This window comes from Lynx canadensis, chromosome A2 (assembly GCF_007474595.2).
Source record: "Lynx canadensis isolate LIC74 chromosome A2, mLynCan4.pri.v2, whole genome shotgun sequence".
Classification (NCBI taxonomy): domain Eukaryota; kingdom Metazoa; phylum Chordata; class Mammalia; order Carnivora; family Felidae; genus Lynx; species Lynx canadensis.
Genome location: NC_044304.2, coordinates 38,829,791 through 38,901,879, shown reverse-complemented (window position 1 = coordinate 38,901,879; position 72,089 = coordinate 38,829,791). Strand labels below are relative to the sequence as shown.

Below are 72,089 nucleotides of genomic sequence, written 5' to 3'. Positions count from 1 at the left end.
TTACCCTTTTCCAAGGTAGGAAAGTTAATTTGCTATTTATAGGTACCAATGTTTATGGTCAAAACACTTCCAATTTTGTGAGCAATTGATTTAATTGTAATAACTTCTATAACCCAGCGGTCTGGACCTAGGCCAGCCACCAACATTCCCTGACAATGTGCTTACGCTCTGGGAGGCTGAGACCCAGCCCTGTGAGGCTGGAGTAGAAGAGAAGGCAATCTCTGTGCTTCTAGGTCAGAATGTCTGCAGAACAGGAACAAAAGCACATATGTCAGAGTCACAGAAAAGCTAACAGAGCGGCTGCCCTTGGAATAACTTGGGGCTGATCTTGCCCTCCTCCATGAAGCAGTGGGGGAGGGGTGCTGCATTTGGGGTGTTTGTCTGGGCCCTCCGTCCCACCAATCCATATAACAGGGCATGGTACAGAGGAGCCTGTGATACAGCAATAGAAACACTGTGATCCCTTCTCAGCCTCCAAAGTTGTGCAAGGGAGCACTGCTGAGTTCTTTGGGGTAGTCTTTGTTTTCTTTTCCACCAAGGGAAGAGGCAGACAAAAGGAATCTTACCTCCCCCAGGAGAACCAGCCACAGAAACTGTGGTATGGCATGGCCACATCAGGCAGGTGAGTTCACAACAGAACAGCATAGTTTGGCTCTTAGGTTGACCATTGAAAGTAGTGCAGAAGGAGGGACCTTGTGTTCTTTGGCTACATGACCTGATGCCTACCTTCAGAAAATGAGCAAACAAAGATAAGAACACACTGCAGAGAGCTTGAAATTGAGGGAAACAGGGGCTGTTGATGCCAAATACACTTCATGGAATCCAGTTTCCCCACAGAATCAGTTTCCCCACGGTAGAGTGTGATTAAGACACCTGGCCTGATCCTCCATCGAAACTAAGAACCCAAGAACCCAAACTTCCTGTGTCTGGCTTGGTTCATCACTAAGTTAACAGAACGAAGGAAACAGTGGACCTTGATTTGTAATCTACCTGGGCATTTTCCTTCTGCTTCAGTTGTGTTTCACATACATCTGTATTGGTCTGTATTATCCCTGAGTTACACCTACACATCTGGGAGAACACATAGGTACTTCCTGGGGCACAGGAGACAGGGTGACCCTCTTAAAATGTAAATATCATCAGGTCACCTTCGGTTCAACATTCTGTTGTGACATCTCATCTCATTCAGAGCAAAACCCAAAGTCTCTACCATAGCCCTTGGGCTCTGTGCAATATAGACACCTTCCACCAACCACCGTGCACCTCGAACCTCACCTCCTACCCTCGGCTCAGTCACTCAGGCTAGCTGTGGCTCTCAGCACAACAGGCACATGCCAACCTGGAATGTTCTTCCCCTGATACCTGGATGGCTTGCTTCCCCATTTTCTTCAAGTCTTTAATTGCCTGTCACTTTCTCTTCCCTGGCCGTTCTCTATAAAATTGCAACCCTCAGCTCCAGTCCCCACTCTACACAGACATATCTCTTTACCTACTTCATTTTCTCCAAGTGTGCACCACCATCTGACATTCTGCATGCTGTAGTCCTTTGTTTAATATCTGTCTCTCTTCCCCCCCCCCACCCTCCTAGAGTGTTCATTTCATAAGTGCAGGGACTTGTGCCTGTCTTGATCATTGCCATATTCTCAGAGAGAAGACCGTGGCACATAGAAAGTGCTCAAATATTTATTGAATCCATGAAGTACCTGAAAGAAAGATGTTCATTGAACCCAGAAGATGGAGCAAAATACAATTTTATCCATTAAATCACGTTCTAATAGACACCTGTCACCCACCTGTGTTTCTCTCCCAGGGTTCCTGCCCATCTTGGATGAACAAGATGAGGTCTTTCATTCCCTACCTAATTCTTGAGAGAAAAGCCTTCTCAGAGCAAATACACTTTTCTTGCCAACGTTGACTGCCTCTTGAGGTTTAACATCAATGTGTAGTTATGCTATTAACTTCTTGGCTTTTCTGTCTGTCTAATTAAAGACCATGTTCTTAGAAGAGAGGATGGGGAAAAGAGAAGAAGGGGGAAGAGAGTCCCATCAGGTCACATCTTTGTATCTCACAGACGCAACTACAAGAAACAGCAAATACCAGTCACTGTCCATGAATCTCATGACCAAGTATCACCAGAATAGGGACTTTCAAATGTCTTTGATAGCTAAACATTTAATATTGAGATCCAGGACACATGCACACAGGCACATTTATATTTCTGAAACAAAATATTTATGAAACAGTATCATTATTTGGAGTGTGGCACTCTTGACATTTTGCATTCTATTCTATTTCATTTTTTAAAATGCCAATCTTGATCTTTGACTTCGTTTCATAACCCAGTGGATCACAGACCATAGTTTAAAGACCTCTGGTCTCAACTCTGAGCCCTTGAACTAGAATGTCACATGCATCTCTGCAGTCTCTCGGATAAATGTGGAACATACAGTCATTGCACGTCACCATTTTCCTGCTTCATGCACAAGTGTGATGTAAGTAAAAAATATGATATAAACGTGGATGTATTTTTTAAGACCTTTTATGTCCAAGAGAGAGATGTTGTAGTATACATTATGAGATATTTTAGTAGAATAATTAAAAATAACTATAGTACCAGGTAAAATGTTAAATGTATAGAATATTCCTTCACCATGAGCAGTTTCCAAAGCCTGCACTCTTGTGATTATTACCAGATGACTGTCACTTCATACTAAACGAATTTACTGAGTGCTCTCCCTCCTTTTCTTCCTCTCTCTCTCTCTCTCTCTCTTTTTCTCTCCCTCCCCGCCCTGTCTCCTTCACACACACACACACACACACACACACGCACACACTTTATTCTAGCTCTCAGAACTCCGGCACTACCTTGGAGTAGCACTTGCTATGGAACTTTGTAAACTAAACACCAATCACTGAAAGGGTGAATTGTCTTTTGAAGAAGCAGTTATGCCTACTGGAAAAAAATGTTCAAGAAGGGGGGAGCATATGACAAGTGTACAAATTTTATATTAGATCGTGCAAACAGACAAAAGCAGGTGGCTTTGACAGGCTGCAGCTTGGATCAAGTGGGATTTTTTTTTTTTTTTTTTTTTTATCAAGGGCCCTCCTGATTCTAGGACCACCACATCATTTTTACATGCTGACTCAGACCGTCCTTACATAGTGTGTAAAGGAAGTAGGCAGCTGTTGTGATTCTCATTATGTGTTTGTGCAAACTGGGCCTCCAAGGAGTTAGTCACACTGGGGAAAAAGCCTCTCATTCCCAGTTCCAGTTGCAGGAAGGAACCCAGCCTCCGTGCTGTATGTGCAGTGACGTTGATTGCTTTATGGTTAGTAGTGCCAAAGAACTGGAAACAGGGTGGAGTTGGTCTGGAGGGAGATGGCTGGCCAAATAGTAATATCTATACTACAAAATGTTATGCAGCTGTTTTAGATCTGAGCAATAGCTTAAGTCTGAGTTTACTCAGAAAAGCAAGCTAGAGAAAAAGAAAAATACATATAGCATAATCCCATTTTTTTTTTTTTATTTAGAAAGAAAGGAACATGCTATACAGAATTTGGGTAGAATTACCTATAAGTGTTCATAGAAGGTTGTTGAAAAATAAAGACAGATATATACTAAATGATCACTCTTAGTTACTTAGGGAGAGCTGGCGTATGGGCCTGCACAAAGGGGATGACAGGGTGTATAGGTGGCTTTTTTGTTGTGTAATTACATTTCTTTCAAAAAGTAATATTTGAGAATTTAAAGATTCTGACAGAGGATATTTAAAACAATCAAAGAAAAGTACCTTTCTTCTACATCTGTTGTAAGTAAAGTGACCTTCTCAAGGTCTCCTATGTTGAAAGGGACAGCATCAGGACCGTCATCCATGTTTTTGACCCCAAGGCCGCACCCTTTCCTCAAAGCTACAAGCTGCCTCTCGTGTATCAAGTGCATGTAAAACTGTGTACACCTAAAAGTGGTATTGGGCTGAACACACATAGTGAAGAAGAGAATAATGCCACGTAAGAAAATGGCCCGAATGATTGTTGTTACCGCACAGTGTTTAATGCAAATTTAAGCATGCGAGTCAGGTACCACACTAGCTGTTGAAGAAATGTAATGCTGACAGTATTTGGCAATAAAATAATAATCACTGTGTGTATCTCTGATGAAATGAGATTTAATCCATTTGAGCTCCTAATTGTCTGCCACACTACATTAAAGATGGATACCAGTATTGTCTCCACTGCTCAGAAATATGAAATTCAAAGCAATATGCACAATGTCTTGAAATAAGCTAGCTTAATGAACCAGCAAATTAGACCTTTCTATCTCTTTATTTAACATCCAGTTCCATGAATTTATCAGAGTTCATTACAAAGGTGCAATATTTAAAGAAATGCTGCTAAATTCATTTATGATTAGAACTAATGACTTTGAAAAAGACTTCTCATATTTTTAGAGAGAGCCATTATTTATTATTGAATTTATATGGCTTTGGGTAATAAATGTTAAATCTTTTCTCCCTTCCTTCTGTTATTTATAGTTTGAATTCTGTAATACAGCCTCAAAAAAAAAATCTCATGGAAAGAAGTAAACTTTTACCTGCAAACACAGCAATGGCGTTCAGGAAAACAATGGCAAAGCTTTCTTCTTGACCTGTGACAGGTTTTCAGTGGGTGGGTGAAAGGGAACTTGGCCCCTAGGATACATTTGGCAATGTCTGGAGACATTTTTGGTTGTCACACCTGAGGGGGGTGTTACTTGCAGCTCTTGGATGGAGAGCACAGACGCTGATGAACACCCTACAGTGCACAGGACAGCTCCTTCATTGGTTAATTATCCCGCCCTAAATATCAGTCCCAAGACAAAGAAACCCTGACCTAGGTAAATGGGTCCCATTCAAAGAATGCTCCATTTTATTCGGTATTTTCTCAAATGAGATCACTTTTCATCTTGTCACATAGATTTAGAGGAAGACCAACTAAAAGTGTGGATCTGGATCACATGATTTTTCCCCCTAATAGTTAAAGTAGTAATGACTTTAGCATCTGCAATAAAGACAATAGCGTTGAAGGCTAAAATAGAACCCTAGAAATATAGATTAGAGAAATGACTTTAACTTGTCCAAACTTTTGATATATTTTCAAGGGGATAGCTTGGCCATTTTCAACTAAAAGCATCTGGCTATCTAATGGGTTTCAAGATGTTAGCATTTTAGTCCAAAAATGCTTAAAAGAAACCTGCTTGGGATTCTCATTTAGATGAGAAGGGTCTATCTCCAGCGTCAAGAATGATGGCAAATAATGGGAAGATCACAAGGTCTGATTCATTGTAACTTGCATTTACCCAGAACATTATTTATGGTCAGTTCAATGTAGCACTTCCACACTTTCGACAGATTTGATTTCAGTATTGCTGAATTTCTCTTTTAATGTTCTAGTCTCAGCTCTAACTTGAATCTGTCTCTCTGCATGCATATGGAATCCAGTTAATTTGATAAAATTTAACTCGGTATGTTTAGTATGCCTGTGATAACAATGATCAATGTTTCTTTAAGCCTTATGTATTTAAAGGCAAATAGAACCATTATGAAGTGGCCCAATGAAGAAGGATGAAGAAATGGAAATTCTCCTCATCCAAAAGAAAATAACAATCAAGAATCAGAAAATAAAAAGATTAGAATCCCAATTAGCTACGCTTCTTGAGAACTAGGGTGTTTTGAAGGAAACTTGGTTTGATATCTAACATATGTTGGTAAATTCTTCGATCTCATTAAGTAGAATGAATATAATTGAAGCAGTCATAATTTAAGGGTCGTGTAACATGGCCTTTGTTTTTTTGTTTTTTTTTTTTTTTTTTTTGCGGCATTTCTTCTAGTGAGGGAAATGGTTTACTGGTTATGTGCCTGTCATGTATTTTCGGAAAAATAAATGTTACTAGCACGTCAAGTCCATGATTTTACTATAACTGCTCTCCAAAATAACGAAGTAGGTCTTGATGTTAGATCCCAGTCTATTTAGAGACAAATATCAAGTAAAGTACACAGGTAGGGCAAAAATTATGACTGGTACACAAATGAATGAAATCCTAGGGCAGTGGTTCAGAGTCATCATTCCACATAGGGTCCCCCTACAGCCCTGCCATCTTAACTCCTCCACCTCCACCTCAAAGTCATCATTCTGAACATTTTCATTATATAGCATTTTGGATGAACAAAGTAATAGGGATAGAGGTGTAATGGCCTCGGCATGTCATTACACTGGTTTTTACAACCAGTAACTCTTATTGTTCACTGGGCCCTTGTGATGATGATCAGTAACGTTTATATAGTGTGGACTACATGCCAGGATGTTGTAAGGATGTTACTTACTTGGTTTTGGGTTTTGTTTTGTTTCTTAACTCATGTAATCTACAAAATAACCCCATCTAATCAGATGCAGTTAGTCCTTGGTGAAGCTGGGATTTGAAACCAAGGATCTGCCTCTGGAGTCTGTACTCTTGACAACTATGCAAAACTGGGTCTCTTGTGAGAAAAGCAAGTGCCACACACCGTGTCAAAGGCTTTCACATATTATTTAACCCTCAAGGTACTCTTCTGCTGGCCCTCATTATCTCATTGACTACATGCAGTCAATGGGGTGAATCAATTCGTTTCTCACTAAGTTGTTTAGAGGGATAAACTTCCAATTACTCAAGACTTCAAGTCAGTGAAAATGAAAATGAGGAAGACACAAGAAGAGCCGTAATGATGTGAAAAGTAGAATTTTGATGAACGTTTATTCCCCATCTCATCATTTTTAAAGCTCATTCTTTCTGTATGGCTATAATGTATTTATACATCCAGGCAGTATCATGTGATATAACTTATAAATTATATTATGTTATATTATTATATTATATTATATTATATTATATTATATTATATTTATAGGGGATGTTTGAGCAAAAATTTTATACTGATGGATCAATATTTTATAGTTACTCCAGATATTCTCCCTGTCTGGGCCATTCCCTTGGCATACACAAGTCAACTTGGAAACTTACATTGTCTTCTTATAGCCTGTATATATGGACGACTTCATTTGCTGTGTACATTTAAATCCACTTTCACAGCCCATTGTCACTAATTGCTGGGAGTGTCTTAGACATAAAAAAGAATATGTCATTTTGAAGTTTCATCCACAAGATGAAATCAAAAACAGAACAGCTAGTCAATTTACAGAAAAGATCACATTGCTTAAAGGAATCCAAGAGGTTAGCTAAGTGAGCCATTTGGATATTCAAAGTATCCACTTCACAAATATTCATATAGCCTTATGCCAGCCACAGCAGAGACAGACCCCATGTGTCTGTCCTCAGGTTGCTAACAGTCTAGCCCAGTGGTTAAAAGCACAAAAGCCTGGCTGCATGACCTTGGGCAAGTTATTTAGCCTCTCTGTGCTCAAGTTTTCTCATCTGTACAATGGAAAACAGTACCTACCTCAAAGGGTTATGGTGAAGGAGTAGATAAATTAATAAATATGAAGTGCTTAGCACAGTGGCACCCACAAAGTACTATTTTCTCATTACTGTGTGTCATGATTAATTTTATGTGTCAACTCGGCTAGGCCGCAATGCCCAGCTATTTGGTTTGAGAAGGTATTTTTTAGATGAGATTAACACTAAAATAGGTAGACCTTGAGTAAAGCACATTATCAAAAATGTGGATACGTCTTATCCAAACACTTGAAAGGCTTGACAGAAAAATACTGACCTTCATATATACATATGGAATCTTATGACTATAAATATATATAAATATAAAGATGGATGGATGGGTGGAATCTTATGACTATAAATACATATAAATATAAAGATGGATGCATGGATAGATGGATGGATAGATAGATAGATAGATAGATATAGATATACATTCTATTGGCTCTCTTTCTCTGGGGACCCTAACTAATATACTACAGGATAATGTAACTAGTATTTCCAAGCCCTTCATACATATTATTTATCACTTTGAATATCATCTCACTTATTCTTCATAAAAGCCGTATTACCCGCATTTACAAAGAAGCAAACTGGCCTAAGAATGGCAAGTGACTTGCCCAAGGTCCATCCAGCTGGTACCTGACAGAGACAGGTGTCTCCCTCATATCCCCCTTCCTCAAGTAAATGCTGCCATTGTTTAATTTAGGGTTAAAAAGTTAGGGTTTCCAGTTCTGGGTGGAGTGATTTGTCTTCAGCTTACCCACAAGGCTGGGTGACACAGAAATATTGATGCAGCTGTTTTAAAACACTTTTCAAGCTATTGAGAGATACTAAATGGCAAATAATAAATTCCTGAAATGCATTTTGCCCGCCTTTGATTGTAATTCTTGCCAGAGTTGAACTGCAGAACTATGTTAGTGAAACTATTCACAATATTGCAGACAGAAGCCAACTAGACAGGAAAGAGTGTGGAACCCACAGAGTCCCCTTATTACAAGAGCTGTCTGGCAGAGGGGAGCAAGTGTAACATCTTAAGTGAAATTAGTCAAGGTTTCAAGAAGACCAACTGTGCTTTCGAGGGGAACAAACGTCTTTTGAGATAGATGGGAGGTTCAACTGTTTGAGAACGGACTTTCATATCCTGTCGTCTTATCAAGGGAGCATATTAGGGAATTGGCAAATCCAGTCAAGCGTCTTCCAGTAAATAATTCTGATCCTTGAATGAAGCTTATCTGAGGGCTCACCAAAGGCATCTAAATGAGTCCTAGAACCATCAGGCAAAACCAAATTAGCTAGCGTTCAGAAACAATTTCCTTTTATGTGCAAAGCTTGTTCTAAAAAAAAAAAAAAAAAAAAAAAAAAAAAAAAAAAAAAAAAAAACCTACACAGTTCAGAAGAGCTGTAAGGAAATATTTTTACAATCTGTTCCACTGGTTAACAGATTGAGTTTAGCCTCAGCTGGTGATTTTTGTCTCCTTAATTATGGGCAATAACAACACTTTAAATTGATATGGCGCTTTTAACTTTGCAAAAGATGGTCAAGTTCATTTATCAACTGATCTACTTTGTTGTACTGTGCTATAATTTTCAACTGATGGTCCAAGACAGCAGGCTAGCACATTATACAGAAAGACATGCTAAGAAGGATTGTCAATGCATCTTTTTTTTTTTTTCTAAACAATTTGGGGCGCCTGGGTGGCACAGTTGGTTAAGCGTCCGACTTCAGCCAGGTCACGATCTCGCGGTCCGTGAGTTCGAGCCCCGCGTCGGGCTCTGGGCTGATGGCTCGGAGCCTGGAGCCTGTTTCAGATTCTGTGTCTTCCTCTCTCTCTGACCCTCCCCCGTTCATGCTCTGTCTCTCTCTGTCCCAAAAATAAATAAAACGTTGAAAAAAAATTAAAAAAAAATAAACAATTTAAGTGATGATGACATGATCTAAAGAAATGTATCTGGTACAATTTATTTAGTCCCCAAAGAGAAAATATCTACATAAAGGCAAATGAATAAAGAACACTAGATAATATAAAAAAAATTGGTGGGCATCTGGGTGGCTCAGTTGGTTGAGCGTTCGACTCTTGATCACGTCATGATCTCACGATTATGGGATCAAGCTGCAACACTGGGCTCCACACTGAGCATGGAGACTGCATAAGAATCTCTCTCTCCCTCTCTCTCTGTCCTTCCCCCACTCATGCACTCGCTCGTGCACTCTCTCTCAAATAAATAATAATTTAAAAAATTAAAAAAAATTTTTTAATTTCACATGCATGTTCTAAGTATCAAAATGCAAACCCAAACCAACTAAGAATGATTGGGGAATGAATTTTGCTGTGCATTTCTCTCTGTGAGTCTAGGTATTGAGAGTTTACTGTGTTTTAATGATTCCAAAAAATACTGGAATAGGATTAAAAGCAAGGGGCTTAGAACTGACTTTTGAAAGATACATGCTGTGCTTGGCTATAGAAGCATCTTTATTTGGTTTATTAAAGAAATTCATATACTCACTATAATAAGGAATTGATAGTTAGGTTGGCAAACCCTTCAACTGTAAAAATTGCTAAATGGTGTTTAAACCAGCAGGAGAGGCTTTGTCTATACATTTTGTATTCCTGTTTTGAATTGTACGAGATAAGATTATGTGCCATATTTTTAAATTATGTGACAAAGAAAGGCAAAAGTCTTAAAATATATGAGGCTCTGAACTTATATTTAGATGTTTCACTTTTTAAAGAGACAGGTTTGTAAAATCAAATTGATAGAGACATGCTTACACGGTTTTGGAAGGTAAATCAAAGAGCTAAAGCTATAGAATGTGGAATTTCTATCCGGAAATAAGATATGAAGATAAATTAGTCAATGAGAGGTATGTGTATACATAAAATATGTACTGGATTATATTCTTTTGTGTTTGAAAAGAGAAAAGGCATTATCAAATAACTATATGTTATTTGCAATATGTATATATATGTATGTTGCCATGTTAGAATTAACTGTTATAGCAAGGATTTTTACACCAAAAGTGCAAAAATTCTGTGATTAGTCACAGTTTACACTTCATTTGGTCTCCATCCATTGTATCCCATCATGCTAACCAATCCCATTACAAATTTGGTCCTGCACTGACTTATCCAAGCACCAAACTGGAAGTTTGTTCTCTTTCAATATGCTCAGCAAAATTACTGTGGTCATTGCCTATTACCCTGAGAATGAGGTCTCTGTGTCTTTCTCTCTGCAAGTTCCATGAGTTCTCTGTAATGGCAAAAGGAAAAAAGAAACCCAGGGCTACCGTATTGTACAACTTCAGGGGCAACATTCACATTTTAGTCTAAGTGAATCCCTAGCACTGTTTATATAGACTACCATGTGAGTGGTGCATTTGGAATGGTGCAAATGCCCTCAAGTTAGGTTAAGCCCTAGAAATTAACAAAAGTGGGTGAGGTTATATCAACATAGAGCATTTCCTGCTGTCTGATATTTTTCTCTCCACCTTTACAAGGGCCAAAGACTTCCATCTCATCTTCCTGGCTTTGCTTGGCACTGCAGTTTAGGCATATAATAGGACAGACCAGATTGGAAAATCCAGATGACCTAACATGGGCCAGGCATCCACACCCTGGCCCAAACAGCTGCATCCACAGAAGTGGTTTCATGTGGTTCAAATTTGCAAAAGACAGAATCTCTGAGAAAAGTGTATGGATCGGGCAAGCAAATTGGTCACTCAGCTTTCTGTGGTTACATAGATGATGCTGGATTTTGTCAGGAGAGTCTATACTCTGTAAGAATATTCCTGTTATGCAGAAGTCATTCACCCTAAGATAATTACCCTTCCATGACAGTAAACATGCCTTTATGAGTAGACTTTATTATTTATTTTAAAATATTTGTCTCCTCTGAGTGGGAGTGGATTATAGTTTCCTGTCCCACTAAAGTCAGGCTTGGCCATATGACTTGCCTTAGCCAGTAAAATGCTAGTGAAAATGATGACTGTCAAGTTTTGAACAGAAGCTGTAAGAACCATCATGTGCTTCCCCCACTGCTCCTTTCCTTTTACTATGATAGAAGCAACATGTTAGAAAGTCTTTCCTGTAGTTTAGGTAGAGTGAGGAGCTAGAAGCAGATGTGATACTATCTGCCTTTTGATGGAAGTGTTTATCCATTAATATTTAATGCAATTATCCATATGATTTTGTTTAGATATTCTGGGTTTTTTTCTGTTTTCCCTCTGCCTTTTGTTCCTCTTTTCCCCCTTTCCTGCCTTTTTTCTGGTTATATTGTGGAAACTCTTGCTTCTATTATATTCCTAGAAAGAGTGTTGATGATTTTGTTTTAGCAGGCGATTAACTTGGAAAGAGTCAAACAGTGAACTCTGTTGCCTGTGGAGGATCGCAGCTCACATCTCAATGTGCTCCTCTTAGCCTTCCCGCCCACCCACCCCCCCTCCATAAGCTGCTTTAGGTCTGCCTCACACATTGTTCAGGGGTCAGAGACTTGGACAAAGTTTATGCACAGAAGTGGTGGCCCTTTTGCTCTGCCTCTTTTCTGGGATTCCCTCATTACTTTCCAGCAGCAATGACCAGCTCAGAGCCTGTGATTCCTCAAGCCAGAAAGAACAGCAGGTTTTCTATTCGAATTTGAACCCACCCATGCTACTACTTAAGCTTAATCTAACACCACTGAAAGGGGAAATTCCTGTTATCATCAGCTCTGATGATGACTCTTACAAGTTTTGACTCCCTAAATCTGTCTGCTTTTGCTCACTCTCCAGAACCTTCAGTAGTTTTATTGTTGTTGTTATTTTGTTTTGTTTTGTTTTTAATGTATTTTGTTCAGAGTTCACAGTCATTATTTGCAAGAAGAGCAGATAATGGAACCTACTCTACCATAGTGGAAGCAGAACTCTCGAAAGCCAATTCTGAGATAGGTGTATAAGGAGAATCAGAAATAAGATGTTATGATTGAAAGCCATTGAGATTTGAAGGTATATATGTTCCTCCAGCCTAATTTACCCTAAACTGACTAATTAGCCAGCTAGGGCAATCTGGGATATTACTCTGACTGTTTCACCCCTGGACTTATGAAATTCATTCAAAGACCAATGAATTTCCCCAAAGCACACTGGTTTTATGAGTTTTGCTCTTCTCCTTACACTGGTAACATTCTTTAAGTGGTACTCTTTCCTTCTTAACACAAAGATAGTTACTTTGCAGTTTAGAATCTAATTGCTAGTAACACTTCTTCATAAAAGTCTATAGGAGAGGAGAGCCTGGGTGGCTCAGTCGGTTGGGCGAGCTCAGGTCATGATCTCGCAGTTGTCGAGTTCGAGCCCCGCGTTGGGCTATATGTTGACAGCTCAGAGCCTGGAGCCTGCTTAGGGTTCTGTGTCTCCCTCTTTCTCTGCCCTTCCCCCCCTCATGCTCTGTCTCTCTCTGTCTCAAAAATAAATAAACATTAAAAAAATTAAAATAAATAAAAGTCTATAGGAGAGTTGTAGATTAGAAGTCTTCTGGAAGTACATCACAGTCTTTGAGTATTGTTGATGTCCACTTACATTATGAGTAAAGTCTGGGAGGCCAACCCCAGGAGATGTCTTACAGGCATCCTCACAACTTGCTTTTCCTGATTTTAATGCGCATCTATAATTCCTCATAAAGAATCTGAACATTATGTCCATATAATTAAACTCATTGTGTTTATTTTTTTCCTTTACCTATTTTCATCAGATTCAGCCAATCCTTTATTCAACAAATATTTATTAAATGGCTACTTTGTGCCACGCACTGGGGATGCAGGAGTGAACAAGACAAAATTTCAGACTTCATGGTGCTTCCATTCTAGAGGACAAGACAACAAGTAAGCACATAAGTAATACTGCTTCGCATTGTGAAAGGTGCTGTGAAGAAACAGAATAGAGTATGGAGCTAAAATCCACTGGAACTCTCTTTTGCCCTGCAATCTCTTGACCTTTGCATCATCACTAATCACAGTGACTATTCTGAATTGTAAGTAAGCTCTGCACGAGAGATCAATATTTTCTCCCCATTTTGCTTCTACATACCCCAAATCCAACCCACTCCATTGGCCCTGCTCTCAACAAGGATACCAATCACCTGCTCATTTCTAAATCCATTGAACACTTCTCACTCTTTTTCTGACTTGACTCCTCTGCAGTAGCTGACATTGTTCCCCATGTCCTTGGAGAGCTTTCCTGCCCCAGCGACATCTCTGGTCATTCTTGGCTTCCTTTGGAGTCTCCTCTTGGTTTTGCTGCCCAGTCATTATACAGTAGCATTGTGGAGCCTAAGAAAGCTGGGCCCTCGAACCTCTTTTCTTCTTCTCTGACATGTTCTCCTTGACACATCTCATGCACCCCCGCACCTGCTTCATTACCCACCTCCACTGATCAAAAATCTGTGTCTCCTGCTGAGCTATTGCTCCCAAACACCAGACTTGTGTCACCGACAGCCTTAAAACACATCTACTTGGATGTGTCTCAAATTGCTCAACTTCAATATGTTCAAAACTGAATTCACCATCTTTATTTCCTCCCTACCCTGCCCCACCTCCAGCCTGTTCCTTTCTATCCATTCCCCATCTCGGGAAATGGCACCACACTCTAATCCTTAGCTGCCCAAGCCAAACAGCTGGGTGCCACCTCTCTCCCTCACCCTCCATATCCACTTAGTTACAGAGTACAGTCAACTTGACTGCTTTGGTTTTGGACAAGTCCATCCACCTTAGACCAGACTCTAGTGTGGTCTGCATATTCTTGGATCTGCCCTTTCAAATCCCCCCTTCACACTACAGCCTGGATGAGCTTTCTAAGCTCTAACCTGATTGTGGCTTCCTTAGGCTTGAAGCCCTTCAGAGCTTCTTTCAGGGGAAAGACTGTGTTGCACACAAACCTCCCCACCTTCGTAGATTCTTTTACCTTCTTCCTTTATGAAGGAGCTCAGCTCTGCTGTCTGGGGTCCAAGTTGAAGTGGTGGGCCTGCATGGCCTTCCAGTGTCACACACCAACCTCCACTTCCAAAATCGCATGAAATGCCACACAACGGAGCATGACGTCTGACTTCTTGGGCTGTGCCAGGTGACATAACCAGAAAGATGGAGAAGTTAACTTCGAATAGATATTCCTTAAACAAAGGAAAGTAGGATATGGAAGGGAGCTGGGCAGAGAACTTTCCCCTTCTTGCTACTTTTGTGGACTACAAGGAGAGGTTTCTTCTTATAATCTTTCAAGCAAAGTCCCTTGTCCCATGCAGATTCACCTGCTGAGTTAGTTACTTGCTGTACCTCCTTTTGGCTCATTGTAACATGGTGGCCACCAAGGCCATGTGTTATAGTTCCCTCATGTTGCTTTGCTTCTGCATTTGCCTTCCTTCCCTTTATAACTTTCCTCACTGCCCTGGCCTTGCATCCCCCACATTAATTCCATTGCTTTCATTTCTGCCTTGTAGTCCACTTTCTAGAGGACCTGGGTTAGACAAAGACCAAACTTCCTGGCCACTGCTTATCTCCCTGACTCTCGAGTCTTCTTTCCCCTCTCTCTTGCCCAGTCCCTACTTGCCCAGACCCCACACAGAATCCCCACACTCAGCAGCATGATGAATATGCCATATTCTCTTTCCCCCTGCAGGCCTCTGTACAGACGCTCTCCTGCCTCCCGTAGAGAAGTCTTCTGTCTCACGTGGAAAGCATTCCTTGACACTACTGTTGCACCAGCTGGTTAAGGTACCATGTTTTGATGTTCCCGTGGTGTAGACATTATCCCCCCCACCCCGCCCCGTGGACGTGCTCCTCACCCAGCATGGTGATTGCCATTTGCTGGTCTTTCCCGCTAGACAGGAAGTTATTCACTTTTGTACCTGTAGCACCTGGCACAAAGGCTGACACATAAGAACCCAATAAATATTTAATGAATGACTGAATGGATGAATATGTGTTTTCAAAAAGGGATACATTTTATGGACAAAAAAGATACACCAGCAAAAAAATTGAGCTAGTGTTCAATTATTTCCTGAGAAAGGCTTAGTATACTTTTTTTTTTTAAGCGAAGCACACTCCATTCTTATTTTTGTTGTGGTGGTGGTGTATATGTGTGTCACTGTGAACCTTCATCACATTAAACACTGTATAGTTCACTGGTTAGGTGTAGGACTAGGTATAAGTTTGGCTCTAGAGCCAGATTGCCAGTGTTTAAACTCCACCTCCCTCACTAACCTGGTGTGTGTGTGTGTGTGTGTGTGTGTGTGTGCATGTGTGTGTGTGCGTGTGTGCGTGTGTGTGTCTTTGACATACAGCTGGACAAAGATTTCCTTATCTGAAAATGAGCTTAATAACAATCTCTACCCCATAATGATTGTTTGGAAGCATAAATAAGTAAAATAGCCAAAGAGTTTGGCACAGCGTTTGACACAGTGATGAGTAACCATTGGCGATCATTACTATTATTATTTGAAGAAGGCATTTTTAGTATCACCTCCTAAATAATTTTGCAATCCGTTAGGTAGAATGCTTCTTGTTGCAAGGTGCTGAAAAGCCCATCCTAAATGACAAACAAGACATACCTGGAAAGAGTGGAACCATCAAAGATACTATCAATTGCCTTGCCCTCTCCATCTCTCTATTCCATTTTCTCATGATGAGTGAAACGTAATTCTGGAGCTCCAGGTGATTGTGACACGTCAGTGGCAGTTAGATCCACATGCTTCTTTGTTCTCAGTTGACCACCTGATGGGAGAGGGAAAAACCACACTCCGAGTGTGAAATGGAAATATTTCCCTCATTCTTATTGGACTGGCATTAATTATGTGACCAATCAGAATCACAGAAGTGGGGCAAGGGGGAAAGGATGCCATGTGATTGGCTCAGACTGCTTAACATCCACTCTAGAGCTTAGTCTTGGATTACATTCTCCTGAGTCATGAGACATGTGGAATGTTGAATACTTGCTCAGGAGCTAGGTTCTGTTAAGAAGAAAGAAAGGGGTGAATGGAGGCTGATTGGGCAATCAGCAGTGTTTACTACATGTACTATTGCTGTCAGGAAGTAGGGAGATACCTCTGTTAATGAAAAGAATGAACTAGAGAACATTGCATTAAGCCTAGAAGCTATGTGACCAGGTATAAAAAATAAAGTATATATTTATATGTCTATTTTACACGTGGATAGCTAATATTTATTGAGAGACTGCTTTGTGCCAGACACTATGTAAAGTCCTTCGTACTAACTGATTTCCTTCAATCTTCACAAACACATCATTCGTTAATAAGGCAATACTTAATGAGTACATCCCATATTTCAGGCACTGTCTAGTCACTAGGAATATAGTAACAGTCACAAAAGACCAAGACCTCATTCTCTCATGTCCCCTGCATTCTGTACTTAGGAAACTGCAGCCCAGGGAGAGAGAATGAGGTGCACCATATCACAGAGCTTGAATGTGACAGAGTTGGGATTTGAATTCAGGGAATCTAACTCCAACACCAAGAGTAAGTTGGGACAGGAAAATGTTTGGCTCTAAGTGAAGTACTGTAAATGTGAAGTAAGATGTTAACTGAAATTCGGTCACAGTACTCAGCCAATCCCAGACTCCCTTCTTTCAAACCTCTGTTTTCCCAGAGAGGGTTCTGCGTGTCTTGAAAAAGGCCTTGCTCAGGGGGTCAGACACCATGACCTGCAGTGGACTCACCGCGAGAGAGCACCCAGGACCATGAAGGGCAGTCAGCAGGCTAGAAAGAGTGCAGCAAACAGAAACTGTGAGGGCTGAGGCCGCAGGAGAGCTCTGCACAGATTTAAACTCCCCTTAGGAATTCATCCTTCTTCCCAGACCTCCACTCATTGGAGCAACTTTATTTAATGTTACCTGTAGCTTTGCTTCTGGGCTGCCATTGTAGCCAGCCTGCTTACCAAAAAGAGGGTTTTGTGACATCTAGTAGGGTGAGACTACTGGGCTTCTTGGTGGGAACCTAAAGCTAATTAAAGAATGAGGCACATTAAAGGGGCACCTGGGTGGCTCAGTCGGTTGAACCTCCAACTTTGGCTCAGGTCATAATCTCACAGTTCGTGAGTTTGAGCCCCACGTTGGGCTCTGTGCTGACGTCTCAGAGCCTGGAGGCTGCTTCAGATTCTGTGTCTCCCTCTCTGTCTGCCCTTCCCCGCTCATGCTCTGTCTCTCCTTCAAAAAGAAATAAACATTAAAAAAAATGAGACACATTAAAAAGAAAAAAAATGTTAATAGGCTTTACATCCAGTGCAGAACCCAACACAGGGCTTGAACTCACAACCCTGAGATCATGACCTGAGCTGAGATCAAAAGTTGGACACTTAACTGACTGAGCTACCCAGGTGCCCTGAGACACATTTTAAAATCTTAGTCCTGCTCATATTATATTGATCCATCACCTCAAATTTTAATGAAAATTTAATATCCAACTTTGACTAGGTTACCTTGAATTTGAGTTCCACTAAACTGAATCAAACTTATATAGAGAATTAGTAACTGTTACTGAATCATATGAACTTGACTGAATTCGAATGTTTCTTTTCACTAGAATTGGTTATTTGGTCAAGTTTAACGTTGTTTTGTTTGCTTTTTAAAGCAGTCTTGCCGAGGCTCTCAAGCACTCACTATGTGTCAGGCTCTGTGCTAGGCACTGGTGAATCAAAGCAACATGATTTGTCCCCCAGAAGCAGACTAAAGATTCTTGTGAAAATGATTTCTTAATGCAGTGTTCCCGGGAGACCCTCGTAAAGCAGAGGGTGGGGTTGGGGGGGGCAGGAGGATAGAACTAGTAAAGAAGAAGGCAAGCCAGGTGGTGCTCTCAGGCAAAACTCCAGTCTCCGGCAGTTCCTGCAGGGAGCTCTGGAGGGTAACTACACCTCCAAGTTGTGTCCTACTCAAGACGAGGGAGTAGGCTTTCCTAGTCCTGTGTTAGCACTCACTGGCTACAGGCCACCACCCACCCCACACCGCGTCTCCCCACCACCCCCGCTCAGCCCCCAGGATGGAAACACTCAGGCTTTTCTGTCTCCCTGCACAGAGGAAAGCCTTGACTAATCCTGACCCAGGCTCTACTGTTAGCAGCAAAGGTTTAAGGCAGCTAAGGGAGGGGAGCACAGAACCAGAAGAAGGATGGGTGGGCAGCTGGGCAGAGCATGGACCAGGCTACCACCTACTCCTTACAGAGTTTGTCATCTACTGGGTTGGCCCAAGGGAGCCACGACAAGAAAACAGGTAACTATGTCATTATCGTATGTGATGAGTGCACATGGGCAATGAACAGAGTGTGATTTTTAGAGACTAACCGGTGAGTATCTAGTTGGAATGGTCACCAGAGGTGGACATTGTCAACCCGCAGGCATCCTTTACCCTTTGCTCTTCTCTCCTCTCCCCCATGGCTTTCAATGGAACTGCCATCTGACCACCCTGAGGGGATATGTATGAGGACCAAAGTTCTAAGAATGGCTGGGTAGAAGGGTAGAACCATCCCTTGTCTCTGGTGGCATCATGGAGCCAGTGTACCATCCTGGATAGTCACCTTCAGACTTCTTTTTTGTGCGGAAAACAAAATTCCTGTTTGTTGAAGCCAGAGGAAATCGGATTTTTCTGTTACGTGCAGCCGAATTTATTCATACACACACACACACACATACGTGTGTGTGTGTGTGTATATATATTCTTTTTGGGTTGTTTTTGTTGTTGAGAGAGAGAGAGAGAGCACGTGTGCATTTGCTCTAGTAGGGGAAGGGGGAGGGGGAAAAGGGAGAGAGAAAATCGTAAGTAGGCTGCACCCCCAACCCAGGGAAGAGCTGACTTGGGGCTCTCTCATGACTGTGAGATCACAACCTGAGTGGAAATCAAGAGTCTGATACTTAACCGACTGAGCCACCCATGCACCCCACAGCCAGATTTATTCTTAAGCAGCTCCCAAGCCTTGGAGGAGGGGTTGACCTTCTAGAGAAGATCAGTTTCGCAGAGGGAAGAAGCAGAGGTAAATACAGAAATAGGTTGGAAGGCTTCTGACACTAACTTCTCTACAGCTGGATATAGCATTATTATGACACTTTAATATAGCAGTTATCAGCAGAGTAAGTACAATAAGGTGATATGTTATCTTTGTGGGAATCTTCACCTGCAGTAATGGGTTCATTGAACCGGGGCTTTCCCAGCATCAGCACAATTAACGTTTGGGGCCAGATCATTCCTTTTTGTAGGAAAGGAATCCTTATAGGATGTTTACCAGCGTGCCTGGCTTCTACCCTCTGGTGGTTGGTAGCACCCCCTCACCCTAGTTTTTGACAAACAAAAAAGTCTCCAGGCATTACAGAATGTCCTCTGCGGGGGGGGGGGGGGGGGGGGGGGGGGGGGGGGGGAAGAGGGAGAGGCAAAGTCACACCCAGTTGAAAGCTTTTTTCTTTCAAATAGCTATTTAGTTTCAATAGCTACGTAGTTTTATCTACAAACTTTACAATTAATGATAAATTATATTTAAACTACAGGAAAGCAATCTTGCTTTGTGAAGAAAGCAATCTTTTGTTCCTTTAGGCCTACCTTCTTTTAAGTAAACATTGAAAACAGAATCTGCATTTAGAAAAAAAAAAAAAAAAGAATAGTAATACAAATCACAGAAGAAACTCACTTTAAGCATGCCTTCCGGTAAGTCATTTTTCACCATTTACCTCAGTTTCCAAATCTCTAAATGGAAGAACTTATGTAAGACAACTCACAAGTATTTTTTCCCTTTAAAATTAAGATTATTCCATGATTCACTGAAAATATTTCTGGGGTTACCCTGGACCTTAAATGATGATTCGGTTTACAAAAATGTGATTGATATGCCAATTTGGGGAAAATAGGTCTATAGAATGAGACATACTGTTTTTCCTTCTGAAAGTCTTGTTGAGGGCTATCATTATTTTAAGGAAGAAAAACAGTCATTGATATATATGACTATTTTTCTTTTTAATTCGACAAAGCAATTGTGCTCTCATTGATTCAAGGTCAGGTTTTCACACTGTTATCTTGTGATAGCATTCATTATCAGGTTCTTCACTGCTTTTTACAACTGACATGGCCACAGTCAAAAACAGAATACGCCAAGGAAAAAGGTCAGAACATGCTGAGGTGAATCAATTTGCATAGGGGAGGAAAAGAGAGGGCTGTTTCCATGGCTTCTAACAGAAGTAGGGAGAGAAATGTGAAAAATGAAAACTAGTTTTCAGTGGCAAACAAAATGAACTGGTCTATAAATATTTCATAATTTTAGCCCCATAAAGTCTCATTGTTTGGTGGTAATCTTTATTATGAGTAATCATGGGTTGCTTTTTTGTTTGTTGCTGGCTTTTTCTGCTGATCTCTGTGCCATACATCTCTGAAATAACACCCACTAATTTCTTTTTCATTTACCTCACTCTGGTAGAGAGAGAATATGTAGTCATCAGTAGGAAGTTAGAGACATAACTATCTGATTTAAACAAATAAAGTACATTTTTAGAGTCAAAGAGTATTGTATATAAAAATGAAAACCCAAAGATAAAGTCCTCAGTAATGTTTTCCTTTTGGAATAGAGTAATTTTTAAAATATCCTAAGAGGTTAAGGAGGTCAACCATACACAGGAGCAGTTAGGTTGTTTCTTGTGTCTTGGGAGGGGGTATCTGGAGCATCAGCAACTGAGGTGTGTCAGAGTTACCCTCTTTGCTTAGAAGTGGGGCACACATGTCTTGCCTTTACCTATCCATGTCCACCATCTTTTTTTTTTCAAGTTTACTTATTTACTTTGAGAGAGAAAGAGAGAGAGAGTGCAAGCAGGGGAGAGAGAGGGAGAGAGAGAGAATCCCAAGCAGGCTCCCCACTGTCAGCACAGAGCCCGATTCAGGGCTCAATCTCATGAACTGTGAGATCGTACCCAAACCGAAATCAAGAGTCAGTCCCTTAACCATCTGGGTCACCAGGTACCCCAACCCTCTCTTGTTTGTGAACAGTACCTCATTTTCCTTAGGAAAACCATCCTCTCTCACCTTAAATAGAAGAGGTCTTGTGGGGCTACCCTCATATGTGTATCAGCATCATACCCCCAAGTCACAATCATGTCCAACAGCACATTCCATCCCTGTGGCTGTAGTGATTGGCTCAGAGATGAGTGCCTAACCCAGAATGGTCCTCTGAAACTCAGTCCTGAGATTCCTGCTAGGATGCCTGGTGCAGGAGGCAGGTAGAGAGCCCCATTTTTGCCAAATGGGAAACAGTGAGCATGTCATCTGGGATCTGCTGGGGTAGATCATTCAAGAGAGCCTGGCAGAGGAGACCAACCCAACCCAAAACACGATTGAAAACCAGCCTGAACTCATGACCGGTCCTCTTTCTAGAGTGCGTAAATTCTTTCTTTGCCTAAGCCAGTTTGCCCTGGATTTTATTACTTGCAAATGAAAGATTCCTGAGGAATTCAGAAAATCAAGTTCTGCAGAACCTGGAGAAGACTAAGAGCTCAGAGATGCATGTGGAACGGAGTTCAAAGAAGAATCCACGTTTATTTAGGGAGCTGTATGTAGTCAGCAGAACTACAAAGCACAAACTTAGGAAATTTAGCAAATGAAAAATCAGGATACGTATTTAGGGAAGCACTCCAAGGACTTCAGGAGCACTGGCAGTGTTCAGACGTTGAAGCTGGCTGTTGGCCACACAGGCACTTAATTTGTTATTATTTTTTAATTATTATTATTTGTTAATTATTTTTAATTTTAAAAAATTACTATTTTTATTTTTAAATTATTTTTTATTATTATTTTATATACTTCTATGTACACATTATGTATTTCTATTTTTCTGAGGTTAGGAAACTTGCACAAAATCGCAGGACTTATAAATGGGGTAATATTAGTACTTTATCTCACAGGGTTGTGAGGATTAAATGAGGCAAAGCATGTAAGGCTTTAACATCATGCCTCACACACGGCATGTGCTCAGTAGATGTTAGATGCTGTTCTAATAATAACTGTTTGGGGATGTTGGGAGGATTATAGAAGATAATGCATATTAAACACTTAGCACTACTTCCTACATCTAGTAAGAGATTACTTTAATGTTTGCTATTATCATTTTTATCATAACGGGTTAATATGTTTCTCTGACCAACACATCTTCCATAGAAGCAGATCACCCATGGTATTTGTGGGCTATTTTTCTCCTACCATTCAGGTTATACAAGACGTTTTGTACAAAAACAATACGAGTAGAGATACGGGGACATCTTTAGTGTTTCTTCCCAGCCTTACATTTGACGAATCTTTGCAGCAGCGTAGAAGAATTTTGATTTGTACCTGTACTGTACCATAGAGTAGTCACTAGCTACCTGTGGCTATTGCAATTTAAATTTCATTGAAAAATGTATTCCTCAGTTGGACGAGCCTCATTTCAAGTGCTCTACAGGTGTATGAGGCTCGTTGTACTGTTGTGGACTGGGCAGATATGGAATATATCCATCATTGTGGAAAGTTCTGTAGGACTGCAATGTGCTGTTCGGGGAGTGACTGAAACCAGAACTGGAAAAGCATAAAATCCTCCATTTTTGTTGCTTGGAAACATTGTACTTTTGGGGGGAAGGTTTTCTGGCTGTGTCACAAAAGGAGTCACAGGTGACCTCTCACCTTGACCCAGTGACAATAGTCCAGTGTCTCCCTGACCTCTCTGCCCCTCCAGAGAAGGAGCAGGGCACTTAGGATAACCAGGCCTCCTCAGTTTGGGTCGTGAAATCAGAATGCCAATCTCTTGTTTTAGAATGAAAACCTTCATTGCCCAAGGACTGGCACTCAGGCCCTCTGGTTCCCAGAGCCTCTCCCAGCTGTGGTGAGAAGCAGAGAGAAGCAGAGAGCTGGAGTGCTCCAGAGTCAGAGCAAGGGCATTGGTTTGTGTGGTCTGAGTGTGCTTTTCCCCAAGTTCAAGGGAGACCTGCCTGCCACTGGAGCTGGACAGGTACCTTCTCAGGCCAGAAGACTTTGGGCCTGGTAATGGTCAGCTTTGCTGACTTTGTATTAAGAGACTCCCCATTTTTCTTTGTCTTCTTCCTTCCTTCCTTCCTTCCTTCCTTCCTTCCTTCCTTCCTTCCTTCCTCCCTCCCTCCCTCCCTCCCTCCTTCCCTCTCTCCCTCCCTTCTTCCCTTCCATCTCTCCTTCTTCTCTCCTTCCTTCCTTCCTTCCTTCCTTCCTTCCTTTTTTTCTTTTCTTTTCTCCTCTTTTCCCTTTCTCTCTCTTTTTCTTTCTTTCTTTCTTTCTTTCTTTCTTTCTTTCTTTCTTTCTTTGTTTCTTTCTTCCTTTCTTCCTTTTTTAAACTATTTTGAACTAATCTTATACTCACAAGAGATATCAAAAATGATTTAGAGAGTTCCTGAGTACCCTCCACCCAGCTGCCCCCAACATAGCATCGTACATGACCAGAACACATTGTGAGGACCAGGACACTGACATTGGCACAGTACCCTTTTCCTTTGATAATAGCAGATGTTTCATTGGGTCCTTTCATTATATCAGGTACATTGTCTTTTAATTCTCCTAACAACCCTGTACTGCAGGTATTACTATTTTTAGTTCCATGTTATTGAGAAAAGAACTGACACTCTAAGAGCTTAAGTGTCTCCCCCAAGGCTGGTCAGGCTGTCAATGGCAGCACTGGGACTGGACCCCCTCAGATCTAACCTCAGAGCAGCACTCTCCAAGTACAATTGGGGTAAAAAGATTAACAAGCAGGCCTCAAGACCAGACATGCCACAGTAGAAGGAAGGGAAAGTAGTTGTGACCACAGGTCCCAAATTCTGCCAACATGTGGTCAAACCCCAAGTTTGCTCAAACTTCAGTAAATTTATTGTGATGTTTAGGAAAGGTAATTAATAGCATTCGAAATATATACTGCAGATGATTTGTACTTTCATACTCTTTGCTTCAAGAGCTCCTCATTTGATATCATGGCTCATAATTGGGGCAAACATTCGGTAATCAAAAAATACCCCCCAGAGGCCTAATATTGGGGGAAACAAAAAATATATATAAATAGACTTACTTTGAAGGAATATAATGCTATAAAAATATACAGTGATAATAGCTACCATTTTTCCAACGCTTATATGTCAGGCACTGTGGTAAGTAAGCCCTTTAGAATATGTTAACTTCCTTTATTTCTTACTCCAGATTTCCGTGAACTGGAAAATGTGTTTATAATGGGGTTGGAGATGGGTACCCATACCTGAAAGAGGTGCACGTATAGTCAAAAAAACACGATCTCATCATCATCGCCATCATATACGAGGTACCAAAGTATGCCATATAGTCTGCTAGACGCTGTCCATGATCTCATTTAAAACTTCCAGTCCTTTTGTTTTTGCCCACCTGTCATTTCCTACCTATCACGTAGGTATGAGGATATTGATAGTTTACATATATTGAGCTCTTATGATGATGCAGTTGATGGATCATATTTATTCATTATTTCATTTGGTTCCCATAACAGCCCTTTGAGGCTGGAGCCATCATTATCTCCATTTTACAGGATGAGCCCCTAAGCCCTGACCCAGATCCAGATTTGTCTGTAAGTAATTGGGGGTCACTCCAAATGCTCTCAGATTTTTTGGAATGTATTTATTTAAGTAAAAGTTAGTGAATATATAGTATTGGTTTCAGGAGTAGAACCCAATGATTCATCACTTACATATAACACCCAGCGCTCATCCAACAAGTGTCCTCCTAAATGCCCATCACTCCTCTAGCCCATTTCCCCACCCACCTCCCCTCCAGCAACTCTCCGTTCGTTCTTGGTATTTAAGGCACTCTTATGGTTTCCCTCCCTCTCTGGTTTTATCTTATTTTTCCTTCCCTCCCCCGGGTTCATCTGTTGTGTTTGTTAAATTCTACATATGAGTGAAATCATATATCTGTCTTTCCCTGACTGACTTATGTCACTTAGCAAAATACACTCCAGTTCCATCCACATTGTTACAAATGGCAAGATTTCATTCTTTTTGATCACCAAGGAGTATTCCATTGTATAGATATACTACATATTTTTATTTTTAATGTTTATTTTTGAGAGAGCGTGAGCAGAGGAGGGGCAGAGAGAGAGAGAGAGAGAGGGAGACACAGAATCCGAAGCAGGCTCCAGGCTCTGAGCTGTCAGCACAGAGCCCAACACAGGGCCTGAACTCACAAACTGTGAGATCATGACCTGAGCCGAAGTCGGACACTTAACCGACTGAGCCACCCAGGCGCCCCAATTATACCGGAATTTAAAATAAAAGGAAAAAAAAAGAAAGGAAAATCACTTTAGGACTTTGAACATGGTCGTGGTGAGACTTTTAGCCTGGAAAGAACTGTCTGGTACCAGCGTGTGGTGTAGAGTGGTTCTCATGGGACTTTTCTCAACAGTGCCTACAGACCCAGTTTGTCTCTAGTTGATAAAATCGCCTGTGCTCTCTCTTCATAGCTACCCCTGCCCCATCTGCATATGAAAACACCAGAAATGACAGGCAGTCAGGAAGAATTTTATCTGACAGTGTGCTTACCAAAACTTGGATGTTCTGCTGAAGGGGGAAAAAGTTTGAAATCTACTATTTTACACAAACTGAATGTCTAAGAGATCAATTTACAAATCAGACTAGCAATTAATTAATTTAAATATTACTGAATAATTGGAAGCAGCTTGTGCTGGGAAAAGATTTGTGGTTTTTCATCAGCTTTAAGGAAGACAATGAGCACCTCTGTCAAGGTGGGGTTCTGGGACCCCACCGGCTCTACAAGGAAAACACTTTGAAGCACCCCAGTAAACCCATCTCCTGACCTCACTCACTCTCCTCCACCTCCAGCTATTATGATGGGGGTCTATTAAACAGACAAACACAGGAGGAAGTGGAGGGGAGAATGTGTAATAAGATCATAAAAGCACAATTACTATGGATCATTGGCTAGGGCTTGGAAATACTTTCATTATGGTGAATTGCATCTATCAGCTCACAGACATTTTAGAAGTAAACAAATGAGTTAGCAGTTTACTGCTTAGGATTCTCCAAGTGAGGGTTTATCCCACCAAAGGTAATTTCCCAACAATATTGGGGGAAACAAAAATACACCTTGGAGGCTCTACCTCCAAGCCTATGCTACCCTGTTTGCTAATTCATGGACCAAATGTTGATAATATGTAACATATACATTTAACAAACCCAAACTGCCCAATCATGTGAAGGACAGATGACACCAGTGGATAGATACGCAGGATGCTTTAACATCGAATGCACAATTTGATGGTCATCTCTCACTCTAGGGACGGTGGAACAAGTGACTGTAAGGACTCAATATATAGGGCAAGAATCTCCACAAAGTAGTCTCCTTTTTTTGGAAGATGTGTTTATAACTGTTTTCTGGATGGGTCCCCATACCTCAAAGAGGTGCATGTATAGTTGGAAAATTTTTGAGTGAGGAAGCAAGAGAACTCTTTCTCCTGCTTCCTATAAGATGAAATCTTTTCGATTCTCAGTTTCCTCAGCTGAAAAGCAAGCTAGATGGATCTGAGTGTCTCAGTATTCCTTGTATTTGATTGATGAGTTCGCCTAAGACTCATTCCATCTTCAAGGCCCTTATTCTAAATTTAGTGGGGTTTTTGTTACGGCTCGTATGTGGTCATGATGGGAGATTTAGACTTGTCTAAAATTTTATCCCTGATACATGCAAGATGTGCTCTATTACCAAATGTTTTGGAAATGCTGGGTTACACCAAGTTGGACTGGTTTCTTTTTTGAAGGACTTCTCAGGGCCTATGATGTATTGATAGAAATGATGACTTCTCTTCCTGCCTAAAAAAAGCAAGCAGGATGCTTTTGACAGGGTCCTTACCTTATGAGCAGAGGCACCAATCTGGTCTTAGAACTCTGACAAACGAACCTGCAGAGCAGAAATGTTGATCGCCTGTTTCCTTGACAAAAAGAAAAAAGAAAAAAAGACGTCTTCTGACCCTTCCCTGTTGTTTAGGGAATCCCTCTGGAAAAAAGTCTCAAACAAAAAATCTAGACTTGCACCGGATCTGACATTTTGTTCTTGAGTTTGATCTCTTGAGTTGAAAGAGAGAGACAAAAAAAGGAAGGCTTTGAGATAAGTTTGAGGAAAATTCACACCATAGTGGTAATTTCTTGCTTCTGGTTATTGGCTACCTAAATTTTGTATGGCACTGTTTACGTAAACCATATAAATAGGAGGCAAAGCTATAATATTGAAGTATTTGGCATTGGACTGACTGGGTTGAGCCCCCCCCCTACTACTTAGAAATGGTTGTGATTCTGTGCAATATTGTCCATCTCTGTGCATCACACTTTTCTCGTCTGTAAAATGGGAATTGTGATAGTAGCTACCCCAGAGAATAACTGGAGGTCTTATAGAAAATGTATTGAAATTTATTAGCACTACCATGTGTAAAGCATAGAAATAGCCATCCTTTACATTTGGAAATGGAGGCTCTGTTAACTGGTTTGTGCCTTAAATTCCTATGCCCAGATGCCTTATTATTCCAAGGCCTTTCCCTTAGTAGAAAAATAAATCTCCAAATATGGGGGAGAAGAACAAATTGCTAAGTGAAATTTACTTGCATGGATAGCTAATAAATGTTGATAGAGGTAATTAACTAGCCCAAGTTTTTATCTTAAAACTCTTTACTATATGTGCTTTCTTTTTTTCTCTGTGGAAAGTTACTGAATATACTACAGATTTGCATAACAATCTCTTCTTTTTAATGAAGTACATGATATATAAACCTTAGCCTTCAGGCCCATGTTCAGTGCTAGCAATGAATATTAAATACATTCAGCATTTTAATGAACAAAACCTAAATCTTTTAGAAACATCTATTCATCCTGACCCCTCATATTATTTCAAATGAATTTTATACTAATTGTTTTAAGAAAACTCTTTCTCCTCGATTATACTTCAACTATTTAAAAATAGGTAAACTTTATTGTACATTATCACTTGAATAGACTAAATAATTTTAGTGCCTCCACAGACAATTGGCTTTCAAATTGAAGCAGGGTGATTTATTTTTAAAAATAAAGAGAAATCATCAGCATTGAAATAGATTAAAATAGATGTCTTATTTAGAACTTTAAAAGCAATTCATTTTTCATATGTCACATTTAAAGCCTGGTTATTATTTTTAAAAAATATTTCAGACTATAATATGGGTTTGTTAACAAGAAAAGCCACTGTGTAATAGTACAGTGATGAAAGATGGAGAGTAAGAAAACAAGCAGAATATCTATTTTACTTTTTTTAGACCATCTAAATGAAAATCATTTACTAAGACACATGGGACCCAGCTATGAAGTTAATAGGTCCACCTATTATAATAATCAGAAGTCATAGGAAGAAGACACACAAGAAAGTATGTCCTCTAGCAAGCTGGAATCACTTTAAAAACTAGAGCTCCATATATATGGGTAATAAAAGCTTTCTTGATTTATATGGTTGAGAAAATATTTTAGTCTTCCAGTTCAAGATGTCAGACCAAACAAATTTATTGCCCTTCTGCCTCCAGTTCTACCAGGAAATATTGATTGACCACCTACTATGTAACAAGCAATTGAAGTAAAAGTACATATAACATGATGAACATGCCAGGGGTCCATCGAAGAACCAGTGTTGGGGGCAACTTCCCAAATTTGGGAAGCAGATGGGTTAAACTGATAACCCAGAGGGAACATCTGAAGTACAGTCCATACTAGGCTCAGGAAAATTTCATGGTAACAAATTTGCCCTGAGGACCAGTAGAAAACTTGTGATTCCTCTTCTTTATTATCTGAAGCAAGAGTCAATGAGCTTTTTATACAAACTTTCTATAAAAGGCCAGGTCATAAATGTTTTTAGCTTTGCAGGCCATACAATCTGTCTCTGAAAAATACCCCACTCTGGGACTCCTGGGTGGCTCAGTCGGTTAAGCATCCAACTCTTGGTTTCGGCTCAGGTCATGACCTCACAGTTCGTGGGTTCAAGCCCAGCACTATCAGTGCAGAGCCTGCTTCAGATCTTCTGTCTCTCTCTCTGTCTGTCTCCCCATCCTTGTGTGCTCCCTCTCTCTCAGAGATAAATAAGCATTAAAAAAAAATACTCCACTCTGCTGTTGTAGTGTAAAAGCAGTGATAGACAGGACATAAACAAGTGTGGCTGTATTCTAATAAAACTTTATTTACAGAAACAGGCACTAGGTCACAGTTTGCCAACCCCTGATCTAATTTTTTTTTTTTTTACCATTGTGGCTATAGTATGTGATATAGACAAATAAAAAAGTTTAAAGGAAACTGGCCAGAATTTTATCCCCAGCCCAGCCTCTTCTCTGCACCCCAGGCCTGTCTGTGACTGCCTCTCCCACACCCAGGTAAATTTCCTGCATCCCCAACATGACTGCTGTTGAGACAAGGTGAATCCTAGGGATAAATCTTGGTATTTTCTTCACTCTTTATCTTAACCAACAGTAAACTCTACCTGTTTCACTTCTAAAGTGAATCAGTTCACTTCTGTCCCTCTTTACTGCCAATGATGTTAGCAGAAGCCCCCTGGACCACTACAGTAGCCTGTCATCAGATCCGTCCTCATCTACCGTATCCCACCTGCAACCTCTTCTCCACATTCCCAGTAATTTGTTCAGCACATATTTGCTGAGTACCTGCTGTGTGCCAGTTACTCTTCCAGGGACTGGAGGCAAATCGGTAAGCAAAAGATATCTAAAAAAATTCTTGATCTCATAGAGCTTGTATTCTGGGCTATGTGTAGGGTACGTGGGACAGAGCAATAAACATAAAAGTCAATAATAGAGGATGCTCTTTCCAATCCCCAGCACAAGCTGATTCCCCTTCCTGGAATGTTCAGCCCCCTCTGCTCCTGCTGTCCCCATTCTTCATGTCACTTAAATCCGGCTCAAGCTTCAGATCTCGGCTTATGCTTCTTTACTTTAAGAAACCTTTAGGTCTTCCCACATGCTGTGTCCGAGTGCACTACATTGGTTTCCTATAATTATATAATTGTATGATTGTTTGATTCATGTCCTTCCCACTAGACTGTAAGCTCTCAGAGGGCTGGATTCATATCTTTCTTGGTCATCATTGTACTTCCGGTTCCTCCCACATTATCTGACATATAGTAAGTATTTAGTAAATGTCTGGTGATTGAATGAATTATGGTTTATTACCCACCCAAAAGAAAATACCAACTTACACATTTATTCTTTTTCAGAGTCTCGGTATAATTCTAGCATAAGGAATACTGAACTCGAAAACAAAAACACAAAATGAATAATACAACGTTATCATTTATAATCATTCCAAGTTCAATATGCTCATTCAGGAATCCAAGCCATGGTTGATCCCTTTCCTGTAAAATGCAGCCTTGCTCACCAGATTTCTGGTTCCCCTCAGATTTACGTTGTCCATCCCTTTGAAGACAGACTAAATCATGTGATTTGCTTTGGCCATTAAAACGTGGGCAAAAGTGACAGACATCAACTCAAGGCAGATGCATTTGAAAACTGGTGTGCAACCCTCCAGTTCCATCCACCTGGGTTAGTTTCCTGTGGCTGCCATAAGAATTTATCACAATTGAGTGGCTTCAAATGACAGAGATGTATTCTGTCACAGTTCAGGAGACTAAGAGTCAAAAATTAAGGTGTGGATGAAGCCATGCTTCTTCTGAAGGCTCTGAGGAAGAATCTTTGACTCTTCTGTGTTCTGGTGGTTGCTGGCAATCCATGGCGTTCCTTGCCTTGTAGATACATGACTCCAGTCTCTGCCCTAGTCTTCACATGACCATCTCCCCGTGTGTTTCTTCCACGTCTCTGTGTCAAGGTCTCCTTCTCCTTTCTCTTACAAAAATACCAATTATTAGATTTGGGGCCCACCCTGGTCCAGGCTGACCTCATCTTAAATGATTATAACTGCAAAGCCCCTACTTACAAACAAGGTCACACTGACAGGTATGGAAGTTTAGAACTTGAACATAGCTTTTGGCAGGGACACAAGTGAACCCAATTCTACCTGTGAAGCACACGTTGAGATGGAGCCTTCATCAGCCTGGGTCCCAGGGTTATTGCCGGGAGACAGGTTTGTGTCTCCCAGTTCACCTCCGTTCAGTCCCATGTCTCCTAGATAGACAGGTGATGTGAATCACCTGCACCAGGACAAGTATTTATCCCTATAGCTGTTTGATGACTCCATTTCCCTGATTCATGCAAATTAAATGTGTCTAGGCTGTATACCATTTTCTTGTCTGTTCTTCCATAGAATATATTCCTGTTGATCATTAGTTTTTTTGTATCTGCCATATGCTTATCATTGTGCTATGTGCCAAGAGGAACATGTGGGAAATTAGACACAAAGAGCCCAGTTATAAGGAGTATATAATCTAATCTGGTGGATGAAACAGAAAAAACTATCAGTGTTGGCTGAAATTATGAGACACTAAATAATAAGACTTAATAAGAGGTAATGCTAATAGGGCTCATAGTCTGTTCTAGGTACTATAGGAAGCACTTTACAGGTATTATAGCCTTTCAACCCCATGGAGGCTATACCACATTGGGTTGGTGTTTTCTATTTTATGGGTGAGGAAACAAGCTTATAAAGTCTTTTTTTTTTAATGTTTATTTATTTTGAGAGAGAGAGAGAACACGCACACACCCAAGTAGGGGAGGGGAAGACAGAGAGAGAGAGAGAGAGAGAGAGAGAGAGAGAGAGAGAGAATCCCAAGCAGGCTCCGCACTGTCAGCACAGAGCCAGACACAGGGCTCAAACTCACGAACTGTGAGATCATGACCCAAGCCAAAATCAGGAGACTGACACTTAACTGATCTGACTGAGCTAACTAACTTAACTGACTGAGCTATCCAGGCACCCCACAAGCTTAGAAAGTCTTAAGCCGCTTGCCCAATGGTCATTCAGAATTCCACTCCAGGTTGGTCTGATTCACAAATTTGAAATCCCATGGCCTTTCCTGTACTGCCTCTTCAATTCAGCTCAACCTTGATAGCCTGCTACTAGATGGTGGTCTCCTCTGATCTACACAAAGTTTGGTTGTCCGTATGCAGTTATCCTCGGACTGCACTTATCATGTGGCAGTATCAACAGGTTGTAGTAATAAATAGAATAGTTAAGCCACTCTTCAATTTCTATCTCAGCATTCTTAAGTCGGCCTTTCCACCTAACTGGTTTTTATGAACTAATCCAAACTCAACCTTTCATCTTTCCTTTTATAAGATGAAACTTTCAGACTTAAATTCTCTAAGCTGAGATGCAGATTTGTCGTATCAGGGGACTTCATGTCTCCTCTAAAGCATTAAAAGCAATGAAAAAAAAAAACATAATCAAAAGAAACAACATGAAAACAAACCAACCCTATTCTTAAGTGTTTCCGATCTTGTTTCAAAACAGCCTAATGAGGATTGTTTTCCAAACAGCCATATATGAAGCCATCCACTTTTGAAATCTGATTTTCCTGTGTAGACATATCCTGTTTTCTGTGCTTGGAGAAGCAGGGAATACCCAAGCTGGCATTCAATAGTAGCAAAAATGAAATAGACCATTTTTTAAAAATTGTAGGAATGTTAAAATCCATGTTGACTGGTTTTTACATTTACCTGGCAGCATTCCCATGCTAGCGTTGGCATGGAGACTGGAAAAGGAAACTTTCCACCAATCTGTCACTTGCTACTGTTTCCACTTACTTTACTGTGAGTCCAATTTTAACAATTTTTTCAAAGTTAAAAAAGTTTTATTCTTTTTTTCTTTTCTGTTCCAGGACGTTTCTCAAACGTAACCACGGGTAAAAAAGAAAGCTTTTAAAACTCAAAGATTTGGTTTTCCAAATATTCAGCTGTTTAACATTCAGATAATTGCCTTCCTTTTTTTTTTTTTTCCACATTTAGTCTGAATGCTTTGGCATGGGGAACCCCACAGTCTGAAAGTAACTTTGTCCCAACTCTCCTCACTGCATTTATTAAAGAGGCTGAAAGAAGCATCTGCTTTTCAACAGTTTCTGGTCCTTAAGGGACCAGGGAAAGCCAGAGGTTCTAACATTCAGAAACAAAGTTGGGCTTCCCAAAATTTTGATGTAAGCAAGGTTGGCAGTGGCCACAGCTGGGTCTTCTTGAAGTTGTTTTCACTGAAGGAAAACAGGCTGGAGATCCTTGGAACTAGGGTCAGAGACAGAGGGCAAATCTGCCACTCATCCTGCCATGGGTAGTCTAGAACCCGGTAGGCCCTCCACTCATATTTACATGAATGAACAAATCACAGTGGTGCTGTGTGGCATCTTCCAAGACCGAGGGGTGATTTTCCTGGGCTGGAAAGTAAAAGAGAGAGCTGCCTACCTACAGTTCAAGGGGCCTCAGGCTGGCACCCGAAGCCAGGCGTTCTCATTTCCCTTTGGCATCATCCTGAACTGCTCAGCCTGAAGCTGGCGCAATGTTAAAGAAAGGAGGAAATGCATGCGAGGAAAATCAGAGAGGAGAGGGTCGGGAACAGATGTGAACATAAAGGGAAGGCATTAGAAATGAAAGAAAGAAATTGGACTCCCACAGCTGGAAGGACAAACCCCACAGTGTCGTCAGGGATGTGGGATTAGGGGTGATTTTGCTCGCCCTTTGTTCTTTTTCCTGTCTTCCACGTTTCCCGGCTTATTTGTTTGATGTGTGCCTTTTCTGTTCGGTTATTGGACCATGAGGCCAGACCCCAGTGGCAGTACCTGGCATGCAGCAGGCGCTCTGTGAAGACCTGCAGAACAAATGAAAGGGTTCCGAGGCTCCTGTCCCTCCCCTCCCCGCTCCCCCGGGTGTCCAAGCGCCTGGCACGTAGTAGGCGCTCCCTAAACATCTGCACAGCAAATGAGCTGCAAGTTTTAGGCGTCGAGCACGTGGAGCTTTGGAAACCAGGACATTGAACGAGCGTGCCTCAGACCACAAAGCGGCTCGGGCGCGTGTGAGAGGCGGCGGCGGGCTGGAGGCGAGGCGCGGGCCGGGAGCCGGGCGCCCCGCGGGGGGCTCTGCCTGCGTGGCGCCCGGGGCGGGGGCGCGGGGAGTCGCGCGCCGGCACGTGCTCGTCCCGGGGCCGCTGGGCCGGGGTGGGCGCGCGTGTGCGCGTGGGGCGTGGGGTGTGTGCCCGCGCCGTGCCCCCCGCGCGTGCTGCCGGGCGGGCGCCGGCGTGAGTCACGGCGGGGCTCGCCTTTATAACGGCCCGCAGGCTCGCGCCAGCCGCCCGCCAGCCCGCCCGCCCGCCGCTCCGCGCTCCAGCGAGCGCGCCCCGGCCCCGCGCCCCTCAACGGCCCCCAACCGCCGCGCAGTCCCGAGGGCGCCATGAGGGGCCCGCGCTGCGCCCCGCTGCTGCTCCTGCTGCTGCTGCCGCCGCTGCTGCTCACGCCCCCCGCCGGGGACGCCGCCGTCATCACTGGGGTAAGCGGCCCCGGACGCACCTGTCCGCCCGGGATGCGCGCCCGCGCTGCGCCCGGGGGTGGGGGGGTGGGTCAGGAGGGGAGCGGCACGGGGAGGGTCGCCCCGGGCAGGGACACCTGCCCCGGTGGCCCTTTGGCGCGCTGGGAGAGGTGCGCTGCTCCAAAAGCGGCAGACGGTCCGGGACATTGGGTGCGCCTTGGAAGAAAAAGTGAGCGAAGTGTTACCCACCTCCTTTATCACCACCTTCTCCCGCTTGTTTCCGTCCGATCTCCTTACAAGCTCTCTTCTCGAGTTTGGTCGGTTTTTCTGTTAAGCTGAAAGAAGTTTGCTTTCAGAGTCTTCTCTAGTACTTCTTTGAGACGTTCCAGCCTCGAACCTTACCATTTGCGAGGCCCATTCTGAAATGCAAAGGGGCAAGACGAATATCCCCCAATCCTGAGACTTGTCCTATGGTCAAGGAATTTGCTCGTCTGGCTTCCTCCGCAGAAACCCTTAGAAATAACTTGGTCCAGGCCATGTGTGCGCTTTGAAAAGCAATGGGGGCACTTCCTTCTGTTTCCAGGGCTTCCCCCCCCCCCCCTAGTGTCTTGAGGTTTTCCTTGTAAAAGTTCTCCATTTCCAGTTCCTGATAAAGCACCTCCAGTGCCCCGGCATAATTATGGAGTAGGTTGCAATGTAGGTGTTAGTTTCAGCTTTGAGAAGTTGTCCTCATCATTTTTGGAAGTAGGAGCTGATTCAGTTTTCTCTCCTGCTCCTACCAACAGTTTTTTCTGGGTGGACCCGAAGGATGAGTTTACAGTACAAAATTTAAAAATCTTGTCTATTTTAACATCAACAATGCAAAACCGCTACCGTTTCCTGGTTGTTCACCTGCTTTACTCTTTTTTTTTTTTTAAGTCTTAAATTAACACCTCCATGAAATTACTTCAATTATCTAAGTGCACATCATGGGATTTCAATAAACCTTTTATGTTTGAACAGATGATGTGTAATGAAATATTTAAATTTGAGGGAAATGTCATTGTATTGAGAAAATAAAGCTCCACTCTCCCAAGTTAGTTAATAGGGTTTATAGCATCTTGAAAGACCTTGCACAGTAACAGTATTTGGTTATATCCAATACGTATTATAAGCATTGTGGTATTTATTAAAATAGAGGTTTTTACAAAATGTATTTGAATAGCTTTGTCAGTGTGGTTGGAAAAAAAAAGTTTTTACAGGTCTTTTTAATATATGAGTTGGAACATGATTGGGGTTTTTTTCCCCTCTTCCCCTGCTGGCTCATTTTAAATTTCTCCCTAATCCTCTGAGCCCAGAATTCCTCTGCAATATAAGTATCTTTTTGTTCCATTCACAGGACAACACTATTTGAATAGATCTGCAATGGGTTAAGGATGCAGGGCATTAGGCAACAGCTGTCTAATTAAAAATACATAAACCTATGCAATTCTTTGTGAATATTTCCAAGAACTGAAGTTTTTTGTTACAAAAATGAAATTTTATCACATTGAATGTTTATCTGTTAGAGAGGTTTAGCGTGGACTTACATATACTGTTTTTGTTGTTGTTTTACCAGTGATTTTTTAAAAAATTTTCTCTAAGCGACATGGCAATAAAAAAATGTAGTTATGTCTTCATGACAGGAACCATCTGGAGCCAAATGAAAAACTTAGTAACTTCTCGTCTTCAGGATGTTAAACATCCAAGTGATTGATTGAATTTTTAAAAGATTTTGGCTGGCTTTTGATTGTCGTATAAAAAAGGGTTAGTGGGGCTTCAGAATTCTGGGTCTTGGGCATCTGTTGATATAAAATACTGCCTGAAACCTCCACCTTAAATATTTACCTTTTTTTTTTTTTTGTAATATATGTCGTTCATTTGAAATTGATTTATATTCCACATAGATTTGTTAAGAACGTATTGGAAAAGATCACGTACTGAACCTCTCATTTACGGAATGTAAAGGCCACATGTACGTGATTTCTGGCAAACGCATAAAAATTGGAAAATAGAAACGTTTGGATGTTTTCATATAAATGTCCTAACAGTCGGAAGTGAAAACTGTAGTTTTTGATCAGATAGTTGCCTTAAATAGAATGAGAAAAAAATTCTCATGAGGGAAATAAACCAACCCTGGGGCTAGATGGTTCGTAGTTTTTAAAGAAAAATAGTAAACAAGGGTGTGCTCATATATTTATGTTTTGAGAACTTGGGACTGGCCCCAAAACATTGAAGAAAAAGAACCTCGGAGGAGTGCGTTAGTTGTTTCCAGTAAACGTAAAAAATTTGAATTTCTGTCTAAATTGTAGACTTTTTAGTTTCTTACACATACAGTACAGTATGTTTTACCTTAGCTCTAGCAAAACAGAGTATTGCACACCACTCAAACTAAGCTTCCTATTTTTTGTTGGTTCTAGGAAGGAACAATTGTCCTTTAGGTCTATCTTCATGCAAATAAATTTAGACTGCATTATTTATTTCCATTTAGAGAGAGTATGAAAATTTCTCCATAGTTGATTCTTTAATTACTTGTATTTACAATTTTTATATTGGGAACAGATGGCCTGAGTAATCATTGTTGATGAGTGTATCTGTCGTTTGCATTTCTAAATCAGATAAATCTTAAAGAATAGTTCCACTGATTTTATAATGTACACATATGTATATCCTAAGCCAATAATTTCCTTTTTGTAGGTTACTTACCCCCCAAAAAACATAACAGAAGACAAAAGTCTTGGTTTGTCCATTCCCAACCCATGAAATTTCTTTCTTTAAAGAGGAAATGGTGAAAATCAAGTCAGTAGTGTGAGAAACATCAAGTCTCATGAACCAAAATGCAAATATTTGAAAGGGAGAATGAGCACTTTTAAAATTTACATCAGTGCCTTTATGGGTCTGGAGCATTTCATGCCAGATTTAGAGACCACTTAAATCCCTTTTTAAAATTGGGCCCAACGTATTCTGCAGTTAATAGTCATAAAATCTTTTGATTCAATTTATGTAGTTCCTAATGGCCATGTATGGTATAAGACTAATGTAGCCTCGTTTTTCAAGTTCAAAGCCAATTCAGCCACAAAATCCTAGAAAAGAGAGGTGATTTTCTATGTGCGTTTTTTAACACACATAACATTTTCTGTGTGTATTGATTTAAGATTTTCATAATGTGTGGACCATTATGTAGGCCATTGTTTTTAAACTAGAAAAATCTCTTCTGATCACATTTTATTCTAAATATGTTCAAGAAAATGAAGATTACAGTTATTTTTTATGCGTGAGTATTAAAATCCTAGTGGTTGGATATTTAAAGAGCCCTTTTTACTGCTAATTTTGGATTTCCTTAGCCTGAGTCTTCCCTGCTATCTGTATTTATCTGTCTGTCTGTTACTTTTCAGGCCTGCGACAAGGACCCCCAGTGTGGTGGAGGCATGTGCTGTGCTGTTAGTATCTGGGTTAAGAGCATAAGGATTTGCACACCTATGGGCAAAGTGGGAGACAGCTGCCATCCGCTGACTCGTAAAGTTAGTATATATACCCAGGTGCTCAGTGGTTCCCTTACGTTGTGGTAACTCAACTCCCGGCAAGGCCTGTATGGCATGAAACCCAGGGTAATGTGCTTGAAATCACAAGTGAGAGAAGGTGACGACGGGAAACCACGTCCTCTCCCCTCTCTCCTTCCATTATAACCAGCTGTGTCTCTACTGTCCTCACCCTGTGAATCATTTTCATACCATGGCTTTCAAGACCTTAGAAACATGTCATAAAAATAACTTCAAAACCGTGAATTTGCCTAAAAATTATTTAGGACAATATAAATACAAATATCAGACGTACTGATAAGGCAGAGGTAAATAACTTTGTGTTTTGTCTCTTACTGAAAACCATCAATGATACAGTTACCTTGTATCTTAATTTAAAAATCCTCTATTTTCCCTCAGTCTACGCAGTACACAGTTCATAATCCTAGAGGTTAATGGCGTTTAATTTTCCAGTTTATTCTTTTATCTCAAGTATAAATATCCTAATGACCTCAACAACACTTTTGGACAGTTTTAGCAGTTAGTGGTATGACCATATGAAGGCAGGGTTGGACGGTGCTTTGGAGGGTGTGTTGCAGACTGTCCCGTCCGCAAGGGTCTGTCAGTTATGTTACTTCAGGAAAGGGTGGGTAGGAGACAGGAGGGAGCAGAAAAGTCTGTGGAGCCTGGAGAGTCTCAGCCCTTCCAGATCAAAACTTTGAAAATGATGGGATCTCGGCAGGCTTCCCCAGCAATACCAGGTGACATTGACTGCTCCCCTAGTGCCACCTCCTGGTTTTACCCAGCAGCAAAGTGAAGTCCAGAGCATCAAAAGGCGTTTCCCAGGCCAGGTGGCTTGTTGGGAGGCAGAGCTCAGTCTTTCTGCAGCATTCTCTCTCCATGTTGTATACTCCTGTTTTAAAATAGATGGGGTGACCAGGCGCCTGGATGGCTCAGTCCATTGAGCTGACTTCGGCTCAGGCCATGATCTCACGGTTTATGAGCTCGAGCCCTGCATCGGGCTCTGTGCTGACAGTTCAGAGCCTGGACCCTGCTTCAGATTCTGTGTCTCCCTCTCTCTCTGCCCCTCCCCTGCTTGTGCTCTGTCCCTCTCTCTGTCTCTCTTTCTCAAAAATAAATAAACATTAAAACAACTTTTTTAAATTTTTTTTAACGTTTTATTTATTTTTGAGACAGAGAGAGACAGAGCATGGACGGGGGAGGGTTAGAGAGAGGGAGACACAGAATCTGAAACAGGCTCCAGGCTCTGAGAGGTCAGCACAGAGCCCGACACGGGGCTCGAACTCACGGACCGCAAGATCATGACCTGAGCCGAAGTCGGCCGCCCAACCGACTAAGCCACCCAGGTGCCCCAAAACAATTTTTTTTTTTAATAGATGGAGTGTTTTTGAAGCAAACTCGACCCCGCCTTCTACATGTAGTTTGGGGTTGAAAGCTGTAGTAAGGCCCACCATCTTCCTCATATGCTACAGTTGTAGATAACAGTTACTATTTTGACTTTCTCGGAGTAAAGGTAATGCATTAAACTGGATTGTTTTAGTTCTGTGAGCTGTAATAGGGACTCCACTTGTTTGGGTCTCTCTGAAGGCTGTTTGGCTTTCCTGTGGTTTCCTTGAGAAATACTTCCTGTTCTGCGTAGACCATCCCTCCTGTGGTTTTACAGTCATTTTAAAGTATGACATGCACCTTTTATTCTTGGCCGATGTAAGACAGGAAAGGTTGTAAGCCGTTAGTTGTCTGTCTCAATGCCAAACTCCCTGCGGGGAAGTGACACCAACCCAGTCACCCTTGGCATTGATGTCTCGTTTTTCATCACCCTTATCAAGGGCAAGTCCACGTTTGTACATGTGAGTCATTTGAGCCATTGAAAAGTCTACTCTTAACCTTTTCTTTTAAGAATGACATTCTCACACAGTGTTAGCATAACCTTACGCTCCCTGCATACTAGAGTCACGTGGCCTGCTTGCTAAAACAAGGAGAAAGTGACACATTCTACTCAACTGCTGTTTGTAATCATAGCAATTACAGTTGCCACCTGTTGAAGGCTGTGACGTACCCCACACTCTGTACTAAATGTTATATATGCGTTTTTTTAATTTAATACAAGATGTGCCTATGAAGCACATTTGTTTCTGTCCTGTGCTGCATACAACCACCTGCAGCCTCAGAGGAGACTCAGTAACTGGCTGAGGTCACAAGGTGATAGGTCGCAGGGAGACACCGGGCTCCATTTCTGTCTAACGCTCCAGCCAGTGTTTTTGTGGTGTGAATCACCATACTCTTCTGCCTCCACAAAAGCGGTTTCGTTGGAACGCTTTGTACTCCAGTTAACCAAGACTGGTTTGTGTGGGACGAGAGATAATGGTGTCCGCATGGGAATTTGTCACATCCTATGTAGTTTTGATGAGCTTCCCAAATCTGAGGTTATTTTAAAAAAGAGAACCAAATAGTGTTTCCCTGGGTTTCTAGATAACTTCCAGTTCAGGTCTCGTGCAAGGTCATTTCTGAGAGTAAACAAAATCATTCTTCTCCCAGAAACCCAGGTACATCTCTGCACTTTGTTTTTACCATAGTTTTAATAATGAAGTCTTTAATGACAAATTATGGTTTTCATATTAGAATTAAGTGATAAAAGAACTGAAGGATTAAAAAAAAAAGAAAGGTTTCTTTTTGTCAGATCTTAACTTTTCCCCTATTCAGATGCCCACCTGAAAAGTTTTTCTAGAACTCAGTGTTACAACTTTTCATCCTGGATACTTTTCTGTCTTGAAAATACGTTTTCATCGGTTATTTCAATGGCCTATTTTTAGAGTAGGTCCAGGAGTTATTATTTGTTCTGGGCAGAATTAACTTATCCTGGTAAAAATCTAGTTATTTCCAGATTATCTCTCCACTATATTGTATTCAAAACAACTTGAGGAAAAAAATGTTTGTAAATGTTTCCTGGTGAATGTAATATATAGAATTCAACTTCAGACTACAGTTTAATAGCTCATCGGTAAATGGTAAAAATGTAGACACTGCATAGAAAATTGTATTTTAATATGACGTGTTCAGTACTTTCTTTCTTCTTCTTTTTTTTTGGGGGGGGGGGTTTGCTTGTTTGTTTTGTTTTGTTTTTAAATTTTTTTTTTTTCAACGTTTATTTATTTTTGGGACAGAGAGAGACAGAGCATGAACGGGGGAGGGGCAGAGAGAGAAGGAAACACAGAATCGGAAACAGGCTCCAGGCTCTGAGCCATCAGCCCAGAGCCTGACGCGGGGCTCGAACTCACAGACCGCGAGATCGTGACCTGGCTGAAGTCGGACGCTTAACCGACTGCGCCACCCAGGCGCCCCTTGTTTTGTTTTTAAAGAAGGGTCACAGGGATCAGTGTTTTTAAAACACCAGACTGTGAGTAAGTGCAGACTGCTCCTGTTTAAATTTTAAACTTTCCATTCTGGCTTGACTTAGTCATTAGCCACAAATGTGTGTTTATTTTGATAAAGTGAATAATATTTGATGAATGAAATTACAAACTACAGGTAGGAATTGATAGTCACTGGATTCAGTTTACTGTTTTGTTTCAGATGCATTAACTAACTTGTGGACTTTATAGTGACTGCTAGGCTATAATCTTATAATTGTACAGTTTTTAAGTTTACATTTGATAATTCAAAAGTAGAATAAAAGATCATCCTCCCTAAGAAGAACAGAGTGTATGTTTTCCAAATACATATTTGGTCAGGGGCGCCTGGGTGGCGCAGTCGGTTAAGCGTCCGACTTCAGCCAGGTCACGATCTCGCGGTCTGTGAGTTCGAGCCCCGCATCAGGCTCTGGGCTGATGGCTCAGAGCCTGGAGCCTGTTTCCGATTCTGTGTCTCCCTCTCTCTCTGCCCCTCCCCTGTTCATGCTCTGTCTCTCTCTGTCCCAAAAATAAATAAACGTTGAAAAAAAAATTAAAAAAAAAAAAAAATACATATTTGGTCAAATGAAAGTTTTAACATGTATTCATTTTTAACAATTTTCTAACAATTAAGGATGAATTGCTGAATTGTATGTCTGCAAGGAGTATTTTACTGTTTAAAAAGAAAAACATTATTTTAATATTTTTATTAATACCAACACTTTTCACAGTTGACAAAGATTAGCCAGTTCTATCCTGTTCTGATTACTGCTTGGCTTTGGAAGTTTATCATTCTGTGATTAATACTTTTATTTTTATAATGTGTGATTTATTATTTTTTCTTTTTAAAAATTTTTTTTAACATTTATTTATTTTTGAGACAGAGAGAGAGCATGAACAGGGGAGGGTCAGAGAAAGAGGGAGACACAGAATCTGAAATAGGCTCCAGGCTCTGAGCTGTCAGCACAGAGCCCGACACGGGGCTCGAACCCACGGACCGTGAGATCATGACCTGAGCCAAAGTCAGACGCTTAACCTACTGAGCCACCCAGGCGCCCCTATTTTTTCATTTTAAACAACTGTGTTTCCTCCAAAAAGTTGTTTCTGCTCTGTTTTGTATATTTAACACTTTTTTGTACCAGTTTTGTTTTTTTGTTTTCTGGGTTTTACATATATATATGTGTGTGTATATACACGTATATACACACGTATATACACATGTATATATATATATATATATATATACATATATATATGTATATATATATATGGCATGACACTTCAATACTTGACCAATATATTTTCCTTTTCTGAAAAAATATTTTTTTTTCCAGTTAAAACCTGGGACATTTTTGTGGTGTTTTTTTTTTTTTTAAGAGAAGATTTTAAAAATTATTAGCTGTTTCTATTTTAAAATGATAAATTTAGAATTACAATGATAAAGCATTGTAATTATAATTTCAGAATAGAGAGTACTTCTTAAAACAATATTAACTAAAATATAACTTACGTAAGTATAGAATTTAGTGGAAGATGGGTAGAAGAAAGCTTAGTACATTAATTTCCTCATGTTTCCTATCACAGGTGTCAGAAGCCACTATTTACATTTTCTCCCTCAGGGCAGCATCATGGCTGTGCATACAAGTTCATTGTCAGAAAGACTCAGAGGACATAAATATACTTTAGTCTGTATACTGATAGATATACTAAATATACTGCTGACAGTATGAGCCCCATAGCTCTTTGTTGTGGGGGCCGGCCTGGACCCTATAGGATGTTTTAGCAGCATCCCTGACTTCCTCCCACTAGAGGTCAGCAGCCTCCTCTCTCAGTTGTGACAACCAGCCGTGTCTCCGGACTATGACAAATGTTCCCTGTGACAGTTTGGGAGATGGAAATTGTTCTGGTTGGGCACCCCTGGCCTCACACTACATTGTACTTAGCCTCACAGGACGCAGTGAGGGGACACAGCAGCACCATTGTATTAGGTGCCCAGCAGCTACCCAGGCACATACTTCGTGTGTCCTCCCTACCACACGGGGTACTTGTGGCTGCCACAGATGAGAGCCACGTGGGTCCCCTAGACCCATCCTTACCACCCTTCCTTCTTGCCAGTATTTTACTCCCCTCTAGACCCAGAGGCCCTGGGCATATATGCCAACAGCTTCCCCAACCCACGTGAAGTTCCACACAACCCATGAGGCCAACCCCCTCATTCCCTGTTTTCCTTTACTCTTTCAGAGGGCACAGTGCAGCTCTATGTGAACCCTCTACTCACAAGAAGATAAATAATTGCATTATTTAGGGTTGTATGAATATATACTTACTCCAAAAAAAAAATTGAAGAAACATTTTACGACTTGACCCATTTCAAATACATTGGCGATCTTCCTAATTATTAAAACTGGAGACTGGGAGTGGCAGAAATTCTGAGATTTTGGGCTTCTATTTTAGGCACTACTATGGCTATTTGAAATTTTGTGAACTATGTACTTTTGTTGACAAAAGTTAATGTACAAAACTGGCTTTATTAAAAACACACGTAACTTTTTTATTGAGATAAAATTGGTATATAAATTATGTAAGTTATGCATACAACATTGTAATTTGAGATCTGAAGTATAAAGTGATCACCATCCAAAGTCTAGCTACCATCTGCCACTGTTCCATTAACCCCCTTTCCCCATTTTGCCCACCCCCCCCCAAATTCCTCCCATATTGGACTAGTGCTTTTTATGTGACATGACCACAGTTTTCTTCATGTATGCTTTTTTTTAAGTTTATTTATTTATTTTGAGAGAGACAGAGCACAAGCAGGGGAGGGGTGGGAAGAGAGAGAGGGGAGCGGGGGAGAGAGAGAAAGAAAGAGATTGAGAATCCCAAGCAGGCTGTACACTGTCAGCACAGAGCCCGACGCGGGGCTCGATCCCATGAGCTGTGAGATCATGACTTGAGCTGAAATAGTCAGACGCTTAACTGACTGAGCCACCCAGGCGCCCTCATGTATCCTTCTTTATGTTTCTTTCTTTAGCAAAACTGACTCTGTTGTGAGAGAAATTACAAACAATACATTTGTTTTGTGGCAGTGCTATTATTTTCTCTTTAAAAATGCCACAGATGGATAAGAATCATGCCTTCTGGAAAGTTCTAAAGGTTCTACCTTGGCTATTTCTAGAATTTTCTGTTTGAAATTTTAGTCTATAAGAAACGGATTGAGTTAATTCTAAAATAAGCCATCAAATTTGGACTGAATAGTTAGCTCCTTGGCTATATATATGCCTCTGAATATGCATCTTCTATATACTTTGTAATGTATCTGGCTGTTAGATATCTATTAAGTTTGTCACACAGTATATGTAGATCTAGAAATGAACAGGCCTGTTGAGAAAATGTCAGGTATCTAATAAGTGTATAATATCAGAAATGGAGTTCTTTGTCATTATGAACTCACAGATGGAAGGGGAGGAGGAAAACCCGCTAAGGGCAGGTGCAGATAAAAAAAAAAAAAAAAAAAAGAAAAGAAAAATATCCTTGGCAGGGGGTGAAAGAAAGACAGATATTGAAAGAGGGGAAGTGGACTTGATAAGAATAAGACAAGGGAATCCAGGTATCAAAGGTCCTGCAAGACAGTCTAATCATTATGTTAAGATTGCCAGGGCAGATCTGGGCCTAGGCTAATACCCTGTTGGTGCCCTCAATAAGAAAAAGAAGAATTCACAATATTTTTGATGTTTTATTTATTTTTGAGAGAGAGCAAGAGAGCGCACAAAGAGCAGGGGCAGAGAGAGCGGGGCAGAGGATCCAAAGCAGGCTCTTTGCTGACAGCAGCGAGCCCGATGTGGGGCTCGAACTCACAAACTGTGAGATGATGACCCGAACCGAAGTCGGATGCTCAACCCACTGAGCCACCCAGATGCCCCCCACAATATTTTTTAAAGAGTCACACAGACCTGTGACCTTGTGAACACACTGCCAGGGCCCTACCTAAGCCCTGCAGGGAACCACACGAGTGAAGGCCCTCACCCTCTTTGGCTTCGCAGTAAATCCATCTCTAACTTTGGTGGCATGAGCCCCTTGGGTCCCTGCCTGGTGCCAGGCATTGGTGTGCCGAGTGAGCAGAAGCCACAGGATCTGGGAAGGCCACCCCTCTGCCTTCAGGTGGCACATAGTCTGTGGTGGGGGCTTTGGCAGGAGAGAGGCCTTTAACACATATTTTCTCCAGTGTCTCCTGTGGACCAGGCTAAGTGCCATGTGCTCACAAAGGAGATTTCTTCACAAAGCTTCAAAGTTGGGGGATGGTGGTATTTGAGAAAAGAGCAAACTCTGGAAGAAAGTGGGACTGGGTCTGTGACATGTCCACTTTCAGCTGGGTGACTACAGTCAGCCACATTACTTCAGCTCAAGAGGAAGCCACTTACGGGGTGCCTGGGTGGCTCAGTCGCTTGAGCTTCCGAATTCAGCTCAGGTGATGATTTCATGGTTCGTGCATTTGAGCCCCACTTCGGGTTCGCTGCTGTCAGCACAGAGCCTGCTTCAGGTCCTCTGTCCCCTTCTCTCTCTGCCCCTTTCCTGCTCTCTCTTGCTCTCTCTCTGTCTCAAAAATAAATACGCATTGAAAAAAAGAAGAAGCCACTTGGCTTGTGTCAAAATGCGGCAAAAATCTGGCACACGGGTGTGGTGTGACATTGATGCCCAGTGCCTTATGAAGCCTGACCATGGCAGGTCTCCAGTGTTATTTTCCTTTGCTGCTCTCTTCAGGGTACTGAGAACCCACATGACAGGCCACAGAGTGATCATGGTGTCTTGAAGGACAAATCACAAGACTGTAAGCACCATGAGGACACTTACTCATAGCTTAAACTATCTTGCTGGTTACCTGTCTTCCCTCATTAAAAAGTAAGCTCCATGCTCGGCAGAGGCCTTTCATCTCCTGTCCATCTCTGTATCCGTAGCACCTAGGACGAGGATGGATGTGCTGGTGACCCTCACTGAACTACTGCTGAATGAGTGAATGAAAGAAACACGCTTGGCGTTGTCCATGTGAAACAGCCGGACGTGTGTATTATAGTTCTCGTTCACTCATTTCGGCTCCTTTTCCTTCATTATTGCTGCCCGTGTTCGTTTTTCTCAACGCCGGCTCTGTTGGCACGTTGGGCCAGATAGTTGTTTGTTGTTGGGAGGCTGTGCTGTGCATTGTAGGCTGTTAAGCCGCATTCTCTGACCTCCACCCACTAGATGTGACTGACACTCCTTCCCCCAAGTTGTGGCAAACCAAAGTGCCTCTGGATATTGCCAGATGTGCCCTCTGGGACAGAATCCCCCCAACTCAGAACCTCTGGCCCATGCCAGTGGTTTTAGGTCTGACAAAGTGAAGCGCTCAGAGGCTCAGGGCTAGAATAGATGATGAAGGTCCTGGGTGCTAACTTCTTATACGGTCCACGTGTGATCGTCTAAGCCAGTCGACCCGCACCCACTTCCTCTGACATGGTCTCCATGCCAACAACTGAGCTAGCCATCTGTGTGCCCTTTCACACACACAGTGACAGAACCATTCTGCGCACAAGTCTGCATGGAGCTGACGGCCGTGGCACCTGCATGTAGGCACTGTCCTTGCAGCCTTGAAAATGAGGCCCTTGTGAAAAAAAGGCAGAAGGGTGTCTCTGCCTGTTCACCCCATGCACACCCTGCCGTCCTATTGCTTCCCTCTCTTCCTTTTGTATTTATTGATCACAGTCATTTCCCTGGCCCTTCCAGAACCATTTTGGAAATGGAAGGCAGGAGAGAAGAAAGAGGAAGAGAAGAAAAAGGAAAAAGGAGGTAAGAAGGACATGAGCATGGTACCAACCCAAAGACAATGCGCAGAATAATCAGTCCTGACCATTGTTGGACCACCATACAGTTGGGTTTGTCCTGTTAGTTCAACCACAAAAGAAGGTTAGAATGGTTCTGTCACTGTCTGCACAGCCTTTCTTTTCTTATGTGCAAAGAAATTATTTAGAAGGCATCTGGAAGACGTATCCGAGATTTCCTCCTCAAGACAGATAATTGGTATGGGGCGGCCTCTTTTGGTGGAATAGAATTAGGAAATCCACTAGAATGATTAGCGGAAAAAGCATCTGAATTGAGAAACAGAAAGGATGCATTTTTGTGCCATGTGTCAACCGAAGAAGGATCCCTGAGGCATGAGTCTCTAAGAGCTTGCCTCTCTCTCACGTTACCCTGGCTGGGAGTAATCTGCCATTTCATTGATTATCAACTGCCTCCAGGCCTGGGCTGAAAGTTTCTTGCTAAAAGTTGCAAAGTAGACAGATTCTCAAGAGGGCACGATTCCCAGGGGAGGGAGAATGGATGTTGTCCTTTGCCTCTAGAAAGAATATGTACTTTGAGGTACTCCCGTGCCCCTCAGACAAAGGACCATCATGCCACTTGCCTCCTTAGCCCAGCTTCATTCGTGGCATGGGCAAGACTGAGAAATACCCACTGCAAGACTCTTGGAATGAATCCGACCTTTCTCTGCTGGCTCTCCCTAGGCCAGGGCTTGGTTTGTTCCATTTCTGTGACTCGAGCTTGCCTCCTTCCCTAATTTCTCTTTTGTTCTTCTCCAACCCACACCTCCCTGGAATTTTGACCCCTCTGCCATCTGTGTGCAAATGTGTGGATTTATGTGTTGATCCTTGTCAGTGACTTCATATTTACTCATTATATCAATGTGAACATGCCCATAATGTTATCCCCTCCTTAATGAGCTTCATTAGTAGGATGATATACAGACCAAAAAATGAGAAGAAGTGAAAGGCAGTGTAGCTTGGTGGTTAAAAGCTTGGTCTCTCTGGTCCAGGTGGCCAGCCAAGCTTCGAGTTCTGGGCATGTGACCTTGGGCAAGTTACTAATCTCTCTGTGCCTCCGTCTCTCATCTGTAAAATGGGTATAATTAAAGCATTTGTCATCTTCACAGAGTGGTTGTAAGGATGGAAAAGGATAATATATAAAGAGCTGAGCATATTACTTGATGAATAGTTCACAATATAACACCAGCTGTTGTTATTCAGAGATTTCTCGAGAATTGTTTTTTGTTATGTGTGTTTGGGTGTTTTGGTGTTTTGTTTTGTTTTTAATGATTCCTGCTCTGACTCAGTTTTTTTTCTTTTATCTTAGGTTCCATTTTTTGGGCGGAGAATGCATCACACATGTCCATGTATGCCGGGCTTAGCCTGTTTACGGACTTCATTTAATCGATTTATTTGTTTAGCCCGAAAGTAATCACTTCAGAGTAGAAACTTTAAATGTGAACAACCACATGATGTCTGTAAAGTCTATTTACTTGTGATTGTGCCCAACAAGTATAATATGCCAGAAAGAAATGCTCTTGCTTCCTCAGCTATCCAAGTAATGTTTCTATCTTTGATGTTTAAATGACTTTTTTTTTTTTTTTTCTGAAAGAGGATTTCTATTTTGGATAGAAATGTAGAGTGTGGGGCATTATGGAACCGGTTCTCATTTCCCTGTTTGTGTTTTGGCTTGGTCTGGCCTTTTTTAATGCCAGTAACTCACCCATTTTTACAGAAATGAGGAGAATAAGAATTTGGTCTTTTGTTACAGAAACTTTTTTGTCTGAAACCCCCTCACCCCAGCACTGCCCACCACACACACACACACACACACACACACACACCCTCTGGTCTCTTTTCTCTCCTCAAAGAATTTTAAGGCTCCCACTTATTCTTTGCCATTTCCCTTCTGGGCCCTCTAGCATTTTAACGAGGGGAACAGGGTTGTTAGATATCCTTTAGCTTGCTGGGAATATCAGTGTGGAAAATCAAGCTTTTTTGCCTGATACTTAAACAGCAAAGGGTGTGTGGTTGAACTAGACACTCCACAATTTTCCTGGATGAAGTAGAGGTGGGCATACTCTCCAGCTTTCGTGGAACCTGTCCATGCGACAGAACCTCAGATCCGATGTGTGACAGGTGTGAGCTCAGAAGGCATGGAAAGTCCATTTAGACCTTATTTCTAGATTTAGGGTTTTTTGGTTTTTTTAGTAAAAAACACTTCTCCAATATGTTACACTTCTTTTTCTTCTTGTGAAGTTTATTTTTTAAGTCTCATAATTAGAGATGTTCCAGAAAATGTCCCTTGAAGAGGAAGTATTAATTTTAATCTGGCATAACACTAGTTACCATTTTAAAGTCGGTATTAAGCTGTAATTTAAACTTGTAACCAAAAGGTCTATTGTAATGGGTTACCTGACATCCTGCCATGTGTCCCTATATCAATATTGCTGTGTAAAAATTCTGTATCAGAATAATGACAGTATTGTATATCATTTGATTTATTTTAATATTATATCCTTATTTTTGTCACAGTTGTTGTCAGTTTTTATTACAAGCAGATTTCTATTAGCTCACATTCTAAAATGGGTAAAGACCCCCAAATTGGTAAAATAGCACCAACAGTATTTGCGTGTTCACTTTACATACAGGAAAGTTCTGTTTGCATGAATTGTAAGGTAGTACAAAAAATAAACAATGTGTAAATCGGTGAGGGTTTTGGAACAAGAAGGAAAATTGTGATATGCAGAACTGGTTGTAATCAGGAATGGACTCAAGGGATTTCACTGTACTGATTCAGCATATAGTGACCAGTGTTTACCAAGAGTGGTCAGGCAGGATGCGAGGCGATAGCCTTAAGGTGATGCCAGTGGCCCAGCCTTGCAAAAGCCACCAAGTATTGTAAATGGAATCAACGTCAACAAATAAACAGTTTATGAAATGTGTTCAACTGAGTAAACTTGACCATGCCAACCCACTAACCGTTGCAGAAAAAAAAAAAAAAAAAGAAAGAAACGTCCATTTTGTAGTAACTTAACTTATTCAGCCGGCGCTCACAGTTGCACATTGTGTGTGACTTTACCCTGGGGGCTAACATGTCCCATAAATAAATGAATGGGATTTTGCTGTACTAATTACCATATTTAGTCACCGAAGTATTATTTTTGGTTCAGTTTAGTTTGTGTGCAAGAAGCATTCCTCAGTGAGTTTGTTGGAAAAACATCGCCTTCAGCAAGTGAAATTATGGGTGAAGAGGCAGGCACTTCAGCCGTTACGCTAAATGTTGTTTTCTTGTAATGTGTGGTACATCCTTTTTCTTAAGTCTGAAAACTTGATTGGGTCAACCATCCATTCTCACCCAAGTTAAAAAGCTTACGACTTTTATAAAATTCTGCTTTTACATAAACCAACTCAATAAAAAAAAAATCACTAAAAAGAGGTAGCTCGTAGTATAGCCATGAGAAGGAATGTAAGGTTTGTGTAGAAAACTCAGAACTCTATCTACTGACTCACCTACTACCATTCAAAGAAAAACAGAACCTTACTATTTGTTAACCTCTCCCCTCGATTGTTATTTTTACTGGGGAATAACTAACTCCGTTCTTTGTAAGGTACAGCTTTATTTGGTTAGTGTTCTTTTAACTGTCACCAGGGTTAGCATCTTTCGAATAATTGTTTCAAAAACTCATAATCATGTTCCATGGAGATTCTTTAAGCTCACTGTACGCAAAGCGCACAAATTCCTGCACTACAAAGACTGTGCTGCTGTTTCTTCCCTCCTCAGGACGCTCTCTCCCTGAAACTGGGACTTCATAGGCCAGAATTTCTGCAAGGTAAGGCAAACTGAAAATTTGCGCAAGAAAAGTTAAAGTCACCAATCTACTTTGATGTCATTATCGGGTGTGAATTCCATCCATGCTGAGAGAGAAACAGATCTGATGCCAGAACCTACTAGCTAAACTCAAATGGACCTGTGGATTCCTTTACAAACACTGACTTTCTTGAAAACTATCATTTCGGACTTCAACCTTTTTTTTTTTAAAGCAACATCTTTTTTTGACCATGGAGAAGTTTGTGCTAAAAGTCTTTCCTTACAAACCCTCTCATCTAACTGAAGGCCTTTTTTTCTTCCCAGCATTTCAGTGTTGTTCTAGTGTTGGAGCTCTATAAAGTCAGTCCAGTGATAGATCACTCACCTAAGCCAATTTTCTTCTTCATTGGTTTCAGTATCAGAAACCTCATCCCATTCAGAATTTTCTTTCATTTTTTTAGAGGATTAAAGTTGGGGACCGTTTTAATTTTAAAAACAGGACAGTTTTGGTGTTCAGTGAGGATCACTGCCTAAAATTCACTGACAACCTTTTACGATCGTTCTCTTTTAACATGTTGCCCTGTATTTCCAGTAATATCCCCAGAATTAATATTTCTTTGGTTCTTAGACATCTTCCCCCTGATTTGTTAATGGTCAGTACACCCTACGGTACTAAAGAGAACTGTTTCTCTTCTGGTATCTTTGACAACATAATCCTTAAGTAAATTTATTACCCTCTACTCTGACTCCCCCAAAAGTCAGGGCACTTTTCAGAGCACACATCTCCCAAGAGTCGAGATGCCATTAGTACACTGTTCTTGAAGGACCCCTCCTTCCCCCCCCCCCCCATTATCTATCACCCTTAGAGATTCTGGTTCAGTTTGTCTGGGGTGAGGCCTGGGTGTTGGGATTTTTTTTTTTTTTTTGGAAGCTACTTATTTGATTCTTAGGTGCACCCGTGGTTGAGAGCCACTGAGAAAGAACAAAGGAATATGCTTTATAGAAGAACTGTTGCTTCCTCATGATACCCCTTTATGAGACACCTTTGTAGTTAGATGAGAAGTGGAGGGAATAGCTAATGTCTGCCTTTTCTTGCCACCCTCAAAAGTCCCTGGGATCCTCAAGCATAAATGAATCTCTGTTTTGGGATGTTTTTTTTTTTTCTTCTCCCACCACGACTTCTAGAGGGACCTTCACAGAAGGGTCCCGCTTGAGAACTTTAGTGGGTTACATAGCTCATTTGAGGAGTCTATTCAAAGCTCCTCTGAATTACATTAGGGAAGCAGGCCTGGGTGCAGCCTGGCTGGTGCTGGCTCTCCTGCTGGCCCTGAGGAGGCTGTGCAGCCGGCTCCCTTGGTTTGTTGACCTCGGTCGTCCTCCAGGCATACCCTCCCAGGCGACAGCTTCTGAACTGCCCCCTCTCCTAGCCCCACGTTCCTATATATCTCCAGATTTCATTCTATGTTACTGGAGCTATAAATCCTCAAAATGCTTTAGAAAGTCCAATATTGCAGCAAATTGTAACTGAGTAACTCACATTAGTAAGCATTTTAATAAAACGTACATACGCCACAAGAGATTGAAAGGCAAGAAAGTAGAAAATCATGGGGCAAATGCCCGGCGTAGCCTGTGTCATGTACGTACACAGTGTGTACATTGTGTCTGTGCGGATTTTCATCATGAAGGCCTGGAACACGCACTCATGAGCTGTGCCACAGCCAGGCAAAACCGGGCCTGCGCCCTGCAGGGGCAGCTGGGGGATACTTCCAGGCATTCGCTCACTTTCATCCAGGATTTCTCAACACTGACACTACTGACTTCCTGGGCCAGGCCAGTTTTTGTTGTGAGGCACGGTCCCGTATTCTGTAGGCTGTTTAACAGCACCCCTGTCTCCTGCCCACTAGATGCCAGTAGTTCCCCTAAGCCGTCACACCCCAAAATGTCTCTAGGCATTACCAAATGAGTAGGTAGGGGTAAATTGTCCCCCTACGAAACCCACTGGTGTCGTCTGAAGATACTTTGTGTCTGCTCATATCAATTTTGTTTCAGTATCAGACAAAATTTGAAACAACAGTATTAAAAAATTAAACCCCCAAATGGGGGCTCTACCAAATAGGTATTCTAAAAACTAAAAAACAAATAGAAAACTACCATTTATATTCAAAAGAATGGAAAGGTAAATACTTGACACATTTTAATAGCCAACCAAAGAAATACCAGTTGTGGGGTGCCTGGGTGGCTCAGTTGGTTAAAAGTCTGACTCTCGGTTTTGGCTCAGGTCATGATCCCAGGGTTGTGAGATCAAGTCCCGTGTCAGGCTCCACACTGAGCGTGGAGCCTGCTTGAGATTTTCTCTCTTTCTCCCTCCACCCCTCTCCCCCGGGGGGTTCACACGTGCTCTCTTTTTCTCTTTGTCTCTCTAAAGTAAAAAATATGTATATATTAAAAAAGAAGTATCAATTGTATGTCAGCTGTATAGTTTACTGTTTCAAGGGAGAAATTTTTTAATAAGCCACTCATTAAAGCTTAAGGCCACAGGCTCAGATAACCTCAAGAGTAGATGAAAGATTTCACATCTTTGGAGTAGACTTCTGAGCAAATTTCCACATTGTTCAAATCCAGATTTCACCATCTTGATTAAAATGTGATATAATTTATGAAAAATGTTTTTGTCGCAGAAATTCAAAAGCTTTACAAGAAAAAGTTGAAGAAAACTGTGGTTTTTTTTTTTTTTTTTTATTAAATGAGATTTGAATAGCTATTGAGAAGCTTCACAAATTGAGTTTTCTGAGTGCGATTGAGTACGGACCTGTTCCCATTAGGCAGGACTGAGGCTGGGCTTCAGTGTGTGTGGTTCAGCCAAGCAAAACAAAAACCTTTCATTATGGAAATATTTAAACATGAAAGTAATCAAAATTGTATAAGACAGCCTCATGTATTCATCATCCAGTATCTTCTCAGCAGTCCCCATCTCAAAGCCAGCTCTACCTGACTGCTTCTCACCCCAGGACCTCTGCCTCTCCTGTGTGGCCTTGAAGCAAATCAGTCTTGTCCCCGATAGAAAGGGCCTCTTAGGGGAAAGGCAGCCACAGTCTTGTGTGTTACTGATGATATCAGTCCTTTTTCTTTTAAGGGCAGCTCTCTGCTTGAACCTTGCTAGGGTTCTTTCACTGATCAGCCTATGCCCCTACCCATTTACTCTTGAGATACATTTTTCATATCCCAAGTTGGAGTTCAAAATGGAGGAGAAAAATATCTCAGGCCTGGCATAAGAACATACGAAAGAATATTTTCTCCTGTATAAAATTTTAAAAGAAAATAATTGCTGCTCAAAGTAGGAGACTCACAGGAGAATATGCCAACTATGGTGTTGTGATTGGGTTCTGGGGAGTTGAATGTCGTCTGCAGCCAATAGTCCTTTGGATAGCAAATGTTAGTATTCTCTATTAATTTCCCTGGGTTTGGTGAGAAGGATTTGGGAAAATCCTTGAAGACATGACTGGTAAACTCCATCTGTCTTCCCTAATTCATTCCTTTATTCTCACATTCTCTTCTTTTCTCCCCTCCTTCCTTCCTTGCTTGCTTCCTTCCTTTGTTCCTCTCCTCTGCCTCCTTCCCCTTCCCCCAAAAGTTTTAGCTAGGCACATGGCCACTCATCTAGCCATCTAGAGACTTCATTTACCAGTATCCTTTGGCTAGGTGTGGCCATATGACTGAGATCTTAGCAGTGGAAGGTGAGCACCAGTCCTCTGCCCCACTTGCTTCAAAGGACATCACGCTCCACTTCCTCCCCAATAGGGAGATTCAGTAATGAACCTGGCTACTTTGAGCCCCGAGGGTCGAAGGCACTTGGGGAAGATGATGGAGCTGACCCACTAGCCAGTCGCTGGATCACCTCCCGAAGCAGGCCTCCAGAACCCCAGAGAAACAATTGAGCCACTCTTATTTTGGGTCTGTATCCAACACTTCCACCTCTCCCCTAATCAATCCTAATGGAGTCATTCTTTCCCAAAGTGCATCATTTCGTTACACTTCAGACTTCATTCTGTGGCCTTGAAAAACATAGCGTCCGTGTTTTCATTTAGCGGCTGTCCTGCAGAGAGTGGGATCAGCCCCCCACCCAAAACTGATGGGCATTTGGGGACTGGTGATGGCACACCCCCGAAGGATGTGACAAGATTTATGACTCCTGGGATTTGCTGGCAAGGGTGGAGCAGGCGCACCTCGGTCCAGGGGGCACTAGGCAGGCAGTTTGGTTGTTGGTAGATTTCATTGTGATCAGGAGGCAGGGCCAACCTGAGAATTCCTGCCTGCTGGGGCTGGGTAGCTCAGCTGTAGGGCAAAAAGAAAAGGGGAGTCTGAGGCTTGAGAGCAGTCAGCGTTCAGACATCCATACTGGGGTTTTGCTCTTTATCACAGCCCTGAAATAATATCTTCATGAGAACCTGATAATCAAATGGAAGAATAATCATCAAACCAGTAATGGCATGAGAGTATTAATTTTCCAAACCTAAGAAAATGCATAAATCCGTTTCTCTGTGCCACTCCTCTTGATTCAAATATGTCATCTATCCCTGGACTAAGAAATTTTGGAGACAGGGAATGTCCCTGAGGCCCTTTATGACTGTAAATTTTCTTAGGATGTTTAAGTGAATTTTAATCTCACCAAGAAGCGCGAGATAAAGGGAAGAGAAAAAAAGACTTTAAGTGACAAACTTTCAGTGAACAAAGCTGTTTTTTCAAGTAGCAAAAAGTAAAGTAATATGCCATTAGCAGAAGACTAATTATGCCTTTGTATAACTGTGTTCCTTTCAATAGAGGCAGGTTATTAAATATATATCTAAAGGTGTTTAATTCTAATACCTTTCTAAAACTTATAAGGAAACTTAGAAATTAAAAGGAAATCTTTTGTCAGACCACATGTCACCATACTCATAAAGGATTAGAACAATTATGCAAATCAAATTCTAGAAATAGCTCTGGGTATCCCATAATTCCTCAAGATAGATATGCAAATTACACTGCTCGTGACTGGGTTGAAAGAATTACACAATGTACAGTTACACTCTTTATGTCGCTATCCCTGATGAGAACCTGCGACAGGGGTTCCTCCCTGTCTCGTCTCCTTCTTCCTCTTCTACTAAGCACATTGCCATGCAAATTGGTCAGTGCTCAGGAAACACATTGGGGAAAATATATGGAGGAATAAGCGGGGAGAAAATAAAATGTGAAGTGACGAAGACATGGAAAAGTTTCATCTCCACATGCATTTTACATTTCATGATCTCCGGAGAATATTCTAATACGGCATGTATTAAGTCAGCATCAAAACTTTAATAATTTTCCAAAGCCTTTTGGAATTACAGCACGTCTGTAGTTCAGGAAAATGAAACCATTTATTGCCCTGACCAGGTTCCAACACAGGGCCTAACCAAAAAACAATGTGCTCCTCTCACATATCATATCCTGGCATATCCTAGAAAGCTCCGTAGATTGGCACATTCAGGTAGTAGAAATCAATCAGGGAAATTTTTACATCTGTACTTAGCCAACAGTTTATATGTTCTCCACCTAGAGTAGACTGGTCACTTAAATCTTTATTTATAAATGGCGAAATTATTTCTCCTAGAAGCCAAGTAATATTAGCTTTAATGTACCTGTCTCCTTGATGTTACAGAGAAATAAGAGAATTGTGTTTATGCCTTGACATTGCAGCTTAAAATGTTTTTGCATGTTTTCACCGTGTAATTTGAAGTGACTTCAAGACTTGAGGCTTTCAGATAACAAATTTCAAGCTGTCTGTTTCTCTTAAATGACTGCATGCAGGACACAGGATGCACTAAATACCTACTAAGGCTTTCCCCCTGCTTTTTCCTTGACCAAAAGCACAAAATACCTTTTTCTGTAGTGAAAGCCTGCTACTCTTTCTTCTTTTGGCAGGGAAGTGGAGTGGTCTTCTTGAGGACTGCCTGTTTCATTTCTGTTAAGTTCTGACTTGTCTAATTAATAATGGCTTTGTGGGCTCTCCTTGAAGCAAGATTTTATATAACAAATTTCCTCCATTAAAATGACCACATTCCTTACTAGCGCTTGGATATTTGGAGAGAATTGGAACAGAAAATGTTGAGCAGAGAATTACATGGTTTTATTTCACTTAGAGGACTTTATTTTTTTAAATGGACACCAGGGTGGGAGAATGTGGGAGTCAGAAGATAAGAAGAACCCGAGAGGAGGGGGAAGAGGAAAACTGGACAATTTTGTTCCAGTCTTCTGGTTTTTCCTCCTTTCCTCACTTGGGTAACCAGAGATCCCAGACAATTGATTATGATGTCTGATCTCCTCATTATCCCCAAGCACCTTATCTAGGGCCTGCTTTGGGCATACATTATGTTCTGACTTGATTTGTGGCTCGAGGCACATTTGCTAGGTGTCTCCAATTAGCTTGCTAACTCATTAGCATACGGGGACCTTCCATATCCCCGTCTCCTCCTGCCCTGCCCAACACACAGAAACTGGCTGCTTATTAGCTTACAATACGAATTGATTACTGTCCATGGGTTTATTCAAGTGGTTTTCCATTTTCCTGTAACTAGATTTATGATGTCAAAATCTTAAACATACACTGGTCAAAACTAGCCTAGTAATAGGTAGTCTTTTTCATCTTCTAGGTTTATTTCATTCTAAGAAATCAGGTCAAAGTTCCTATTTTTCCAAAGGCAGGTTAATTCAACAGTCAACAGCAGGCTGAATGACCTGATAGTTGGAAAGAGTGAGTGAATTAAATAAGTATAATTTTTTTTTAACTTTTTAAATACAATTCTAGGATATCAAGTACTCCTGTCAAAGGAGTGAAGGGAATCGAATATTTTAAGTACTGTTGCCGGTAATTGTTGCTTCAAAAAGCATCATTATTAGTGCCTGAAGCAATAGTAGTTTCTATTTCAAGACTTGGAGTCTATAGGTATGAGGTTGCTTATGGGATTTTTTTTTTTTTATGTGTATTTATTTTGAGAGAGAGGGAGAGTTTAAGTAGGGGAGGGGCAGAGAGAGAGGGAGACAGAATCCCAAGCAGGCTCCAAGCTGTCAACACAGAGCCCAATGTGGGGCTCAGTCCCACAAATTGTGCAGTCGTGACCTGAGCAGAAACCAAGAGTCAGACATTTAACCCGCTGAGCCACCCAGGCATCCCATGAGGTTGCTTGTTTGGTTAAGCAGCTCACCTCTGTTAAAATAGATGCCTTTCTGGTCTGTTACCTTCACTGTGTTGACAGTATCTCTTCTCATGGTTGCAAGATGGCTGCTGTGGCTCCCAATGCCAAATCCTCACCAAAAACACCCCCAAAGAAAGGAAGTGGTAGGGCTGGGGGAAGACAAGAGAGCTCTATTCTTGGGCTGAGTTGGACCCCCAGGGTCTTGTCTAAGTTGAGGAAAAGGTATAAAGAACCCCTTTGACTCAGACTAAGTTTGCTTTAACTTCTGTTCACTCCAGAAGCAGCTAAAAAGCAATGCAAAGGATATTATTGATTTCGGTCTAGAATGTGAGTGGGTGGAGACGGTTTCCCATTACCTCCTTTGCCCCTCACGGAGAGGATCCTGAAGCTCAGCGGCCTTGGCAGGTGACGCAGAATGACACATCTGCCAGGTGAATGGAGAACAGTATTTTACATCCACTGCACTTTCTAACCCCAGATACCTCAGCACACAGACAATTCAGAATGCCAGTAAGACCATAAACTTGCTACTTAACCCACCATGGCCCTCGGATCTAAAGAGTAGGTTTGGAGACTGGAACGTTTTGCAGGGTTTGCCCTAGAACCGTCTTCCCCCCTTTCCTCCCCCGTGGCAGCTAGTTCACTCCTAATGTCTAGGAATTCACACCTTACATCTGAACGCTTAGTAGCAGTTGCATTGGGGAATGGGCATGAGGACTTTAGACACAAGGAACAATACATGCAAAGGCTTGACACATTGAAATCTGTTCAGGGTATGGCGGTTGTGGAGTGGCTGGAGGGCAGGGCCTGGGAAAGGAAAGGACAGAGGTGAGAGCTAAGGGAGCTGAGAGCCACGGGCATACGCGAGGATTCATACAGGTAAACACAGTGCACCAGGAGAGCCCGGAGGAGGGTGGCTGGGCCAAGAAAGGCTTGCAAAATCTTGGATCTGGGTCCAGCATGAACCCAATGTTCACCAGGACCCAGAGGTATGGGTATACAGGTGAGTTCCACCTATGCCATCCCAGTTCTTAAATACTGCAAATATTGCCTCTGCTCTGGAGGGATTGGTGAGAGATTGCCAGAGAAGGGGACATAGGCTTTCCAAGGAGAGCATATACAAAGGTCATCATCAAAGGGAGGATGTCTTTGCATTCCATCCTGCAGGCCTTAGAAAGATGGTAAAGGTTAGACTGGATCCCACCACCCCACCCCCCCACCCCCATCCCTCTGCAAAAGGAAACCCTAGCTCAGCCCTAGGACCCAGCACCTGTTATCTTTTAGTGGGCAAGGCACTTGAGAAGGTAGGGGGTGGTGGTGAGATCCAAGACTTGGCAAAAGTAATTGTGCCATGTTTTACATCTTTCAAAAAGAGAAAGGAAAAAAGGAAAGGGAGAGAGAGAAGAATGGAGAGAGGGAATAGAGAAGAGGGACAAAGAAAGAAGGAAAAGTAAAAAAAAAAGTCAAGAAAGAAAAGGAAAGTGGAAACAAATATGGCAAAAAATGACAAGATTTGTCAAGGCTGGATACTAAATAGATTATTGTCATTGTTTATTGGCTTGTTATATGCTTCCCCACTTGAGATATTTCTTTTTTAAAAAAAGGAACAGTTAGGTGGAAATGTAAATAGATACCCCTTTTCTGCAAAGCTTATAGACATAGGATATCAAAACACGTAAAAATGCATAGTTTTGAACCAACAGTTCCATGCCAGGACATTCAGATGAAGATTTATGTACATGAAATCTATTTTCCATTGCCTCAAGTGCAGTGATTACCTGTTTATCTCACGGGAGAGTGGGAGGGGTGGAGACGTGCTAAATAAACTTCCCAAATAAACAAATGTGCTATTTTAATAGAAGTCTTCCCCAAAGACTTTGTACCTGTCCGGCAATTGATGAGTATTCTGAAATGCAACTAAACTTTTTCTTGATGATGTTTTATTAATTAGCAATCAAAGTACATGTTAATAGATTCATTGATCCAAAAGCTGTTGAGGTGTGAGGGGCTTTTTGCATCTCTACACCATTCCCCTAGACAGCTCGTTTCTCTGCCTCTCTTTGTTCTTCTGTTTCTTTTACAGTTGACTGTCATTTCTCATTACTCTTCACCCGAACTCTCATTAGAAATCATCCACCTAATCAGAATGAAGCACAACAAAACAGAACCACATAATCGAATGTGTAGACATGCCATCTGAAGCGAATCTCTGTCTGAGGGGCACCGGGGTGGCTCAGTCACTTAAGCGTCCCACGCATGATTTTGGCTCAGGTAATGATCTCACGGTTCGTGGGTTCGATCCCCGGGTTGGGCTCTGCACTGACAGCACGGAGCCTGTGTGGAATGCTCTCTTTCCCTGTCTCTCTCTGCCCCGCCCTGACTCGTGTTTGCTCACTCACTCTCTCAAAACAAATACATTTTTTAAGAAATAAAATAATAAAGTAAATCTTTGAACAAAGGCCTGTTGGTATATCTCCAGCCAACCGGTGTGCTTCTTAAAGGTGTTCTTTCTTGGATCCAACCACAACCCCTCCTAATAATCTCTGGACCATGCAAGCACTTCAGGTAATTCTTATGTATATTAAAATTTGAGAATCACGGGTTTATGGATTTTCCTGTTAAAAAACAACCACAAACTCAAATCCATATATAGAGAGCAGTCTGAACGGGTTGTCTCAACAGTCAGGTTGCTGCCTAAGGCTGAAGATGTTCAGGGGTCAAATGGTTTGGGCCTTGCTCCATGCCAGGTGCTAAATAGTCTACAAATCACATGGGCTTAGTGACTTCTGTTGTTTTGAACTTGGATCCCTGGGAGGCGGAGGAGGGTTAGATGAAGAGCCTGGGCCTGTCTGTCTTTGGGTTAGCTGAGATTTCTGGCAAGTGGCTGTCGGATAATTAACATCTACCTGGTCTCACGACCTGGGGAGGAAGAAGGTAATTGTTACTTGTATTTTCCAACTATGAGACCATCTTCAGACTGTCTTCTGCGGACAAAAAAGAATACTGCTGACCGTTTATCAGAGATAAATTGGCCACACCCTCATTATGACTTATCCCTCTTGCACTGAATACTTAATAGTTCATATTATACAATATGAACTACAATAAATTTCAACATATTTACTGTGCTCATATTTATTGTTTTTATCAAAATGATCACTTTGCTTACACTCGTCTTCCGTATGTTTATTAAAAAAAGTTTTAGGGGCGCCTGGGTGGCGCAGTCGGTTAAGCGTCCGACTTCAGCCAGGTCACGATCTCGCGGTCCGTGAGTTCGAGCCCCGCATCAGGCTCTGGGCTGATGGCGCGGAGCCTGGAGCCTGTTTCCGTTCTGTGTCTTCCTCTCTCTCTGCCCCTCCCCCGTTCATGCTCTGTCTCTCTCTGTCCCAAAAATAAATAAAAAATGTTGAAAAAAAAATTAAAAAAAAAAGTTTTAAAGCAATATATACTACTGCGTTCCTTTAAAGAAAAGATGTGCATCTTTTTATCTTGTATCTTAGCTAGACTCCAAATGCCTTAGATATTCTGATGGTCAACTCACTCACAGGATAATGGAACGAATACCGTATTTAGAAGTGTATCAGTACCAGTCACAGTCTCAAACAACAGCAACAAGAAACCACTCCAGAATGAAAATACTGGTATATTTGTATAATGCAAAGAGAAATACAGATATAAATCCTCAAAACGGAAGGTACATTAATAAAAATGTAGCATTATAAGCAAAAAATATTATACAGTACTTGCAGAAGTTAGTCTTTCCGTTTAAGATTACAGTGTGTCTACCAAATATTTAAAAGTATGGTTGTCATTATTAATTTAAAATATCCATCAGATGAACAGCACAGCTTAACCTAGCAAACATTTTAAGGAAATGCTTTGTCTTGTAGAAGTAGAGTTATCATTATATTCCATTCATTGATACCATGAACAAAAGGAGAACAGTTTTCAAAGTGGAAATTAGTTTCATAAGACAGAATAAAACTGGGCGTCTCAAAGCACAAGCTGTTTCCATAAACGTATTTTCATTTTTATTGGCAAAAAATACCTAAGCAATTCTGACTTAGTTCCGACTCTGCTTCCCAGAGCCTTCCCAATCCGTGAACCACAATCAGTACAAAAACATGCAATACTGGTTTTTTTTTCTCCACACCATCACTGACCAAAACACTTTTACTCTTTTTAAAAGTTACAATTTTACAGAAATGTTTCCACTCAAGATTGGTATAATACAGAGAGCAGTTGTTGCCGCTGATGTGTATTTTTCTAGTAGTATAAAGTAAGGTAGGAAACAAATCTTGTCACTTGTCACTGCTGAAAAAACACTGCCTCGCTACTTTACGCTCCCATTTCTGCTCTTCAAATTCATTACCGATACTGAACAAAGTTTTCAACGCTTTCAAAGAACCAGAGCAGCACAACTGACCCCACGGCCGGCAACTCAAGGGGGAACTGACGACAATTTCCCCTCCCCCCTTTCTCCTGCTTCCCACAGAAGACCCTCAAGAAACCAAACTTGTGAAGTCCCCTAGGTTCCTCTACTTCACTGCGAAATGTAATGCCACTTGAGGTTGTCAAAAATAGCTTCTGTAGAAAACTGGCCAAGGTCTTTAGGAAACGTTGCATGAAGAAAATTAGTGTAGGCTTTATTTAAAAAAAAAAAAAAAAAAAAAAAAAAAAGGAACACATGGAATAAAAGACGTCAGTACCAGTACAAAGACTCCAAGGCCTATTGTTCAGGATGAAAATATACTTAGTAGGACAAATGCACGGAGCTGGAGGTGGGGCTGGTACATCGAAACCCATCCCTCCCTCCCCCCCCCCACCAAAAAAAAAGTAGTCTGTACAATCCAAGTGCTTAACCACTTTGAGAGTCATTTTGAAGGCAGCTTAGAAAATTAATAAGGGGGCATAAGAGAGAGAAACGACGTCACTGTCCGAGCCAAAGGGAAAGGCCGGGTGGGGCGTACGAGGCAGGAGAGCCCCTCACAAGCCGATGCCTTTCAAATCGCAGGGGAGGGTGGCCTGGGTGGTCTGGGGGCTCTGGCAGCAGGGGAACTGGGCCCTGAAGCAGTCCCTCAGCTCCCTGTTGAAGAGGAAGCACACGACAGGGTTGATGCCGGCCTGGGCGAAGGTGAGCCACACGGAGGCCGTCAGGTAGGCCTGGGGGACGGCGCCGGGCCGCACCAAGACCCGCAGGTAACTGGCCACGACGTAGGGCCCCCAGAGGAGCAGGAAGAGCAGCGTGACGGCGTAGAACATCTTGCACAGCCTCTTCTCCGTCTTGAACTCCTCGAGCACGAGGAGGCGGCGCGCGCCGCGGCCGGGCCCCGCCGGCCGGATGCCCACGAGCGCGGGCGGCGTGGGCCCGCGGCCGAAGCCCGCCGTCCAGTTGGCGGCCGCCTGGCCGGTGGCGCCGGGGCCGTGGAAGGTCCAGTCGTGGCTGACGGCGGGCACGAGGCGCGCGGGCCGCATCTTGCGGCGGTCGTGGATGAAGAAGAGCAGGCGGAGGTAGACGAGGTGCGTGGCGCCCACGACCACGGCCAGCAGCAGCAGGAAGCCGAGCGCGCCCGGGGCGCCGTCGGGCCGCTGCTCCAGGGCGCACGGCGCGTCCTCGTCGTCGCCGCCGCCGCCGTCCAGCACCGGCGGGAAGGCCGCGGCCAGCGCCAGCGCCCAGGCGGCGCACACCAGCATGGCGGCGCACGGCCAGCCGGCCAGGCGCTCGGCGTAGAAGCGGTGGTGCGCGATGGCCAGGTAGCGGGTGACGCCCACGCCGAGCAGCAGGAAGGCGGCGTGGAAGCAGAAGAGCGCGGCCAGGAAGGCGAGCAGCTTGCAGCCCAGCGCGCCCGGCGGCGCCCCCGCCGCGGCCGCCGCACGCCGCGCCGCCAGCATGACGGCCGGGAGGCAGGCGAGCGCGCGCAGCCCGTCGGCCAGGCACAGGTCGAGCAGCAGGTAGTACGGGGCGCGGTGCAGGCTGCGCTCCCGCACGATGAGCAGCGCGAACAGCACGTTGCCCGCCAGGCTCACGCACAGCAGCAGGCTCAGCGTGGCCAGCTTGAGGCCCAGGGCGGCCGCCTCGCCGCCGCCGCCGCCGCCCGGCTCGCTAGCGTTCGCCATCGCGGCCTCCCCAGGCCGTGCGCTCCGCTCCGGGGCCGCTCCCGGCCTCGCCGCTCCCCAGGCCCGCCCGGCCCGGGCTCCGCCGCCGCGCGGGCCCCGGGGCGAGCTCCCCGGCCGGCGGGGCTCAGCCCGCGGCCGGCTGGCCCCTCCCGGGCTCTCCGAGCCGCTGCCGCGCCGCCGCCATCTCAGGAATGATGCGCGCAGGAGGCGACGGCCACTCCCTGCACCTTGGGCGCCGCGGGCTTCACTGCGGACAGGGCCGTGCCGCCGCCCGCAGCCCCCCGCATCCTCCTCCTTCTCCTCCTCCGCCGCCGCCGCGCCTCTTGGCTCTGCCCCCCGCCGGGCCCGCCGCCGCCGCTGCCGCCGCTGCCGCCGCCGCCGCCGCCGCCGCCGCGGAGCCCCCTCCCCTCCGCCGGAGCGCGCAGCGTGGCCGCCGCCGCCAGCCCCGCCGAGGCAGCCCGCGCCGCCCGGGCCGGGCTGGGCTGGGGGGCGCCGCCGCGGGCAGCCGCGGGGCCGGGAGGCGGCCGGGAGGGAGGCAGGGCCCAGGACGCAAGGTGGCGACAAGTCGCGTTTGGCCCCAGGTAACGGGGGTCCGGCGGCGGCGTCTGGCGCCCGCGCTGGGGTCACGGTGGCCGTGCGCAGGGGGGAGGTGGCTAGGGATGGCAGGGTCGGGAGGCCTGGGGGGAGGGGGGGGCGGGCAGGAATCTGTGGGTAGAGCCTTCTGCCCACTAGCTAATGATTAACAGTAGTGATCGTCACCGTCGTAATCATGTAGCCGCCGACGTTCAGGTGAGCACCGATGTGGGTGGCAGTGTTCTGGGCAGCTTTTCAAGCGTTATCAACCTGACGTTCACAGTGACTGCAAAGTTGCTTCTTTTCTTAACCTCACTTAGTACCTGAGGGAGCAGAAGCTTAGGGCTCAAGGGAGTTGCGAGCCAGTAAGTGGCGGATTCGAGTATCTCTAGGTCTAATTTCCAGGGCTGGACTCCCCGCGACTCTGCAGCGAGCCCTGCTCTCGGCCTAACCCGTGGTCCCAGTGAAGACATATGTGAGGGAAAAGAAATTCAGCGTTTTCTCTTAAGTGACCTGGAAGGTGCACCCCATAGCCCCCAGGGAGTCTGTTTTCTGGGTGAGCCTGAAAGGGCAGCCGATCTTCCGATCCTGAAATTCTCTCAAGGCTTTGCTCGCGCCGTCCCCCAGCCTGGTCCAGCAGGCTGCCCCCCACCCCACCCCACTCTTTGGGGCCATCCTTCTGACCAGGCCACCTTACTCTGTATCACTGCCTGATCATTTATTTTATTTATTTATTTTTTATCTAGCGCTTATCATTTATCATTGCATAGTTTTATTCGTGTTTTAAAATTCTATCCTTCCAGCCAGTCTCTAAGCTCCATGAAGGCAAGGGACCATGTCTGTTTTTTGTACTAGTCTATCCCAAATGCCTAGCGTAGTACAGCCAGAATTGAGAAATATGTTGTTTCTCAGGTACACTCACTTTTCTTTTCTTTTATGCAGAACATTATTTATTGCCCACCTACTATGGGCATGGCAGGCACTTTGATGGACATTTCCAGGAAGACATAAGATCATAGAAAGCCTTGAGTGTCAGGCTAAGGAGTCAAAAATTTCATCTGTAAGCAGTGAGGTGCCCTGAAGTTTTCCGAGGAGAGTGACATTGTTAGAACTGTGCTTCAGGAAGATTCTTTTGGCAGTAGTGCTTAATTAAGAGGAAGGACAGAATAGATCCTGAAAGTCTAGTCTGGAGCCTCAGACTTTAATGTACACAGATATCCCTGGGATGCTGTTAAAATGCAGATTATGACTCAGTAGGTCTGGGATGGAACCAAAGATTCTGCGTGTCCAACACGTTGCTAGGTGACGCTGTGTTCCTGGTCCACACACCACACTGAGTAGAAAGGACCTCAAGGACAGCTTGGACCTTTTGCGAAAATCTAAGTGATGGCCAAAGACTTAGGACCCCTAAGTGGCCAGGAGCATGTAGGCAGCTGACCAGGAAGTCTGCAAATATCTGTTGACAGCAGAGAAAAATAGATTTTGGAGGATATTTTGGTTAGGAAGTGTGTTTTGATAAGGGTAGTTTAAATAGGGACATGAGTTTCTGAACAAGAAGTCCAGAAGTCAATGGTTGCTGGTGTTCGATTATTGGCTCAAGGACTGAATTTCTGAAAGTCTTTTAGTCCTTCCCGTATGATCAGTAAGGTGCTGACTCTCCAGCCATTGCTTCTGCATTCCAGGCTGGAAAAAAAAAAAAAGGGAAAGGGCAGTTGGAAAGTGTTCCTGCCATCCAAGTAGGCCCTGTCTGAAGAGAGAGCATTTCAGAAGTCCTTTGTTACAGCAAACACCAACACAGTGTTGGCTGCCTACCGCCGGCAGGAAGGGAGTTTGGGAAATTGGTTTTGTTGTTGTTGTTTTGGGTGTGTGTTTTTAAACGTTGATTGATTGATTGATTGAGAGCAGGCAGGCATGCAGGAGCCAGGGAGGGGCAGAGAGAGAGAGAGATAGAATACCAAGCAGATTTCCTGCTTGGAAACCAGATTTCCTTCTTAGCGAAGAGTCCAGTCTCACACCTGTGAGATTGTGACCTGAGTGGCGATCAATCTGAGGCTTAACCAACTGAGCCGTCCGGGCGCCCCTGTTGTTTTGTTTTTAAAGCCAGGCACATAGCCATAGAGAATGAGATCCTGTCTTGATGTGGACCTTAGCACTTGGGGTGCTTCTGCCCTGAGGAAGGGGTGCCTTTCTTAGAACTCACACGAAGACGTCATATCTAGTTCCTTTATGGTGGTATTATGGCGACCTCTGTTTACTGAGTTGTTACTATGTGCCATGCACTGTGTTGAATACCTGACATGTGTTACTGCATTTAATCATTATGGGGACCATATGTAGCAGATACTGTGACAGGCTTCATTTTGCAGATGAGGCAGACAGGTTAATTTGTTCAGGCTTTCCCTACACGGACATGTGAGGGCTGGGATTGGGGTCAGAGCCTGAACTCACAACTTTGTATATGTTGCCTCTTTATCGTAACTGCAAAGAAAGTTATTGAGTTTCTAGAAAGAAAAACAATCAAGAACAACTGATGTTCACGTTCACAGAATTATGGCACCTTCAGGGAGGGAAGGAATTTTCAAAACCACCTAATCTAATACTTTTATTTGATACAGAAAGTCTCATTAATGGCTGCGTGGAAAGGAGAATCCAGGTCTTTTCATTCCTATGTCAACACCCTTCCCACTTAGTTGAAATAATAACCTTATTTGTCCTAATGTACACACGACACTGGATAAGTCACTTCACCTCATGGAATCTCACATGTTCCCATTTACAAAATGGGACGGCGGACCAACTGAATTCTGAGGGTCTTCAGTGATGAAATCCAGTTTGTATATGAGAAAATGAAAGTTAAATGGTTCTATAACCCCAAATGGGGAGAGTTTTTTCCAGAAAAGGACACAAAGGAAGAGATATTCGTCTTTTATCATTTAGATTTCTCTGTGTTTCCTACTTTTTTGTATGATTCAATATACTTTTCTTCGGGGTTTGAGATTTGGTTTAGTCATTTGCCCAGGATCAAATAGCAGAAGCAGCAAAGAAAATATATAAATCTCAGCGTTTATATGACTGCTGCTTTCATTCTCAACATTTGTTCAGTAGATTAATACTTAAGGAAAAGCTATTAACATTTTATTGCCAGAATCAACTTATTTTCCTTTTACTGTTTCTAGGAAGCATCCGAGAAGACTTTAAAATAGTTTCTTAGGGATGGACTTAAGTTCCTGGATCTCAAAGCAAAACAGCTCTATGAGATTTTTCTGTGCCTTTTGCTTATAACCAAACTCTTCCTTCCAAAATTCTGTTTGCTTTAGATAGAAAAGTTGGGATTTCACCGCCAAATCAATGATGTCACTTCTTTGCTGCACATGTAGACAGTGTGAGTGGTAATGGGAATCTAGACTGTTTGGAGGAACTGGCTGATGACAGATACAGTCAAAGCCATGGGTCCAATGGTCATGGGAATGAATTTGGCTGATGACTCTTGTCCAGCCTCAGGCCTTCATCTGACCTTGGCTAGTCATCTGCCAATGGGTGCGTTGAACACCAAGTTAGAGAAGGTTTGCTTGACTTAACCCCTATCCTAACTCTTAGAAAACATGAGCCAGAGTCTACATCCAATGGATGTTTGATTATTAAAGGATAGCATTCATATTAATCTCTCGTGGGAGAGAGTCATAACTGCAGGAATGAAAATAGACTGGGAGTTAGTTAGATGTACCGCAGTTCATATCCAAGTCCCACAGATTACTAGTGTGCATCCTTAGCCAAGTCCCTTGCCTTCTTTAAAACTCTGAGCTTCAAAGGCTTGTTGTGAGGAAGATACCGTTAAATGTGATCCATTTACAAAGAGGGTAGCACCTGGTGTGCACACCGGTGGTGCGTAATAAGTGTTAATTACAGTAACTCTTGTTTGCTCTTACCAGACTATAAATGCCTTGGATAACCATGACTTGATTGACTTCTGTATTTTTTACCGCAGCTTAGACTAGCAGGATGCCCTATATATAGTGGGTTCTCAATAAATGTGTGTGATGTCACACATATAAGATCAAAGGCGAAAGAAATATAACTGCATCCTAGAAACAGGATTTCTGACTCTGAGTAACCATTTTGCCTTGCTGGTGGAGAAAGAGATTACGACCTTATAAATATTTCTTGGGTTTCATCATGGCCCCTTACTTCTTCAAGATGTGACATAGCTCCAGGGTAACACCCAGATTGCACAGTATGCAGCACTGCACTAAGAATAGTGTGTGTATGTATATGTGAGGTATTTCATATGATGTTTGCTCAGTTGTTGCCATTTTGTTCCTGTCCTTGTAAACTGTTGTGGTTTAGTGATCTTAGCTGCCTCGTGCCACACTGAGGGTTGAGAATCCGAGCTAAGATGCATATGATATAGATGCATCCACACCGGTATGTCTGGGAACCAAGTAGAGATCCCCTGTTAGTTCCCCTTTCTCCTCCATTCTGCTTCATCTCTGGAGGCTCCCTATCTACTCTGGCAGAGGGAGAACCCAGTTCTTCCTTGATTTTCTGGAATTGAGTCCATTCCTCTAATTCTGTGGTTCCACAATTTAGGTGTTTAGGAAAATAAAAGGCCCCGGAAGCTACCGTGACATAAACCTCTCCTAAGCAAGGAAGCCTCCCTGCTTTGTGCTTGAATGTTGGGAAGGAATGGGGAAAACAGAGGAAGAAAAGTTGTCAGTTCGTATCTCACAATATTGTTCTTGCTGTGTGTATTTGTTGAATGAATGACTGAATATCATGTGTATATGCATGGTGTATTGTAACACTGTATTGAAAACACTTTTAATGGTTGCTGTTCTGCACATGCAAAAGAATGAAGTTGGACCCCTGCCTCACACCATATACAAAAATGAAACTCAAAATGGATCATACTCCTAGAAGTAAGAGCTAAAATTATAAAACTCTTAGAAGAAAACATAGGAATAAGTATTGATGACTTTAGATTATGCAGTAATTTCTTTGATATACCACCAAAAAAGATAATTAAAAAAAGAAAAAATAAATTGGATTTCTAAAACATTTTTAAAAGTTTGTGCTTCAAAGAACACCTTCAAGAAAGTGAAAAGACAACCCACAAAATGGGAGACAAATTTTTAGGTTATTTATATACATATCCTGTGTACAGGATATATAAAGAACTCTTATAACTCAACAGTAAAAAGACAAGTAATCCAATTATAAAAAAAAATGGTCCAATGACTTGGATAGGCAGGGTGCCTGGGTGGCTAAGGTTAACATCTGACTCTGATTTTGGCTCAGGTCATGATCTCATGGTTCATGGGTTCGATTCCCGTGCCGGGCTCTGCGCTGGCAGTGCGGAGCCTGCTTGGGATCCTCTCTCTCCCTCTCTTTCTGCCCCCTCCCTGCTCCTTCACTCATTCTCTCTCTCTCTCTCTTTCTCAAAATAAATAAATGAGATTTTTAAGAAGGGAGTAGGATAGGCATTTCCCCAAAAAGGCATACAAATGGCCAATAAAGTCAAGGAAAAATGCTTAACATCATTAATCATTAGGAAAATGCCATAGTGAGATACCACTTCCCACCAACTAGGATGGTTGTTACCAAAAACATAGACCGTAACAAATGTTGGTGGTGATGCGGTGAAATTGGAACCCTCGTACAATGCAGGTGGGAATGTAAAATGGTATAGGTGCTTTGGAGAACAGTTTGGCCGTTTCTTAAAAAGTTAAATGTAGAATGACCACATCAACCAGCTAGACTCCTAGATATATACTGAAGAGGAATGAAAGAATGTCCACATAAAAATTTGTACACAACTGTTTATAGATGCTTTTTTCAGAATAGCCAAAAGGAGGAAGCAATTCAAATGCCCTTCGGTGGATGAATGGATAACCAAAATGTGGCATGTCCACATAATGGAATATTCACTCAGAGAAAGGCATGAGGTGCTGATTCCTGCTGCAGTGTGGATGAACCTTGAAAACATTAAGCCACGTGGAAGAACCCAAATACAAAAGACTACATATTATACAAGTCTGTGGGTATGAAGTGCCACATAGGCAAATCCATGTAGACAGAAAGTAGATTGACGGTCGTCAGGGCCTGAGGGTAGAAGAGATTGGAGAATGGCTGTTAATGGGGTCCTGGGTTTGTTTAGAGGATGCTGCAAATGTTCTGAAAATCAGCTCTGGCGCTAGTTGCACCACCCTGTGAATGTCCTAAGGAAATACAGAACTGTGAAACAATTCCTGTTACAGTCAGGGCTGCACTGATGAATACATAATTGAAGGAAAACCTATCAATATCATGTAAATATTAAACTGGGGGTTGTAACACCTGAGACACAGTTGAAAAAACCATTACGCTGAAGGCAGTATTTTAATCACCTGAAGATGACCACTTCCAATATTTTTTTTAAATTTTTTTTTTAACGTTTATTTATTTTTGAGACAGAGACAGAGCATGAACAGGAGAGGGGCAGAGAGAGAGGGAGACACAGAATCTGAAACAGGCTCCAGGCTCTGAGCTGTCAGCACAGAGCCCGACGCGGGGCTTGAACTCACGGACCGTGAGATCATAAACTGAGCCTAAGTCCGACGCTTAACCGACCAAGCCACCCAGGCGCCCTGAACACTTCCAATATTGAAAAGAAATAAAAATCTACGCTAACATGTTATCACCATTTAAACTCTTGTTTGTTTGTTTGT

General features: G+C 42.5%; 2 protein-coding genes across 2 annotated transcripts; one reads left to right on the top strand and one right to left on the bottom strand.

The window, feature by feature from the left end:
- Positions 1-34,638: 34,638 nt before the first annotated feature.
- On the top strand, positions 34,639-50,618 carry PROK2 (prokineticin 2). Its single transcript, XM_030307242.1, has 3 exons — positions 34,639-34,923; positions 38,316-38,441; positions 49,001-50,618. The coding sequence occupies exons 1-3, from the start codon at positions 34,828-34,830 to the stop codon at positions 49,103-49,105; spliced, it is 327 nt and encodes a 108-aa protein (XP_030163102.1). The 5' UTR covers positions 34,639-34,827; the 3' UTR covers positions 49,106-50,618.
- An 11,700-nt stretch (positions 50,619-62,318) lies between these two features.
- On the bottom strand, positions 62,319-64,874 carry GPR27 (G protein-coupled receptor 27). The gene has a single exon (XM_030307236.1). The coding sequence runs from the start codon at positions 64,810-64,812 to the stop codon at positions 63,682-63,684; it is 1,131 nt and encodes a 376-aa protein (XP_030163096.1). The 5' UTR covers positions 64,813-64,874; the 3' UTR covers positions 62,319-63,681.
- Positions 64,875-72,089: the final 7,215 nt, after the last annotated feature.

Coding starts and splice junctions, on each gene's coding strand:
- PROK2 (XM_030307242.1), top strand. CDS start 34,828: ATGAGGGGCCCGCGCTGCGCCCCGCTGCTGCTCCTGCTGCTGCTGCCG. Junction 34,924..38,315: donor ACGCCGCCGTCATCACTGGG/GTAAGCGGCCCC, acceptor GTTACTTTTCAG/GCCTGCGACAAGGACCCCCA. Junction 38,442..49,000: donor GCCATCCGCTGACTCGTAAA/GTTAGTATATAT, acceptor CTTTTATCTTAG/GTTCCATTTTTTGGGCGGAG.
- GPR27 (XM_030307236.1), bottom strand. CDS start 64,812: ATGGCGAACGCTAGCGAGCCGGGCGGCGGCGGCGGCGGCGAGGCGGCC.